The following is a 70,554-nucleotide window of genomic DNA, read 5'->3' on the forward strand; positions in this document are numbered from 1 at the left end:
AACTAGAATGGAAACGAGGAATGTGTGTGTGCGCTCGCCTCACATTGGGAGGATCTGAGATGGGAAGAATGTATCGGTGAGGTGCTAGGGCACAAAGCACACTCATATTGGGGTGTGGGAACAGTGCTGGGGTTCTTTGCTTCTGGCTGCCTGTGGGATCGTATCCACACAAGGGAACCTGGGCTGACAGAACACTGACCTCAGGACCTCTGTGCCATGCCCTTCTCTGCTCCAGACCAACAAAGCTGGACAAGTGAATCACATCACACAAACAGATCCCCTTGTCTGGGAAAAAAAGAATGTGGGAAGACAGGGAGGTGAATGAACCAGGCTATGCTGGGCACTTGGAGGGGCTCAGCAAACACTTTGTTCAATCAGTGAACAAAGATGCTGGAGAGACTTGTGCCCAGGGCAGCTGGGGCAGTCCCTGGTGCTGAACTGCAGCTCCTGACACCAGCCCTGGGGCATTCGCTGCCCCTCCTGACACAGGTGGGTGCTCCCGGGCAAGTTCCAAAGCCTGTCCTATGGGCAAAGCATTATGATATGCCCTGGACTGGATGTAAGGAGTTAGACAGGAAGAGGTCAGGCCACTGCTGCCAACAACTGGACACTGTTCTTACCCCTGGAGGGGGCAGATTATGAAACAGTTTCTAGAAAAAAAATGCAGGATGAGACACATTTATTCTACATCTGGTCACAATAAATCTCACCCAGACCACAGCCAGGATGCCACGTGGCTACAAGCAGCTGGCGGAAACGGAGATCATCTGTTCTGGTGCTCATGGCCACTCTGGGCAGAAAGCAAAGGTGCCTCATGGCACCTACTCAGAGGCACTGAGGCCACATTCCCATCTCCAGGCACCAGGGATGTCTCTGAAGGGTGATTCCATTTGGAGTTTCCAAAATCCAGGACTTCTGAGAGCCAAGCCCCAGTTCCAAGTCATCCTGAGTCCAGGCTCTGCCAGAATCTTGAGCACCTGGAGCTGGTGGCAAGGCAGCCTGGGGACTAAAAGGGCCTCAGACTGGACCACAGGGCAGCCCAGGGGCCCTGGGCCTCAGGGCCGACGATCCTTTCTGCGGTTTTTGTGTCCCACCTGGGAACCTCGCCGGGCAGCCTTCACCAGGCCTTTGAACTGTCCCTGCAGCTTCATCTTCTTCCTGCAGGGCCAAGGAACAGAAAGGTCACATCTGGCTGAGAATAGGAGGCCCCCTCCCGATGCCAAATGATGGCTCACCCCCAGCGCCAGCAGGGATGAGAAGGGGGCCTCCAGGTGGTGACCAGCACATGGACTGGGCAGACCACACGTGGCTGCAGCTTCCACATGGCTCATGTCCTGACCTGGACATTCCACTTTGGCACAATTATCCCCCTGGAAACAGGCCTCCCTTCCATTCTTCCTCTAATGTAAGTCCAGAGAAGGTCAAAGCTCCCTCTGCCCACCCATCCCTCCACTGAAAGGTAACTTACAATCCACAGAAGCTAGAACTTTAGAACACCATTTCCCTAGTAACATTAGTTTCCAAAGCAGTCCTACACATAACCCAATTTAAGGGCCAAAGTCGGAAACAACTCTAATTTCCTACCAATAAAGGGATTAGAAAAGCAAATTATACAAAGCTATTAAAAATGATGACTATGGTCGGGCGCAGTGGCTCACGCCTGTAATCCCAGCACTTTGGGAAGCTGAGGTGGGCAGATCACGAGGTCAGGAGATCAAGACCATCCTGGCTAACACAGTGAAACCCTGTCTCTACTAAAAATACAAAAAAATTAGCCGGGTGTGGTGGCGGGTGCCTGTAGTCCCAGCTACTCTGGAGGCTGAGGCAGGAGAATGGCGTGAACCCAGGAGGCGGAGCTTGCAGTAAGCCGAGATGGTGCCACTGCACTCCAGCCTGGGCAACAGAGCGAGACTCTGTCTCAAAAAAAAAAAAAAAAAAGATTACTATGTAGAGTATGTATATACCAGAAAACATCTGTACGACATAATATCATGTTTAAAGAAGCAGTTCAGGGCCGGGCACGGTGGCTCATGCCTGTAATCCCAGCACTTTGGGAGGCTGAGGCATGCAGATCACGAGGTCAAGAGATCGAGACCATCCCAGCCAATGTGGTGAAACCCCATCTCTACTAAAAATACAAAAATTAGCTGGGCATGGTGGCACACGCCTGTAGTCCCAGCTACTCGGGAGGCTGAGGCAGAAGACTAGCTTGAACCCGGGAGGCAGAGGTTGCAGTGAGCCAAGATCACACCACTGCACTCCAGCCTGGCGACAGAGCAAGACTCTGTCTCAAAAAAATAAAAAAATAAAGAAGCAGTTCAACTCAGTAATATAGGTAGGTACCAGCTACATGATATAGGTGCATGTTTAAAAAAAAAGCTGGAAGAGACTCAAATTGAGTTGACAGTTTAATAAGGCCCTCCCTTCTTTAGAGCACTCTGCTCCCTCATCCCCACCCATCCTCCAGCCCCCAGCCTGGCACAGCGTCATACCTGCGGTTGAGCTTGCTTCTGTTGAGGGGGATGTAGGCATAGGGATCCGGCCGGCCTTTCTTCTTCACATCACCTTTTGCTTTCTGCTCGCCCAGAGAAACAGAGTCAGCTAGGAGGGTGGGGTTCCCCTTCTGTCCCTGCCCTAGACTTGACAGGCCCCATAACCTCCCTTCATCCTCTGCCTTAGGTGGTGCCAAAGAGCTCCTGTATCCTTGGAAGGCCATTCAACAAGGTCCCCCATTTCAGATGCCACAAGGTCTTGGCATCTGAACCCCTTCTTCTTTCCTGGCCTCAGTTGAGTTCCAGGAAGGTGCCTCTCAGGACAGTGATGGGCACAGCTCCTCCTTGCCCCTCCCTGGCACCTGTCCAGTGCCAGGAGACCCCATGCCCTACATGCAGTGCTTACCTTGGCCTTGTATTCGGCCCCAGGCATAGCCTTCTTGGCCACAGGGCGATGAATGCCAGAGCCTCCAGCTATAGGGAGAACACAGGACCATGAGTCAGGCAAAGCCAGGGCAGCCTCCTCCAGAAAGGCAATGGGCACCCTCTCTGAGAGCTGCCAGGGAGCAGATGAGTGAAGGCCAGGAACTTGGCTCCGTCCCCTATCAAACCAGGACAAAGACCTTCCTCGAGGAGGGACTGTCTGGTGATTTGACAGTTAGATCACTGGGCTCCTCAGACTGACCCAGAATCCTTACAGCTTACCAGAGACCTCTGGGAACACATAGATTCTCCACTAACACACTAACAAAAAATAACCCATATTCTCCAAAGTCAGACAGAATTCAGCCAGCCAGCCAGGTTCAACTCCCAGCTCTGCCACTTACAGCTCCAACCTCAGGCAAGCCTCTTAACCTCATCTGTTAGAGAAGGCATTTTAGGCTTTCCCGTCTTATCTCATTTGGGTTTCACACAAACACTGAGATAGAAGGCAGCTATTTAACCCATTGTAACAGATGTGAACACTGTAGCTTAGAGAGGTCAGGATCCTTGCCCAAGGTCAGCTGGCTTCTCCAGCCTGGACTTCAACATTCAACGACAAGTTGTGGATGGAATCCTACCATGCCAGCTCAGGAGGACTCTCTGAGATGACCAGCACGAACCACCCCCATTCCTCATGTTGTTGCAGATGAGAAACTAGAAGCTCAGAGGCAGACAGTGTAACCAGGCCAAGGTCACACAGCTAAGCAGAGGTTGGGCAAGCAGCCCTGACCCCAGGTCTCTGCCTCATCAACTGGCAGGTACTCCTGCCTCAGCATCACTCCATCCCAGGGCACAGTAGGTGAGCTGGCCCTGGCTCACGGGTGCCACAGGCGGAAGAGCCATGAGGTTGTGCAGCTGCGTTATGATGCTCTAGGGCTGAGGACACACCAGCTACTGGAATCAGAGGTTTCCCACAGGAGCCCCTGGACCTCCAGATGCAAAGCAAGGGCTCTGCTGCAAGGGCTTGGGGACAGAGGTCCTGCACGGCTACCCTGGGAGGAAGGAAGCAGAGGTGAAGCCACCTTGGCACTTCCAGCAGCTGCTCTAGGAGGGCAACAGCTGGTGGGCCCAGAGATAGAAATAGAGGGGAACCCTCTGACCAGACCCAATACCAACCTTCCCAGTTTCCAGCCCCGGCACCGGCCAAGTGGCTTCTCTAAACCCAGCCTGACTCGGTTGGTGCTCTTAGGGTGACCAAGAGAGGCAAGCAGCTCGCAGAAGGGACAGACTCAAGCCTCTTGGAAGGCCTGGGTGGGTGGGAAGGAGCTGCAGCTCAGGGCTCCTCAGAAGGCTGGTGGTTGCATGCACAGATCTACTAACCCCCGGGCTCTCCCACACCCCCAGGGCCCCTTAGACTCCAGGCCCATCATGAGTGTCATATCAGCCAACCTCTGTTGGTGCCAAGTGAGTGCAACCAGGCTGTGCAACCTCATGGCCCTGCCACCCCTTCCTGTGACTCCCCTCCCTAATGCAGGTGACAGGGATCCATGTGTCCCAGGACAGAGGAGTGGAAGCCTCACCTTGGTACTGAGGGGGTATCTCCAGCTCCTCCTCCTCAGCCTCTTTCTGGTGCTTGAGCTTCTGGTGCTTTTTCTACAGAGAGGGAATAGGTGGGGAGTGAGTGAACCAGGGGATGTGCCCACCCTCGGGAATGCCAACCGTAACAGCAGAGTACCCTGCATCAAGCAGGAGAGGCCCTCTGCTAAGCACCCCACCTCTTACAGACGGGGAAACTAAGGCCCAGAGAGGGCAAGGAACTGTCCAAGATCACAAAGCCAGGCAGTGCAGAAGAGAAGCTCTGGCCACGTCCTGACTGCCGGGCTGGTGGCGGCCGCTCCTGCTCTGCCTTTCCACTGTGGGCCCCACCCAGGCCTGCAATTGCCCAGAGGGCTTCTGACATCAGCTTACCCAGCCTTCCTAATGGGGAAAATGAGGTCCCTGGCCTCTTCAGAGAGCATAGCTTTACCAATTCTTTGCTTCACACAAACCCCACCCCACTCTCCCTATTAATCACTCACTTACTGATCCCCTACTAAGTGCCAGGCCCTGGGGACACAGGGCACAAGATCTAGTTCCTGTGCTCCAGGGGCTCTCAGGTAGGTGGGAGACCCCTGCTCAAGCCGGTCATCACTGATCCTCAACAATGCTACCAACCCAGCAGGTATGAGCATGGACAGTGAGACACGTCAGCTCGTCAATTATATTCAACAGGAAGTGACAGAGCACCTACTGTGTGCCTGGCGCTGTGTTAGGCAGTCCAAGGGAAGGAGGGAGAGCCTGACAGCAGCCCCAGCCCACCAGATGTGAGCCTAGAACCAACATCCAGGCCAGGCAGAGGCATGCTGTGCAGGGAGGGGAGGCAAACAGAGGCGGCCCCAGCTGGCAAGGCTAGTCCCTGCACCGTGGTCTGTGCCACTGTGCCCCAGAAACCTCTAGAAACTGCAGATTCCCAGGGTTCCAGCTACCCAGGGGATCCAGAGGCCAACCAGGGGAAAGGTGTGCCAGGCAAAGGGATCAGCCTGGGCAGAGCGAACAAGCTGCAGCACACACAGGGTGTGCCTGGGGAACAGGGGACTCCAGGTCCACTGGCCGAAGCCCAGCTGAGTGGGCTCCTAGTGGAGAAACAGGAACTGGGAGGAAGCTGACTCCGACTGCAATGTAGGGGACGATGGCTGAGCTGGCTCTTGGTTCAGCTGGTGCCTGGCCAACAGCCCAGCCCGCTGGCCTTGAATGGAGGCAGCTATTTGAACCCCAACATTTCATGCTCCCACAATGGTTGGCCGAAGAGTTAGAACTTGGTCGGGCGCGGTGGCTCACGCCTGTAATCCTGGCACTTTGGGAGGCTGAGGCAGGTGGATCACGAGGTCAGGAGTTCGAGACCAGCCTGACCAACATGATGAAATCCCATCTCCACTAAAAATACAAAAATTAGCCGGGCGTGGTGGCACGCACCTGTAATCCCAGCTACTCAGGAGGCTGAGGCAGGACAATCACTTGCACCCGGGAGGGGGAGGTTGCAGTGAGTCGAGATTGCGCCACTACACTCCAGCCTGGCGAAAGAGCGAGACTTCATCTCAAAAAAAAAAAAAAAATAGTTAGAACTAAGTGCCATGCAAGAAGCCGTCTAGGGGTCTCAGTGGCAGGAGCCAGCCACAGAGTGCAGCCGCCCTGGGGCCCTCTCAGTGCCTGGAGACAAGGCATCTGCTCAGTCCCGCTCTGCCCGGTGCAGTGGGGGACATCCTTAGAAAGCCATGGTCAGTTCTCCCCAGCCAGGAAGAGGAGTAGGCTGCTGAGGATCTGCAAAGCCACATGTGAAGATTCGCTTAAGGAACCCAGGAGGCTTTGAGTGGAAAAAGATTTCCAGGAAAAGTGAATAATCAAGTCACCATAGCTTACTTTGCATCACTAAGTGGCAAGCACTGTACACAGAAACCAAGACTTGAGCCCAGGCAGTCTGGGCCCAGAGACACACGTTTGACAGACGACTGCCATCACCTGGAAAGGGAGACTAGACTGGCCTGAGGGTGGCCTCTCGGAGAGGCCCATGTCAGACCAAGCAGAGGAAGGACTCCCAGTAGGTGAAGCTGTCCCACAGGAGTGGCCGCCTGGGCGCAGAGAGGGGCAGGAGGGTTTTCAGCAGAAGCCCCACTGCTTTTCCTCAAGGGCATCCCAGATGGGCTTCCCACATCAGAGGCTGCTCAGGTCCTCAGCTACTCTCTGACCCAGGACTCTGGATATGTACTCAGCTCTTCAAACAGAATTCTGCGCTGTCACAATGCTCTAATAACAAAGCTCCTCCTCGGGCCATGCTGGGCAGATGGACACTTGGCAAGGCATATGGGCAGTCATTCACAAATACGACGCCAATGAAAACGGGGATGTGGGGGAAGTCTGTAACACGTCAGGCACTATGCTAATGCACTTTACACGCCCAATCTTACCAAACTGTCCCAATGACTCCACCAGGTGGTCTATTTATAACCCCACTTTACAGATCAGGAATTGAGGCTTTAAAAGGTTAGGCTGAAGCCAAGATGGGACCCCAGAGTCTGCCGCTTCCCCACCGATATCACTATACCCCTGATATAGGCTCCTGTCACCTACGGGTGGTGCCTAGGAAGGCTGGATGGGCTGGGGCACAGTCTGGAAGGACAGAGAGGGAAGAAACTGCTCCAGAATGGAAATGTTCCACTGAGCTTGAGACTGACAGGTGTTGGGTGACTGGTTGGGCCCACTTCGCCCTTGTTGGTTCAGGTGGGGCAGCTGAGGCTGTTTCCATCCTGGGAGGCAGCACTGCCAGGTCAACAGGGGTAATGGTGGCAAAGAGGTTGAATTTCTGGGCTTAGGAGACTGGAAAACCAGGGTTCAAATTCCTGGTTTGCACAGACTGAGCCCTGTGACCCTGGGCAGGCTACTTACCTCTGTACACTCCTCTGGTCACTGGGACAACGGAGTCCCTATCTTCGTGAGGCTATGTGGGGCCCTCAGCACAGTGCCGGGCGCACAGCCATGCTCCCCCACGGTGGATGCCCCCACCCCATGCAGGAGCACACAGGGAAGCTGCTGCCCTTGCCCCTGCGTAGCACATGCCCTCGCTAGAGAGACAAGTGTCTCTGCCTTCTTTTTCCTTTAACTAGACAACCATCACTCTGTCCTGCATGGCACCCACAGCCTTCTGGACCGCCTGCTATGCACACCTGTGAGGATACACTGAGCATTCCAGAAACAGGGCAGTTCCAATGTCTACGTGTGGTGGGGGTGAGAAGCTGTGGGGCCCAGGCTTAGGTCTGAAGCCCTAGCACCCCGTCCACAGGAACTACTCACACTCCTGACGATCACATCTTCCATTAGGTCAGCCATCTCTTCATCTTCACCTGGAGCCAAAAAAGAGAGGCCCATGAGCACTGGTGGGAGCTCCTCAAAACCTACCCTTTCCTTCTGCCCCCTCCTGGCTCACCAGGCTGAGGGGCCACCAACTCCAGCCCCAGAAAATTGCCTTCCTCAGACCAATATCATCCTTCTGTTAGAAGAGATGAGACCCCTGAGCACTGCCCCTTTCTCCTTGCCACCCTAGGCCCTAGGGATAACGGCCCCTCAAAGAAGTGGTGATCCTACTTTTGAGGTGAATATGGCTTTGTTTGAAACTTCTTTTTTCCCACTCACCCACCCTTCATCTGTTTGAGATTTGAAGAAAGCCCCAGGTTTCCGGGGGAGTCAGGCGCTCCCGCAGCCCCATACACGCCCCCACTGTGCCAGGAAGGCTTCATTCTCCTGTTTGAAATCTCTGCCCTATGCAGTATGTGCTGGGCTCCATGTGGGAATATAAAGTATGAAACTGACCAGTTGGAGGGAAGAGAAACTCAGGCAAAGTCAATCAACAACCAAAAGACAATAGAGAGCACGTGATCGGCCATGTATGGTGGCTCACACCTGTAATCCCAGCACTCTGGGAGGCCGAGGTGAGGTGGGAGGATCACCTGAAGTCAGGAGTTCGAGACCAGTCTGCAACATGGCAAAACCCCATCACTACTAAAAATACAACAATTAGCTGCGCATGGTGGTGCGTGCCTGTAGTCCCCAATACTTGGGAGACTGAGGCAGGAGAATCGCATAAACTCAGGACATGGAGATTGCAGTGAGTCGAGATCAAGCCACTGCACTCCAGCCTGAGTGACACAGCGAGACTCTATCTCCAAAGAAAGCACATGACCAAGGGCTGAAGACTGGGTTTCCTCTGGGCTGGGCAGGAGTTCTGGGGGAATCAGGCCTAAAGGCTGAGGTACCCAGGAAGGGCTACAAAAGGAGCTTTGAGCTGAATCCTGAAGAGCACGGGGGTTTGGAAAGGCAGAGAGAGAGAGGAGGGGTCCTGACAGCCTCAGGAATGCCTGGGCACCAAGGAGGACAGGAGATGGAAAAGTATACAGGGGCGAGAGAGGAGCAGAGAAGACACTAGACACGGAAATATAACAGGCACATGTACACCAAGTACACATGCTGTACCCGTTACACCGATTCATCTTCATTCCAACCCGGAAAAGTGGGTATTAGGATTGTATGATATCCACTCTGAAGCAAGGAAATGGAGCTAAGGAGAGGCTGACTGAGTGGCTGCAGTCGTGTGGCTGGTGAGTTGGGTGCATGTGGAGCGTTGAGGCTCCAGTTAGGAGGTGCAGTGAGACAAGGGCCCAGAGCTCGCAGCACTGGGAACCGAACAAAGGGATGACAGGTGTGTTCTTGAAGACCTAGGTGTTTCTTTTTTTTGAGACAGTTTCGCTCTGTCACCCAGGCTGGAGTGCAGTGGCACAATCTTGGCTCACTGCAAGCTCTGCCTCCCGGGTTCACGCCATTCTCCTGCCTCGACCTCCTGAGTAGCTGGGACTACAGGCGCCCGCGACCACGCCCAGCTAATTTTTTGTCTTTTCAGTAGAGATGGGTTTTAACCTTGTTATCCAGAATGGTCTCGATCTGCTGACCTTGTGATCCGCGCGCTTCGGCCTCCCAAAGTGCTAGGATTACAGGCGTGAGCCATCACGCCTGGCGAAGACCTAGGTGTTTCTTAGCTAATGGCTGGATATGTGGAGAGGGGCCAGGAAAGACTAAAGAGAGCTCCGAGATGCCACACCGGAGGGACTCCCGGGCAATGTCAGACATCGGGATTGGGAAGTTGGGAGGGTTTCAGCCTCTGGTTCTTTCTGCCTCTAAATCATCTTCAGGGCCTTAGCCAAGTTTGCATTTAAAAAAAAAAAAGAGGAAGGAAGAAAAGGAGAAAGGAAGAGGAGGGGGAGGAGGAGGAGAAAAACAGAAGAGACTAACAGCGTATCACACACAGTAAGGGGAAGTACCATTTCTGATAGTTTCCTTTGAGTTAAATATGTATTGTATAAATGGCTCGGTTACAACATAAAAAGATTTCTTAATGTTTCTCAAAAAAAGTTTGAGAAACTCAAAAAGTTTGAGGAAGCTGCCAAGAGAAGAGCTTCTCCGGTCTGTTTTTACCCACGCTTCCTCAGCAAGTGATCACCAAAGGAATAAGTGAACACGGTGAATAAATGAATGGACAAGCACGTTGGGCCTACCTTTGGCGCCTTCCTCTTCCTCCATCTTGTTGCCGTCTGCCTCCTCCCTTATGATCAGCCGGCCATCGGCGCTCACCTTGAAGCCGTGGTCCTTCTTCCTGCCCCGGCCTGGCCCTGGCTGTGTGGCTGGGGTGGAGAGTTTGGCATGAGGAGATGGAAGGCCAGTCCCATGCTACTCACCCTCATCATGACCAACAAGCCTGGCTCAGGGACCCCAAACGGGCGCCACTCAGCCCTGTCCATGGGCCTGCCATGGATGCCACCCCCTACGCACCACCTGAGAACCTGGCACCATGGCAAGTCTGTTTTCTGAGTGCACTCGCCAGCCCTATGCTTACCCAGGACTCGCTGGGCCACCTTGGGATCCAGGAAGTTGAGGGGCTCGTCCCCACCACCCTCTTTCAGCCATGCCCGGCTCCTCTGTCGTGCCAGCTTCCGCTGCTCCTTGCCTCGGCTTCTTTCCTCCTCCTCATTGTCCTCCTCATCCTCTGAGTCAGCTAAAATCTCCTCAATGCTAAGGACAGAGAAGCCCCCAGTCAGAGTGCTCCCAGGAGAGGCAGGGATCAGCGGGCACTGCCTGGGCAGGCCCTTGGGTTGGGGGGACACCAGGTCCCATGGCCCTAACATGGTCTCACCTGTCGCCTTTGCCCTGGGCGGGCTCCTCCTCCTCCTCCTCCTCTTCATCCTCCTCCATGGCAGCCTGGCTCAGGGCTCGATGCCTCTTGGCCCGGGCCTCAGCTTTCCGGATGTTGACCAGGACTTTGTGGTACTCCTCGGGCAACAGCCTTTTCACCAGCTCAAATCTGGGAATGGCAAGGAAGGGCTGGTGAGAGGCACTGGCCAGACAGCATGACCCAGAGGTAGTGTCCCTGGTAGGACTGGAAATCCTCGGCCCCTCGCCTGCCCTACCGCACCCTGGCTCCCCGCTCAGTGCACAGACCCAAACTTGCGGATGAACTTGGTGAACAGGTTCCGAAGCTTCATGCGGAAGTGCCGCCGCATGTCATCTGAAAGCTTCCCAATGGCTTCCATCTGCCGGACAGAGCACCAGGCTTTCAGGGAGGCGAGCCTTCCACGCTGCGCCCCCTTTACTGCTGTCCAGCCCAGGGACACAGCATGATCAAGCCCAGCTGAGGGGAGGGTTAGCGCGGCCCTGCTCCTGGCCCACACCCTGGCCCAGTCATGCTTCCCTCGGGTGGACAGGCCCCATCTTTCCCCTGCACCCTCCTTCAGGACACAGGCCTGAGCACCCTTGAAGGATGAGAGCTTTAATCTTCTCAACAGCACTTGGTACTTGACATATATCCTCTCGTTGAATCCTTGGACTACCCCTGAGATACATGCTATCACCCCCTATTTATAGAAGAGGACACGGCAGCACAGAGGGTAAAGTGTTTGCTAAATGGCCATAGAGGTGGGAGTTCAGCCCAGACTCATCTAATGCTGTGGCTCCTGCTTTGCCCCTAGCACCCCAAGACTTCTCTTGGTTCCCTATGTCCCTTCCATCTCACTGCATTCTGCTCTGGCTGGATTCCTCTTAAGCCTTCATCTGGCCCAGTTTGGGTTACATGTGCAGGTGGCAGATCTTCTTATCTCCAGTGACTCCCAAACCGGCCAGGGGATAGGGTCCGCGTTTACTCTTTTTTTTTTGAGACAGAGTCTCGCTCTGTTGCCCAGGCGGGGGTGCAATGGCACGATCTCAGCTCACTGCAACCTCCACCTCCCGGGTTCAAGCAATTCTCCTGCCTCAGCTTCCTGAATAGCTGGGATTACAGGTGGCTGCTATCATGCCTGGCTAATTTTTGTATTTTTAGTACAGACAGGGTTTTACCATGCTGGCCAGACTGGTCTCGAACTCCCAACCTCAGGCGATCCGCCCACCTTGGCCTCCCAAAGTACTGGGATTTTTTTTTTTTTTTTTTTTTGAGACAGAGTCTTGCCCTGTCACCCTGGCTGGAGTGCAATGGCATGGTCTCGGCTCACTGCAACCTCCGCCTCCCAGGTTCAAGCAATTCTCACACCTCAGCCACATGAATAGCTGGGACTACAGGTGCGCACCACCATGCCTGGCTAATTTTTGTATTTTTTAGTAAAAATGGGGCTTCACCATGTTGGCCAGGCTGGTCTCAAACTCCTGACCTCAAGTGATCCACCCACCTTGGCGTCCCAAAGTGCTAGGATTATAGGTGAGAGCCACCGCTCCTGGCCTCCCCAGCCACTCTTTGAAGGGCTTCTATAAATCCTTTTTTTTTGAGGCAGATCTTGCTCTGTCACCCAGGCTGGAGTGCAGTGGTGCAATCGTGGCTCACTGCTACCTCCGCCTCCCAGGTTCAAGTGATTCTCCTGCCTCAGCCTCCTGAGTAGCTGGGATTACAGGCACCTGCCACCATGCCCAGCTAATTTTTGTATTTTTAGTAGAGATGGGGTTTCATCATGTTGGCCAGGCTAGTCTCAAACTCCTGAACTCAAGTGATCTGCCTGCCTTGGCCTCCCAAAGTGGTGGGATTACAGGTGTGAACCACTGCACTCGGCCAGGGCTTCTATAAATTCTAATAACTCCATGATGGATCACTGCTCTAGCTGTTCTCCCCACCTTTGGTCCCTAGTTAGGCTGCAGGCTCCGAGGACAGCGGTAGGGCTGCCGATTCTCATCTGTCCCTTCCTATCTTGAACCCAAGGCCAGACCCAAAGAAAATATGCAAGAGGGACCCAGAGGTCTGATGTGACTCAAGCCAGTCACACATGGGAAATTGAGGCAGCAGGTACAGTGCACAGCTTGGCTGGAAGCCTGTCCCAGCCTAGGCAAGGCTTCTCTTGGGCAGGAGAGGGCCAGGGACCCTATACCAAGGGGCTCTTCAGATCCTTCTGCAGCCCAGCAGGGGACCCAAAGGAATGGCCTCTAACCAGCAAGGTCAAAATGCAAGATGGGGAAAAAAAAAAGGCAAGATGAGGGGGTCCTGTGGAGGGAGAGCCCAGCGTCTGAGTCCCATGATCTGGAAAATCTCTGGCCTCAGTTTCCCCATCTGTAATATGAGGAGTGGCCCTGCCCGTGGGCCTTTGCCCTGAAAAGCCCCTGTTGCCTTCCATGTGGGGTTCTGGGATGAAGAAAGCCACCTGGGCAGTGTGCCCCCTCCTCGCCTCCACCTGATAGGCATTCCCCTATGGTCCCTTTTAGGGCTCCTTAATGACCTCTGGCTACAAAAAAAAAAGTTTGAAACTTGCTGGCCTCGAGGCTTGCCGGGTCCGTGCCAACAGCTCAGAGGCCACCCTGCTACCTGCTAAGGGGAACGGGGACACTCACCACCAGCTGCACATGCTTGGCCAGGTGTGCCACGTCCATGACAGTCACCGCCACCTTGATGAAGCCCAGTGCAGACTTGACCACGTCACGGGTGCGGGAGGCCAGAAGCAGGCACACATTCTCCAGCAGCTGCTCCACTGTGCTGGTCCCCATCAGACCTGTGGCAGTGAGGGGGTCACTGTCTAAGACACCCAGGACCCACCCAGACCCAAACCCTCCCCATTGGAAAACAGCCACTCAAGCGTCAGTAGAAGCTGACATTGAGAGCCTTTCCGTATGCCCGGGATGGTTCCAATCACGCTCCATGGAGTGGTCTTGAGTCCTTTCGTCACCCTGAGGTGGGTGCTATTTCTTGCTTCCATTTTAGAGATAAGAAACTGAGGTGCTAAGAGGCTAATCAAGCTGTTCTAGGTCTCATGTGGTTGCCAAGAGGCAGGACTAGGACTAAAATCCAGGCATCAGCCCTAACCACCTCCTAATCACTCTGACAGTGGGATGCAGGGCCGCTGGACTGCACAGTCACACGCGGGGACAGTCCTGAGGAAGGTGCCTTGGTATAGCCGCAAGGGCAGGAGGCAGTGACCCGCAGGAAGGGAGACAGGGAGGCAAACTGGGCTGGGTGTGGCTTTTCTTACTTCCTCCAGGCACCTTTTCCCAGTTCCAGGAGCCACCTTATCCTGACCTTTTGGGCATCTTCCTAACCTGAGGGCTTCTCAGGCCTTCTAAGAAATAAGCATTTACCTTTAAACTCGAAAAGGAGGTGGGTCAGGGCCAGGATGCTGCAGCTGACCATGGTCACCGCGCCCACCAGGCCAGGGTAGATCAGTATGAGGTAGCGCTGCAGGGCCTCTGGGGACAGAGACCAAGGTGGGTCAAGCAGGAAGGACCCACCAGGTAGGCGGACTGAGGGCCAGAGAGGAGCAGCCTGCCCAGGGCCAGGGCACGGAGCTCTCTCCACCTTTTTTGAGGGGTGCTTCCCCCCACCCAGTCTATGAGCAGAGTGTCCACCCCCAGACCCCTGGGCCTTACCTTCCTGGTTCGAGCCAAACCTTAGGAAAGCATGGCCCATCTCCACGAGCAGTGCAAAAGCGTTCTTCCGTGCACCCACCGACACCTCTTTGGTGCACAGGATCACCTGGCCAAGACAACTCCATCAGTATCTGCTCCCTGAGCCATCCGCCCAGGCAGCGAATCGAGTCCTCCCGCCCCCATCACTGCCCTTCCTGGATCCTGAGGCCCTTAAGAGCCACATTCCAGGGACCCCCCTCTAAAACACACCCGCACACTCACCTCTGGGACAAGGGCAGTGATGAACTCCTCGTGTTCAGCTGAGAGTTTCCTCACGATGTGTAGGAGGCACTTCAAACGGGGCTGCGGGCAAGGGGCTACCAGTCAGGACCCCACAATGCTACCTCCACCCAACAAGCCTCAACAATGGCTCCTTTCCTGGTGTTGCCCAGCCTCCCTCAGCAGAGCGAGTGGCCCTAGAGCTCTTACCCTCTTGGCGGGTGAGGAGGTGCTCCGCAGCGAGTCCAGCAGTGTCTTCTTCAGGTCCTCCAGGTGGCTCTGCACGAAGAGGGCCCCGGGGCCCTGAGGACTGGCACACACCTCCTCCAGCACTCGGTAGGCCTTCTTCTGCACCCCATGGGCCTTGCTCTGGCAGACAGGAACCGGTGAGGGAGGCCTGGGGCTCACCCCCTGTCCAATGCCATCCATGGAGCATCCTCCAGCACTGGAGGGATTCTGAACAGGGGCCCGTGGGGGTTCATGTGGCTTGACAGAGGACCAGTGGAATGTGGACAGCAAGTGGCTAACTCCTGGGCGAGGCACAGGGGTTGGGGGTGTGTGCCGTGGGGCCCACCAATCCACTCCACTCACCCAACTCTGGACACTGCTCACTCCAGTGGCCTGAGCTCCTGGTACCTGGCACGTGCCAAGGCCTGCACATCTGCTGCTCTTTCTAGCCAGAGCACTCTTCTCTCTCCTTCCAAGACTGACAACTCCTTGCTCCTCCAAACCAGCTCTCTGTCACACTCCCCCAACCCCCAACCCCAGACACCTTTCCTGAGGTGACGTGGCCTGGCCCTGGATTTCCATGTCCACCTGCAGTGCTGACCCAGAGCACTTCTCACACTGTTAGGTAACTGCTACTAAACTGTGGCAATGGGGGCAGCTTTCAGGGGGTCACTGCTGGGCTGAGATCTGCAGGGTTGCTGGCCACAGCAGAGGGCATTTCAAGCTGAGGACCCAAACCCTGCAAAGGCACAGACAGGGCCTGTTATATCAGGGAGGCTTAAGGCAGCTGAAGGAGGCTGCAGCAGGAGTAGAGGAAAGTGGACTGGGTGGATAAAGCTCAGGCCGGTCTGGGATGGGCCTGGTGGGTGAGCCAGGCAAAGGAGCATGGCCTTGGTTCTACAAGAGTCACTCAGCAGGCAAGGCCTAAGCACAGCTGTGCATTTCAGTCCCTTTGGGACCTGCAAGACAGATGGGCTACACAGGACACAAAGGGAAGCCACTGCAGGAGAAAGCAGACAGGGACCTGATCTTGGGAAGCAGCAAGGGACAAAGACATGAAGACAGGCCCCACCTTCCCACAGCCCATCTGCCCCGAAGCGTGGCTGTGTGGGGCTCCTGGCTGCTGAGGCTCACCTCTAGGTAGGGCTGGATGGTGAAGTATAGCTTGCTGATGGCAGCTTCGTCAGCACACGGAGCCAGGGCCACGACCAGGTCCAGGACAGACAATCTGCTCGGGGCAGGAGAACAAGGAGAGGGATGGGGAGCTGGAGAAGGGCGCAGACTACCAGTGTTCTTACGTCTACTGGGTACGGGGAGGTGGGAGAAGTCAGGGTGAGGACAAGGGGCTTGAAGGAGCTCATGAACAATAATAATAGCTAGCACCTAATTGAGCATTCATGATGTACCAGTCACCGTTCCTGGTGTTTTACACCTGCTAACTCCTTCAATCCTCATAGCAACCTTGTTGCAAGAACTATTATCGTGCCCATTTTACAGATGAGGCCTTAGAGGCAGAATGGATAAGTACTTTGTCCAAGGTCACACAGCCCGTAAGTGACGGAGCTGGGATCAGAACCTGGGCAGTGTATCTCCTGGGTCCTTGTTCCTCCTTACCAGACTAAATGGCCTCTCCAGGAAGAAGGAACTAGTCAGCACAGCCTCTCAGCACAACCTGGACAATTAATACTTCAAGGCTTCCTTAAATAATGCAAGAGGGAACCCACAGTGCTTCTGCCAGATGCACCCTCCAGCTCCCTGGGCTGCTCCAGCTCAAGTGGGAGGCCCTGAGCACGTTACCTGGTAAAGTCAGAGCTGGCAGGGTCGAGCACCTTCTCACTGGCTTTTTCCAGGAGACTGTTCACCAACTTGTGGCCCCGAGGGAATGAGGAGGAGAGAGTCATTGGGGAGGAGCGAAAGAAAGCAGCAATGGCAGCAGTCCCAGAGCGGCCTCCCCACCATCAGCCCCCAGCCCTGCCCAAGCCATGACTGCTGGTATGTGCTCCAGAACGCAGAGATCCACGTGAGCCCTGGTGGGTAGGGTCTCGGCCTCTCCGACCCTGCCCACCTGAGAGCTCCCCTCCTCCCTCTTTCCCTCCCTGCCGTGGCTCACCTGAGTGTCAGTGATGGTGAGGTAAGTTCTGATGGTTTCCAGCACAGCCCGGCGAGGGGCTGGAGTGTCCCCGGCTGCCACGGGCTGCCCATACAGGTTGAAGAGGATCGGCAGAAAGTTCTTGGCAAAGCGACTCACTTCAGCACGGTCGGCCTCTGGCAAAAGGATCAAAGTTTGCACTAAAGGCACAGGAGTTGACTGTGCCTCAGTGGCTGCTGGGGCTGTGGCCCAGAGGCCCTCTCTTGCGGGAGCTGGCAGGACTTGGAATCCATAGGTTTGGGGCTCTCTGTGGCAGGAGCTGAGCCAGGGCATGGAGAGCCTGGTGCCCCAGTGGCCTGTGGTCCTCGATGGCTCCAACCCCAGGGAGCCAGCGAAGTGCCAGCCACAGAGTAAAGCCTTCGACACTGACTGACTTTACTTCCAGCTGTCAGCACACTGGAAGTAAAGGTAGGAGATAAGGGTGGTTTCCAGCCTCCTACTATCCCCTGGGGTCTGCAGCAGAAGCAGCAAAGGATGAGCTCCAGAGGTGAGTTTCTGTAGCTCTGCCTGGCAAGGAGCGTAGCAAGCCAGGGGATGGGGCCAGGGACCTGTGTCATCCTCCCCAGCCCCGACTCCCACAGCCCACACGTACCTGCCTGGCAGCCCTTGGTGATGAGGGTGCGCAGGGCCTGGCACACGGTGACCCTCAAGTCTGGACGCTCGCTGATGGCTGTGCCCAGGGTCCGTGCCAGCCCTTTGAAGGAGATGGCCACATCTGTGGGCCTCGTGCAGAACCCAGGCAGGAGTGTCCAGATCTGGAGAAGGAGGGAACAATAAAGGAAGCTGATACGCAGCCACCTGTGCCCGTGTGCTTCTCCCCACACCCTCCCCCAGCTGACCCTTACCTGCCACTGGAGTGTGTCGTAGATCTTAGATTCCACTGTGCTGCCTGCCTGAGCCAGGTCCATGGCTGCAGTGTGACAGAGGGACAGAGTGTGAGCCCAGCACCCTCCTGGCCAACGGCCTTATTTACCAAACCAAACCAAAAGCCCAATGATGAGGACAGGAATATGGGTGACTTCCCCCCATCCCCATAAATTAAATCATACTTGTTCATTCTAAAACACTAAAATGAACCTATAATAAACAGAAAGCAAATGTCTCTCCATACTCTTACTCCCCCAGAGATTATCGCCTCTATTTCTTGTTACTTTTTTATACTTCTTTAAACACATGCCCTTTTTTTTTTTTTTTTTTGAGACAGGGTCTCACTTTGTGGTCTAGGCTGGAATACAGTGGCGCAATCTGGGCTCACTGCAGCCTTGACCTCCCAGGCTCACGCGATCCTCCTACCTCAGCCTCCCAAGTAGCAGGGACTACAGGCGTGCCTGCCACCACACCCAGCTAACTTTTTGTAGACGTAGGGTTTCACCATGTTGCCCAGATTGGTCTCGAATTCCTAAGTTCAAGCGATCCATGTGCCTCGGCCTCCCAAAGTGCTGGGATTACAGGTGTGCAACACTGCGCCCAGCCACATGCCCACTTTGAAAAACATAAACGGGGCCGAGTGCAGTGGCTCACACCTGTAATCCCAGCACTTTGGGAGGCTGAGGCAGGCAGATCATGAGGTCAGGAGATTGAGACCATCCTGGCTAACATGGTGAAACCCCCTCTCTACAAAAATACAAAAAATTAGCCGGGAGTGGTGGTGGGCACCTGTAGTCCCAGCTATTCGGGAGGCTGAGGCAGGAGAATGGCGTGAACCCGGGAGGTGGAGCTTGCAGTGAGCTGAGATCGTGCTATTGCACTCCAGCCTGGGTGACAGAGCGAGACTCCGTCTCAAAAAAAAAAAAAAAAACCAAAAAAACATAAACAGGACTATACTATACATACAGCATTCTGTAATCTTGTTTACTTGACAATAAAGCTGATAACATTTACTGAGCAAGTACTATGTAGTAGTCTGTGTAATGAGCACTTCACGTGACTTTTTCATTTAATCCTCACAAAACTTGCCCATTTTAAGATGAGGAGCAGACCCTGGGAAATTAAACAAAACCTGCCCCAAGCCACAAACTGTGGAGTGGCGGAGTTGAGATATAAACCGTGTCTGTTCGACTCACCATCTGCTAAACTTGTCTGTCCCTACCTAGTGGTTTCTTTCTTTCTTTATAATGCCTACATCATATCCCAAAGTGGGACTTAAAAAATATTTTTGTAGAGACGGAGGTCTCACTCTGTTGCCCAGGCTGGCCTTGAACTTCTGGGCTCAAGCAATCCTCTTTCCTCAGCCTCCCAAGTAGCTGGAACTACAGGTGGGCCTACCACACCTGGCTAACTAAAAAAAAAAAAAAAAATTTTATAGAGTCAGGGTCTTGCTGTGTTGCCCAGGCTGTTCTTGAACTCTTGGCCTCACACAATCCTTCTGCCTCAGACTCTCAGAGTGTTGGGATTACAGGCGTAAGCCACTGCATCTGGCCAAAAGTAGGGCTTTACCATAACTAATTTAACTGGAACCCTAATGAGAAAGATACAGGATGTGTTAGAGTTTTTGCCAGTATAAGCCAATACTGTCAGGCACATCTTTGCTAGGGACATAAATCAGTGTGCACTTGTCTATCTTCTCAGGACAGATACCTGCATGTAGTATTACCAGGACAAAGGGAATACATAACATCAGCCTTAAGAATAATGCCAGGGTTTATAGGTAACATTAATGATGGTAATGACCCTCATTTTGGGGGTTCATCTGTATTTTCTTTGATGGGCATATATTTCTATTGAAAACAGAACAAATTTTTCTTTTTTAATAACAGGAAAAATTTTAAGTTACTAATATGTGCACATTAATTCCAACATAGTAGAAATACAATACTATTTTTACACAGAAAAAAAATACAGCCAGACATGGTGGCTCACACCTGTAATCCCAGCACTTTGGGAGGCCAAGGCAGGTGGATCACTTGAGGCCAGGAGTCCGAGACCTGCCTGGCCAACATGGCGAAAACTTGTCTCTACTAAAAATAAAACAATTAGCGAGGGGTGATGATACACGCCTGTAGACCAAGCTACTCAGGAGGCTGAGGCAGAATTGCTTGAAAACCTGGGAGGTGGAGGTTGCAGTGAGCCAAGATCGCACCACTGCACTCCAGCCTGGGCAACAGAGCAAGACCCTGTCTCAAAACAAACAAACAAACAAACTGACCCAAACAAAGCAAAGGAAAATACATTAAAAACTTGAGTAGTAACAATTTCTGGGTGGGAGGACTGAATAGCTTTTACTTTTTTTTTTTTTTTTGAGATGAAGTCTTGCTCTGTCGCCCAGGCTGGAGTGCAGTGGTGCCATCTCAGCTCACTGCAACCTTCCCTTCCTGGTGCAAACGATTGTCCTGCCTCGGCCTCCCAAGTAGCTGGGATTACAGGCACGTGCCACCATGCCCAGCTAATTTTTGTATTTTTAGTAGACACAGGGTTTCTCCACGTTGTTTAGGCTGGTCTCGAACTCCTGACTTCATGATCCGCCCACTTCAGCCTCCCAAAGTGCTGGGATTACAGGCATGAGCCACTGCGCTCGGCTTTACTTTCTTCTTTAAGCACTTTCTGTATATTCTACAAGATCATGTGTGAAATCAGGAAACCGTGCCCTAGAGCAGGGTTTCTCAATCTTGACAATGTGGACATTTTGGGCCTGGTACTCTTTGTTGTGTGAAGTTGTCCTGTGCATTGCAGGGTGCTTAGCAGCATCCTGGCCTCTACCCACTAGATGCCAGAGCACCCTTCCCCCAAAGGTAACAACCAAAAATGTCTCCAGGCATTGCTGAATGTCCTACGGGCAGCAAAATCACCCTCCTTGTTGAGAACCACTGCCCTAGACCAGGAGTCAGCCACCTTTTGTGCAAAAGGGCCAGTACTTTAAGCTTGGCAGGCCATATGATTTCTTTTTTTCTTTTCTTCTCTTTACTTTTTTTTTTCAGACAGTCTCGCTCTGTTGCCCAGGCTGGAGTAAAGTGCCACAATCTTGGCTCACTGCAACCTCTGCCCCCCGGGGTTCAAGTGTTCTCCTGCCTCAGCCTCCCGAGTAGGTGGGATTATAGGCACCCACCACCACGCCTGGCTAATTTTTGTACTTTTAGTAGAGATGGGGTTTCACCATGTTGGCCAGGCTGGTCTCAAGCTCCTGACTTCAGGTTATCCACCCGCCTTGGCCTCACCAAGTGCTAGGATTACAGGCGTGAGCCACTGTGGCCAGCCCACAGTACATATGATTTCTATCACAATAACTCTGTCATTAAAAAGTAGTGTGACAGGCTGGGCATGGTGGCTCACGCCTGTACTCCCAGCACTTTGGGAGGCCGAGAAAGGCAGATTATCTGAGGTCAGGAGTTTGAGACCAGCCTGGCCAACATGGTGAAACCCCATCTGTACTGAAAATACAAAAAATTTTTAAAAAGTGAGCCAGGTGTGGTGGCGCGCACCTGCAGTCCTAGCTACTTGGGAGGCTAAGGCAGGAGAATCGCTTGAATCCGGGAGGCAGAGATTGCACTGAGCTGAGATTGCACCACTGCACTCCAGCCTGGGTGACAGAGCAAGAATAAATATGTATGTGTCTGTGTTCCAATAAAATTTTATTTACAGGCTGGGCACAGTGGCTCACGCCTGTAATCCCAACACTTTGGGAGGCCGAGGCAGGTGGACTGCCTGAGGTCAGGAGTTCGAGACCAGCTTGGCCAACATGGTGAAACCCCTTCTCTACTAAAAATACAAAATTAGCTGGGCATGGTGGCAGGTGCTTGTAATCCCAGCTCCTCAGGAGGTTGAGGCAGGAGAATCTCTTGAACCAGGAGGCAGAGATGGCAGTGAGCTGAGATTGTGCCACTGCACTCCAGCCTGGGTGACAAGAGCGAGACTTCGTCTCAAAAAAAAAAAAAAAAAAAAATTTATTTACAAAAACAGACAGTGGATGAAATAGTTTAGCAATGCTGCCCTAGATCCTCAAAATCCACAAAATCCAATGAAAACGAAAAGCGCCTGAAGCCATCACTAGGCCAAGCAATGTAACCCCATGCTCTGCCTATCCTCACGTAGGCCTGAGTCTGCCTAACACAGGTCAGGAGTAAACTAGAGCATACATGGAGAGAGGAGACCATGATCACGAAGGATAAGAAACTATGCCTGAAAGGAGAGGGGCAGGGGACTGGGGATGTGCAGCCTGAAGAAAGAACACCTTTGGGGTAATCATCATTTTCAAATACATACATATGATCTACAGTCAGGCATTGCTTGACAGGGTGCATTCTGAGAAATGCATTGGTAGGTGATTTTATTGTGTTAACAGCATAGAGTGTATTTACGCAAACCTAGATGGCACAGCCCCTACACACCTGGGCTATGTGGTGTAGTCTATTGCTCCTAGGCTACAAACCTGGACAGCATGTTGCTGTACTGAGTGCTGCACCTGTAATACAATGCTAAGTATGTGTACATCTAAACACACGTAAACATTGAAAAAGTACAGTAAAATACGGTATTATCATCTTATGAGACCACCATCATTGAAACGTCATGTGGCATGTGACTGTGTATGTGTACATACATATATACTCATATATATAAATACACCTGGCTGGGTGCGGTGGCTCACATCTGTAATCCCAGCACTTTGGGAGGCGGAGGCAGGCAGATCACCTGAGGTCAGAAGTTTGAGACCAGTCTGGCTGCCATGGCAAAACCCTGTCACTACTAAAAATACAAAAAGTAGCCAGGTGCAGTGGTGGGTGCCTGTACTCCCAGCTACTTGGGAGGCTGAGGCAGGAGAATCACTTGAACCCGGAAGGTGGAGGTTGCAGTGAACCGAGATCGTGCCACTGCACTCCAGCCTGGGCAACAAGAGCAAAACTCTGTCTCAAAAAATAATAATAATAAAATAAATAAATAAACACACCTAGAAGTATATAAAAGTATATATACATATAAACAAACATATCACAAATTTTTACAAAATCGATTTCAAGGGCTTGCATGAGGAAGAAGGGGCACAGCTGTTCTCTGTGATCCAAAGGGGAAGAACAAGGCCCAGTTGGGGCAGCTCCCTGTGGAGGCAGCTCCTGTCTCACAGGGCAAGCTCTGCCACAGGGAGGGCCACCTGGCCTCGCCTTGGAGCAGAAGGGAGGGAGATAGGCACTAGAGCACTGGCTGGCCACCTGCTCGGCAGAGGGATATTGCCAAATGTCTTGAAGGCTGGGTGTGTGGGACTCAGCACCCTTCCCAATCCCTTCTGTGGAGGCTCCAGGACTGTGGGGAGCCTCAGGTCACACACAGACAAGGGTCTCCTACCTTTGCTCTTCAGGGTGTTAGCCAGGGGCAAGAAGTAGGTGGTGAAAAAACCAAGTCGCGTTTCCTGAACATGGTCTCGGATGACAGGCAGCAGCCAGCTCCGTGGGAAATCCAGAGTCTCCCTGGGAGGAGAATGGGAAGAACCCAATGAGGATGAGGGGACATCCCTGAGGGCAGTGCATAGCGTACTGAGCCCAGGACAGAGAGAGACCTCCTGTGGCCCCTCCTGCTGAGCCCTGCACTGACACAGACTTTAGCCCACAGCAGCAGACATCCTTTCCAGGGGACAGAACAAGCCTGGGGCTTGTCAGGAAGCCAGCCAGGGCCACACTTACTCAGAGCCATCAATTTCCAAAGGCACAGCCTGCAGCACCACCTCAGGTCCCATACTGGTCACCGCAGCCCCCACTGCCTGGTCAAGAGCTGCCGTGTGGGGGAAATGAGGGGAGAGGCGCAGATCACACAGGGACTGGAGGCACTAGAGCAGAGATGAGTGACCACACATCAAGACATGCTCGAAAGCAGAGACCCATGACAAGACCCCGCTGAAGGATGAGGCTGGAATTCTGGGCCTGGGTTCAACGCTACACCAGAGGGTACAGACTGAGAACCCAATTAACCACTGGTGACTGTAAAATCCCATGCCTAGGATTTTACAAAATTCTGTTACATTTAACAACATGTAAAAATTAGGAAATTTCACACACAAATGTAGATTTCCAATTTACCTTTGAAAATGGGACAAATGTATCTGTCTGCATGCAACAATTAGCAAATCAGCAGGCGCTGAGGAGACAGAGGTGCACCTTTGGGTTCACCATGGCCACAGCCCTCCCCCAGCCACACTTTCAAGGCCCTGCCTGGCCTCTTATATAAAGCCAAATTGGTCAACCCAATCTATCAGGGCTCAGGCCACGCCTCTTGACGGAGACCCTGTCCTCCCACCAGGGTTCCTTTTTTCCAGCAACGGGAGGGAGTCAGTGAGGAAGCCCCCACGAGGCCAGGAGCTGCTGTCTCTGCTGATGCGGGACCAGTCTGGGGGCTGTCCTCAGGCCCCCAGTCTCTCCTGGACTAGGGTCTGCTCAGGATCCCTGAGTGATCCCTGATCCTTAAATGGTTAACCCTGGACTGGAAGAACCTCCTTGGGACCTAGGGCTGTTTAGAACATCAATGCTATACTCACTGGTTATAGGAAACTTAGATAATTAAAATTTAAAAGATAAGGGGTGGGGGTAAGGGAAAGCAAACAGACTCCCTAAGTTTTAAAACCAGCAACTCCAGCAAAGACTAGTGAGCAGGTGGGGGACTCCCACCCTTTTTCCTGCCCCTCCCTTGTTGGCCCAGTCACTTTCCAGGGGATACTGCATGGGGCACCTGCTATGGCCCTGTCAGGGTGGGGTGGGGAGCAGAGTGCAGAGATAACAGAGACACGTGCCCTCCAGGAACCCACAGTCCAAGGGCCAGCACCACTTCCTGCCCTGGCCCCAGCTGCTCCCCACTCACCTTCCTCATCACAGGGTGGGCCTGTCTCCCACACGCCTCGAAGAAGACACACAGCAGCTGCAACACGGAGCTCCAGGCCGCATGGAATTTGTACGTCAGGCCCTCCTCCACTGCCCTGCCAAGGGGGCGGCACAGTCAGGGCCACGGTCACGCCACCCTGTGCCCCCCACCAGAGAAAGTCAACGGCCAGCACCCTGAGCTACAGACGCTAGCTGGCCAGCAAGAATGGGGCCCCAGGAGAGACAACAGAAGAGAACTAACATTTGTGACATGCCCACACTCCCTATGCTAAGAGTTTAATTTAGATAATGCTAGTGCTTAAAGAAAAACCGATGAGGTAGTTATCTGACCCAACTTCAGATGGGAAACCTCTAGGAAACCAAGAGGTGAGGTGTGGCTAAAACGTGGCAGGTGCTTAAGTCCACGGTAGCTGCTCTAGCAGATGTTCAGTAAGCAGCCTGCAATCCTGTAAAGCACTGCCACTGCATGCCTGGCCCACAGTAGGTGGACAGTGGAGCATTAGTATTATATAGAATTTGCCTCAAGGTACCACCATCCCTTCCTAACATGGACCCCATATCCTCACCTGAACATCTTGGCAACAGATTGGGCAGGGCCTGAGGCCGAGGAGGTCACGGAGCCAATGTCAGCCATGTGGGGAGCCACGCATTCCTTCAGGATCTCCTGCAAAGAGAGGCCACAGGCTTTCTGGGCCCAAGGCAGCCCCCCAGGACCACTCTCGCCTCCCAGGCAACAGCTTCCTGGGAGTCTAAGAAAGCTTCAAAGAAACCTATCTCCCATTTTGAGAGTGCCCTCTCTGGGCCCGAGCTGGTAGCCTGGGGCCAGTGCTGGGAAACACAGGGCAGCCCACAGAACCCCCTGTGCCCTCTGCTTCCTCAGCTAAAGTTGCAGTACCTTGAGGCTCTGCGTAGCAGCGGTCACCACTTGCGAGTGTGGGGAAAGGAGGCAGGTCACCGCAGTTCCAAAAAAGCGAGGGAGGTGGCCTAGCCCCAGGTCCCACTGCAACCTGTCAAGACAAAAGGTTTCTGTGGGGCCTGGCCTGAGCCCTGGGGACCCGGGCAACCAGGGCTCAGGGCTGAGATGGCCCAGCTCTGAAAATAGTCACAAACCCACTGATCTGCAGGGCTCCATAGGGCCCTTCTGGTGGGTGGTTTTTAAAAAGGTACTATCGTTCAGGTAATAACTACATGTGGTAAAAAATTCAAACAGGTCTTCAAGGTGTAAAATGAAGGGCATGCCTTCCCTAACTCACCCTTCTGGCCTGACCCTTATATGCACTTCCCGGGGGAAAATCAAGGTTAAGTTTCTTAAATACCCTTCCAGAAGTTCTAAAATGCACAAACATAAAAACAGTAACTTCTGCTACATTTTTTTTTTGCAGTAGTACAATCATAGCTCATGGAGTCTCAAACTCCTGGGCTAAAGCGATCCTCCCACCTCAGCCTCCTGAGTAGCTGGGGCTACAAGCACATGCCACCATGCTCAGCTAATCTTTTTATTTTTTGTAGAGACAGGATCTCACTGTGTTTCCCAGGCTAGTCTCGATCTTCTGGCCTCAAGTGATCCTCCTGCCTTGGCCTCCCAAAGCCCTGTGATTACAGGTGTGAGCCACTGCACCTGGCCTGGTAGCATTTATGTAACTCTTATCATATACCAACCACTGATACAACATACATTCATTTAAACCTTGTAACAACTAATGAGATAAATCCTATTATTTTTCCATTTTATAGATGAGGAAAGACAGAGAGAAGTCAAATAACTTGCCTAAGGCCACCCAGCTTGGTAATGGGGTCAGGATTCACACCCTTAGCAATGTGGTTCCAGAGTACACATACAGAAACAATCACATCATACCTGCTATTCTATGTCTTGCTTTTTCCCAATATATCTTCGAGTTCTTTCCATATAAGTGCACATACAACCACTTTGATTGTTTCTATTTTTTTTTTTTTTTTTTGAGATAGGGTCTCACCCTGTCACCCAGGCTGGAGTGCAGTGGTGCGATCTCAGTTCACTGCAACCTCCACCTCACAGGTTCAAGCGATTCTCGTGCCTCAGCCTCCCAAGTAGCTGGGATTACAGGTGTGTACCACCACACCCGGATAATTTTTGTATTTTTAGTAAAGATGGGGTTTCACCATTTTGGCCAGGCTAGTCTCAAACTCCTGGCCTCAAGTGATCTGCCCATCTCAGTCTCCTAAAGTGCTGGGATTATAAGCATGAGCCACTGTGCCAGGCCCACTTTGATTGTTTCTAATGGCTGCACAGTACTTCATTGTTTATATTTCACCCCTCTGTGGGACATTTAGCTTGCTTCCAGTTTTTATGTGTTTAGACCTAGAGTACGATGATAAACATCCTGGGACGCACACTGGGGCCTAATTGTGGGTGTGCTCCTGCAGGATGAAGCCTGAGAAGTGGTGAATGGGGTGATTTTGCCATTTTTGGACACCTCCCAGTAAAGGCAGTTTGGTGCAGGAAAAAGAACGTGGGCTGGGCAGACCTGGCCTTACTCATCAGGGCTGTGTGACTAGCTCACTCACAGAGCCTTTGTTTCTGGCTTATAAATTGAGGCTAAACCCTTCCTCATGGGGTTGCTGTGATTAGTGAAAGGAAGCACAGATGAACAGTGTTTGGCACACGCCTGGGTGAGACCAAGCTGCCTGGGTGAGGGCAGGCCGTGGGAACCCTTCAGTTGCGAAGACAAACCCAGCAAAACAGGGCCACAAGGCCTAAGAGACCCTTGCCTCCCTCCATGCAGGTCACCAACTGGTTACTGTATACTCAGTTTCTTCTCAGCCTTATTCCAGAAAAGTGGAATTACTATTAAGTGGCCAAGCCTGAGCCCTGAAAGTATGCAGACACAAAGCAGAAAGTCGGTTCACGGGACTACGGAACCTGGAGAAAGGAGCCGCCAGTCCAGGCAAGAGTGGAGTGGAGCCGCAGAAAAGATATCCCACGGCCAGGAAACCGAGTGCACAGGAAGACACAACCAGGCAGCGGCAAGAGGCAGGGTGAAACTCAGGCCTCAACCTGGCACGCAGGGCTCGCAGCCCACCTTGCTGCTCCTCCCGGCCGGCTGGCAAATGCTCTGGCAGGAATCAGACCCTGTTAGAACGAGCTGCACTGTCCTACCCCGTGCCTCAAAAAAAACAAGAGCTGCTCTGTAGCTCACTTGACATGAAGATGCCGTCAGGCCCCAGGAGGCTGAAGCCTCTCCAGCCTCCGGCTCACGTCCCCTCCACCTCCGGCAACCAGGACGGAGGCCCTGAGCACCCCCAACCTCAGCAGCCAGGACGGAGGCCCTGAGCACCCCCAACCTCAGCAGCCAGGACGGAGGCCCTGAGCACCCCCAACCTCAGCAGCTAGGACGGAGGCCCTGAGCACCCCCAACCTCAGCAGCCAGGACGGAGGCCCTGAGCACCCCGAACCTCGGCAGCCAGGACAGAGGCCCTGAGGACCCCCAACCTCTGCAGCCTAGAGGGAGGCCCTGAGGACCCCCCACCTCGGCAGCCTGGGCAGAGGTCCTAAAGACCCCCCCAACCTTGGCAGCCAGGATGGTGGCCCTGAGGACCCCCAATTTCGGCAGCCTGGACGGAGACCCTAAGGATCCCCCAACCTCGGCAGCCTGGACAGAGGCCCTGAGAACTCCGCAACCTCAGCAGCCAGGACGGAGGCCCTAAGTACCCCCAACCTCGGCAGCCTGGACGGAGACCCTGAGGACCCCAAACCTCGGCAGCCAGGATGGAGGCCCTAAGGAGCCCCCACCTCGGCAGCCAGGACGGAGACCCTGAGGACCCCCAGTCTCGGCAGCCTGGACAGAGGCTCTGAGAACTCTGCAACCTTAGCAGCCAGGACGGAGACCCTAAGGACCCCGCAACCTCAGCAGCCGGGACGGAGGCCCAGAGGACCCCCAATCTCGGCATCCTGGACACAGGCTCTAAGGACACCCCCCAACCTTGGCAGCCAGGATGAAGGCCCTGAGGACCCCCCACCTCGGCAGCCTGGACAGAGGCCCTGAGCACCCCCACCTCGACAGCCTGGACAGAGGCCCTAAGCACCCCTCTTTCATCCGTACCTCACCAGGTTGATGTGGGCTTTCTCCATGACCTTAAGCCAGGCTAGCAGGGGCTGTAAATCATTCTCACTGGGAACATAGTCGTACAGGGCCTAAAGGTGGGAGTAAGCAGGTGACTGAGCATGCAGGGTCTGCAATAGCCCAGTGATGATGACCCCTTCCCATCTTGGCACCAGCAATGTCCTGGGGACAGTGCTTGTGACCCTGGCACTCACAGCCCCCTTGGCTTTCCCAGCTCCTGCCTTTCCCTTCTCCACGAAGCCCTCCCACCTCTAATTCTTTGGGAGAACAGCCTCTAGGAGCAGAGGAGTATCATGGGTCACACACACCTTTGTGAGTCTGACAAAAGCCAGAGGCCTTCTTTGAAAAAAAAAACAAAAAACGTACATTTTGCTAACAATTTGGGGGATCTGATCCCCCCTCCCAAAATCCATCCACAGACCTCTAAGGCTGAGAGCCCTGCTCAAGGTATCTATGAGCACCACGAGACCATGCTGAAACAGTTCATTAAAGTTAACTAGGTCAAGGGTCAAGGTCCCAGCTCCTGGGGACACTGATGTGAATTTGATGGCTGGACTCCAATCTTCATTCCCCTTCTACTGGCCTCTTCCACTAGGACAACCCAGCCCAGCCAACCTCACTCTGTAGATAAGGCGCAGGGCAAGCGCCCCCAGCACAGCCTCCCAAGGCACCACCCCCCACCTAATGCCCCCACATCCCACCAATAGGCCTCACCGTGATGATCTGGGCGTTGAGCTCTGCTGACAGGGTGCTCAGGCCAGGCCTGGCGTGGAAGAGGCTGTGAAAGGCCTGCATGGCACAAGCTGTCACCAGCTGGAGGGGGACACACAGGCTTAGAAAGGAACTACAAAGCCCACGGCTGGCCCTGGACCCCTCAACATTCCACTCCACCCGTGGCTAGAGAGTTGAGGACCCCCTGAACCTCACACATGCCCCCCACACAGAGACACCCTGAGGACTGCCACCTTAGTAAGACATGGAAGCCACTGAAAAAGCTTTAAATGTCTTAAACAAAGATAGAAACATTAACAAAATGGTTTTAACATAACAGCCAAAAAAGCAGGCTATAAACGGTCTACTACAGCTGTTATTTTTTTTTTTTTTGAGACAGAATCTTGCTCCGTTGCCAGATACAGGGGTGAGACCAATACAGGTGCATGCCACTGTGCCTGGCCAATTTTTTAATTTTTATAAAGACAGAGTCTCGTCTCACTGTGTTGCCCAAGCTGGTCTCAAATTCCTTGCCTCCTGCCTTAGCCTCCCAAGTGCTAAGGTCACAGGTGATAAAACATGTAACTTTACATGTTTTATCATGTATGTTTGTTTATCCAAAGAGAAAATGTCTGAAAGGATACCCAGAAAGTTATTTGCATTGTCTACCTTAGGAAACAGGATTTGGAGGGAAGGAGATTTTTACTTTACACACTTCTGAATTGTTTTTCCCTTTTAAACAATGATCATATTATTTATATTTTACAATTTAAAAAATATGTATGTAAATAAACACTACAAGAGAATACACAAGGCCGGGTGCAGAGGCTCATGTCTGTAATCCCAGCACTTTGGGAGGCCAAGGTGAGCGGATCACGAGGTCAGGAGATCGAGACCATCCTGGCTAACACGGTGAAACTCCGTGTCTACTAAAAATACAAAAAACTAGTCAGGCGTGGTGGCGGGTGCCTGTAGTCCCAGCTACTCGAGAGGCTGAGGCAGGAGAATGGCGTGAACCCAGGAGGCGGAGTTTGCAGTGAGCCGAGATCGCACCACTGCACTCCAGCCTGGGCGACAGAGCGAGACTCCATCACAAAAAAAAAAAAAAAAAGAGAGAAAACACACAGTGAGTTGGTGGGGGTATCTGTGGGGGATTGGTTCCAGGACCCCCCATGGACATAAAAATCTACCAATGCTCAAGTCTCTATATTAAATGGTGTAGTATTTGCATATAACCTACACGCATCCTCCCATACACTTTAAATCACCTGGATTACTTATAATACGTAATACAATATAAATGCTATGTAAATAGTTGCTACACTCTGTTGTCTAAGGAATAATGACAAGGAAAAAAAACTGTACATGTTCAGTACAGAAGCAACCAACCGTTTTCTTTTTCCTGAATATTTTCTTTTCTTTTTCTTTCCTTTTTTTACTTTTCTTTTTTTTTTTTTTTTTTTGACACAGGGTTCTTGCTCTGTTGCCCAAGCTGGAGTGCAGTGGCATGACCACGGCTCACTACAGCCTCAACCTCCTGGGCTCAAGCAATCCTCCCACTTCCACCTCCCAAGCATCTGGGATTATAGGCACGTGCAGCCATGCCCAGTTTCCAAATATTTTCAATCCAAGGTTGGTTGAATTTATGGCTGTGGGAACCACACATACAAAGAGCTGACTGTATAAAGATTTACAGAATTGTGCTAGAAATGGTAGAAATAAGGAAATCATTTTTCATGTGTCATTAAAGCTGCTAAAAAAAAAAACTGGGCCGGGCGCAGTGGCTCATGCCTGTAATCCCAGACCTTTGGGGGGTTGAGGCAGGCGGATCACCTGAGGTTGGGAGTTCAAGACCAGCCTGATCAACATGGAGAAACCCCATTTCTACTAAAAATACAAAAAATTAGCTGGGCGTGGTGGTGCATGCCTGTAATCCCAGCTACTTGGGAGGCTGAGGCAGAAGAATCGCTTGAACGCAGGAGCCAGAGGTTGCAGTGAGCCAAGATCGCGCCATTGCACTCCAGCCTGGACAACAAGAGCAAAATTCGGTCTCAAAAAAAAAAAAAAAAAAAAAAAAATTGGTATAGGGTACATAGAGCTGGTGCAGAAGGAGGCTTTACCAGCCCACTATAGATCCACCCTGACTCTGACCTGATCTCTGAGGTCAGCTTCCATCTGGAAGGGGACTCTGATATGGCCTGGCCTAGCCAAGCACCACAGATTAACGTAGTGCTGTTGGTTTTAGCTTAAGAACACAGTCAGGGAGGGAGACCCCAGGCCCTGCATTTTGACTGACCAGTAAGTTCCCCAAATGCCACCACTGCAGACCCCCCTTTCTCCAGCTTTTGGGCCTGAGCTCACCACATGGCTCAAGGTCATGACCCTGAGGAGAGTCTCACTGCAGCTCTTCACCAGGCCTTCCGGGAAGCAGGGCAGCAGGTCCTTCAGCAGCGTCAGCATGTGCAGCGTGGTGGTGGCCTCCTTGGAGCCTGGTATACAGAAGGGGAACTGAGACACCAGCCCCCGCCCTGCAGCAGGCCCTGTCCTGCTCTACCAGCCACTGCCTCCCATCCACCTGCCCTCCATTTGGCTTCCCCACCTCCAGACTTCTCAATCTCCTGGATGCAGAACTTGGCAGTGGAAATGGCAGCAGGATGATGGGCAGGGGCCTTTTCACCAAACATGAATTCACTGCCCTTGAGGACTGAGCATACTCCATGCTGGGCAGCCTTCCGGATCTGAGGGGCAAGGAGAGCAGGGGACAAGGCCAGATCAGCGTTCCACCAGCATCTTGGGTGTCCGGCACAAGCACCAACCGATTAGCTTTGGCTGAAATATAGATCCAATGATGATCTGACTACTATAGATCCAGTGCTACACCAGGGCATTCATGTGTACAGAATCCTGAGCTGTGAAGCAAGACAAACCTCGGTTCAAATCCCTGCTCTACAACTAACTCACCAAATGGCCTTAAGTAAGCCCAACTACTTAATTTCTGAGTTTCAATATCATCTTTGAAACAGGGGTTTCTTCATTCACTTAATCATCTGGCAAACACTGTGCGTCCAGCAAGCCAGGCACTGTTCTAGGTCCTGGCAAACTGTCAGTGAACAGCAGGCAACTCACCTTCCAGCAGGGAGGCAGAAAACAAACAAATACATAACAGAAGGTTAAAAAGTACTTTGCAGCTAACCAAGCAGGGGCTGCTACTTTTTTTGTTGTTGTTGTTGTTTGTTTGAGACACCGTCTTGCTCTGTAGCCCAGGCTGCAGTGCAGTGGCGGATCTTGGCTCACTGCAAGCTCTGCCTCCCAGGTTCACGCCATTCTTCTGCCTCAGCCTCCCAAGTAGCTGGGACTACAGGCACCCGCCACCACGTCCGGCTAATTTTTTGTATTTTTAGTAGAGACGGGGTTTCACTGTGTTAGCCAGGATGGTCTCGATCTCCTGACCTCATGATCCGCCCGCCTCGGCCTCCCAAAGTGCTGGGATTACAGGCATGAGCCACCGAGCCTGGCCAAGGGGCTGCTTTTTATACAGTGGTCAGGAAAGTGTCACCGCAGTGAAGTGCCACTGCAGCGAGAGCTGAAGAAGGTGAGGAAAAGATCATGTGAGCACCGAGGGAAGGGAGCATGAGACCATCTGGGCTGGCGGTGCTTAGCACTGGGAGTGATTACATGACTGTTATTGTTACCACCTCCTGCCCTAAATTTCCAGAGGAAACAGTGGGGAACCATCACTTACCAAGCACCTGCCGTGAGCCAGGAGGTGCACCAGGCCTGTGGGGAACACTGGAGTCTCCCCACAACTCTGTAGCAAAGTTGGTGTGATTATCTCTATTTCTTTTTTTTTCTTTTGAGATGGAGTCTCGTTCTGCTGCCCAGGCTGGAGTGCAATGGTGCAATCTTGGCTCACTGCAACCTCTGCCTCCTGGGTTCAAGCGATTCTCCTGCCTCAGCCTCTCGAGTAGCTGGGATTACAAGCACCCACCACCACGCCTGGCTACTTTTTATATTTTTAGTAGAGTCGAGGTTTCACTATGTTGGCCAGGCTGGTTTCAAACTCCTGACCTCAAATGATCCTCCCACTTTGGCCTCCCAAAGTGCTGGGATTACAGGCGTGAGCCACCACACTCAGTCAATTATCTCTATTTCATAGTCAGGAAGTTGAGGCTCAGAGAGATTAAGTAACTTGCCCAAGGTCACACCTCGAGCAGTGAATTCAGGATCCAACTCAGGTCTGTGTGACTCCCCCAACTATGCCACCCTCCCTGCCGAGGTAAACAGACATACGGGGAGAGTCTATGTCAACAGGGCAATGGCTGACGAGGCACCAGAGACTCAGATAGGGCTGACAGGGAACAGCCTCCTGGAGGAGGAAGAGCCGCCCTGCCTTCTGCATCTAAATGCATGGTGCCTCAGAGGCAGAAAGCAGAAGCCAGTACTCAGGGCAAGCTCCCCAGTGCCACTCAGCTAGCCAAGTCTGGGCTGCACTGGGCCGAGTGGTGGCTGTCCCCTTGCCCCATTTTCTAGGGATCTAGTAGTCTCACCTTGGGCTTGGGATGCACCGTGAAGCTCAGCAGCCCATGGTACACCTGAAGGGTCATGGGGTAGCCCCAGGCCTCCAGGTCTTGCTTCCGCAGAAGGGTGGCCAGGCAGGAAAGGACCTGGAAGAAAGTCAGAGTCCCTCAGTGCCACCAGCCTCGGCCAGGAGGGAAAAGAGCCCAGGTTCTCACTGACTCCAGAAAATCCCATCTGTCTGAGGTCCCCAGGGTGCCTAAACCCCTCTCCAGGGAACATCCAAGCATCACCAAATCAGACAGGCTCTGGGAGTCGCCAGATGAGAAACTAAGCCCCAGACACTAACCCATCGGAGGACAGAGGTGGAGCCGCTGCTGGCCTGAGCTGACATGATATCCATGAAGGCTTTGGAGGTATCAGAGAACTTCTTAATAAGCACAGGGCTGGGAACACTGTGGGAAAGAACAGAGACGGTCACCCCAGAGGGTCCCTGAAGAGCAGCTGGCGCAGCCCCTCGTGGTACTAAGGAGGACAGGGCAAGGGGCGCTGGTGGCACAGTCACTCAGAAAGTGAGCAACAAAGTCAGAACAGGCGCCCACCTTATCAGCCAGCTCAGTGTGCTTTCCACTCGGGATCCCTGCCTCCCTCACCTTCCCACTCCTAAACTCACACCAATCCTCTCTCCACCTCCCCTGGCAGTTCACATCTCCAGAAAGCCCAGGGCCAACTACTCCTTCCCTCCCTTCTGCCACTCACTGCTCCAGGAATGCCCCTTCTGGGGGCCAACACTCACACTCCCTGGTATAATGACCCAAGTCACCCAGGACCCTATGTTGTAGAATGCCACCTGATACACAAGTATCTTTTAAATTGTATTTTAAAATTTCTGGCCAGGCACGGTGGCTCACGCCTGTAATCCCAGCACTATGGGAGGCCGAGGTGGGCAGATCACCTGAGGTCGGGAGTTTGAGACCAGCCTGACAAACACGGAGAAACCCTGTATCTATTAAAAATACAAAATTAGCTGGGCGTGATGGCACACGCCTGTAATCCCAGCTACTTGGGAGGCCGAGGCAGGAGAATCACTTGAACCCGGGAGTTGGAGGGTGCGGTGAGCTGAGATTGCGCCATTGCACTCCAGCCTGGGCAACAAGAGCAAAACTGTCTCAAAAATAAATAAATAAATAAATAAATAAGTTTCTAATTGTGGTAAAATACACATAAGATAAAACATCATTTCGGCTGGACGCAGTGGCTCACGCCTGTAATCCCAGCAGTTTGGGAGGCCAAGGCGGGTGGATCATGAGGTCAGGAGATCGAGACCATTCTGGCTAACACAGTGAAACTCCGTCTCTACTAAAAATATAGAAAATTAGCCAGACGTGGTGGCGGGCACCTGTAGTTCCATCTACTTGAGACGCTGAGGCATGAGAATGGCGTGAACCCAGGAGGTGGAGCTGCAGTGAGAGGAGGTGGCGCCACTGCACTCCAGCCTGGGCAACAGAGCGAGACTCCGTCTCAAAAAAAAAAAAAAAAAAAAAAAAAACAACACATCATTTCAACAATATTTTTAGGTATATCATTCAGTACTGTTAAGTATATTCATGTTGTGGGGTTTTTTTTTTTTTGGAGACAGGGTCTCACTCGTCACCCAAGCTGGAGTGTAGTGGCACAATTAGGCTCATTGCAACCTCTACCTCCCAAGTAGTTGGGACTACAGGTGCATGCCACCATGCCTAGCTCATTTTTGTATTTTTTTGTAGAGACAAGGTTTTGCCATGTTGCCCAGGCTGGTTTCAAACTCCTGGGCTCAACAGTCCACCTGCCTCAGCCTCCCAAAGTGCTGGGATTATAGGTGTGTGTCACCACACCCAGCCAAGTATACTCACATTGTTGTGCAACCAACCTCAAGAACTTTTTCATCTTAAAGAATCAAGGTTTTTTATTTTTTACTTTATTATTTATTTATTGATTGAGATGGAGTCTCACTCTATTGCCCAGGCTGGACTGCAGTGGCTTGATCTTGGCTCACTGCAACCTCCACATCCTGTGTTCAAGTGATTCTCCTGCCTCAGCCTCCCAAGTAGCTGGGATTACAGGCATGTACCACCACACCTGGCTAATTGTGTATTTTTAGTAGAGATTGGGTTTCACCATGTTGGCCAGGCTGGTCTCCAACTCCTGGCCGCAAGCAATCCTCCTGCCTCAGCCTCCAAAACTGCTGGGATTACAGGTATGAGCCACTGCGTCGGCCATGACTTTTAATTTTTATTACTCAAAACAAGTTTCATTTTCTTTCTTTTTTTTTTGAGACGGAGTCTTGCACTGTTGACAGGGCTGTAGTGCAATGGTGCGATCTCAGCTCACTGCAACCTCCGCCTACTGGGTTCAAGCAATTCTCCTGCCTCAGCCTCCTGAGTAGCTGAATTACAGGCGCCTGCCACCATGCCCAGCTAATTTTTGTGTTTTTAGTAGGGACGGGGTTTCACTATGTTGGACAGGTTGGTCTCGAACTCCTGACCTCAGGTGATCTGCCCACCTCAGCCTCCCAAAGTGCTGGGATTACAGGCGTGAGCCACAGCATGTAGCCTACCCAGCTAATTTTTACATTTTTAGTAGAGACGGGGTTTTACCATGTTGGCCAGGATGGTCTCGACCTCCTGACCTCTTGATCTGCCTGCCTCAGCCACCCAAAGTGCTGGGATTATAGGTGTGAACCACCGCACCAGGCCAAAAAAGTTTCATTTTCAACAGAGCTTTCTGATTCTGCTTTTGCCTTCAACACTTTCACAATGATTTTCTGCTCCTCAATAAGGAAAGCACACTTGATTCTGTCATGAACACACTGAGCACACATGGAACCAGGGAAGCACTGCAGGTCCTACGGACGTGCCTTTTGTTTTGGACAATCAAATAAGAACTTTAGATCTCACAGCACGAGCTCCTGAAAGTCTGCCTGGACACACACCACGTGAAGATTTTGGTGCCTTCCCAACCTTCTTGGCATAAAGGTAAACGATTCTATTACCAGGGGTTCAGGACAGCCTACTTTTGTTAGAGGTTTCTCACTAGAGGCCTACGATGGTATGTCACACGCTGGCCCATTCTGCATGCCTCTAGACAATGTTCATGAAGAGCAAGTATCTTTTTAAAAAACAATTCCCTGATCCTGTTTCTCCTGTCCACATTCCCTTCTCCCCTCCACAAAAAGCCTTGGGGTTCAAAAAGGAGGCAGAACTCACCGCTTCAGGACAAGGTTCAGCAGGTAAGCAACGGCGGCCAGGGACTCCGGGGACTCCACTGCTTCTATTGTTGTCATCTGAGGGCCAGATTGAGGGGGTGTGAATGGATAAAAACTTACACTGAGCAAACAGGAAAGAGAGTGGGGGAACATGTGCCCAGCAGAACAGTTGTGACTGAGAACCACAGTATCAGAGCTTCAAATCCTGACTCTGGCATTGTGCGGTTTTGGGCTAGTAATTTAACCTATCTGTGACTCAATTTCTTCATTTGTAAAGTAGGGATACTAATGCTACATACCTTATAAGTTGTTGTGAGGTTTAATTGAATTAATATATATAAAATACTGCCTGACACATAATTAAAACTATATATATGTGGCTGGGCGTGGTGGCTCACGCCTGTAATCGAGCACTTTGGGAGGCCGAGGAGGGCAGATCACGAGGTCAGGAGATCAAGACCATCCTGGCTAACACAGTGAAACACCGTCTCTACTAAAAAATACAAAAAATTAGCCAGGCGTGGTGGCAGGTGCCTGTAGTCCCAGCTACTCGGGAGGCTGAGGCAGGAGAATGGCGTGAACCCGGGAGGCGGAGCTTGCAGTGAGCTGAGATTGCACCACTGCACTCCAGCCTGGGCGACAGAGTGAGACTCTGTCTCAAAAAAAAATAAATAAATAAACTGTATATATGTTTATGTGCATATATATACAGAGATAGATAGATAGTTTTTTTGAGAGACAGGGTCTCCCAGGTTGGAGTGCAGTGGTATAATCATAGCTCACTGTAACCTTGAACTTCAAAGCTCAAGAGATCCTCCCACATCAGCTTCCCAAGCAGCTAGAACTACAGGCATGCGCCACAAAGCTTGGCTAATTATTTTATTTTTTTGTAGAGACAGGGTCTCACCATATTGCCCAGGCTGGTGTCGAACTCCTAGCCTCAAGCACTCCTCCGACCTTGGCCTCCCAAAGTCCTAGGATTAAAGGCGTGAGCCACCACACCCAGCCAAACACCATATACTGCCATCTAATTTATTTCATTATTCTAGAGCAGAGGTTGGCAAACTTTTTCTACGAAGGACCAGATAGTAAATATTTTCGGCTTTGCATGCACATTTGGTCTCTGGTGCATGCTCTTTTTGTGTGTGTTTTAACAATTCTTTAAAAATGTAATAACCGGGCTGGGCATGGTGGCTCATGCCTGTAATCCCAGCACTTTGGGAGGCCAAAGTGGGAGAACTCATTCAGCCCAGGAGCTCAAGACAAGCCTAGGCTACATGACGAAACTCTGTCTCTACCAAAAATACAAAAATTAGCTGGGCATGGTGGCGGGCGCCTGTAATCCCAACTACTCAGGAGGCCAAGGCACGATCATCACTTGAACGCAGGAGGTGGAGGTTGCAGTGAGCCATGATCACACCACTGTACTCCAGCCTGGGCAACAAAGTGAGACCCTGTCTCCAAAACAAAATAAAAACAACAACAACAAAAAAACCCAAAAACAAAATAAAAAGTATATATATACACATATATATATACACACACTCACACACACACATACATACACAAATATATTTATTTATTTAATGTAATAAGTAGGCCAGCCATGGTGGCTCACACCTGTAATCCCAGCACTTTGGGAGGCTGAGGTGGGGGGATCACCTGAGGTCAGGAGTTCGAGACCAGCCAGGCCAACATGGTGAAACCCTATTTCTACTAAGAATACAAAAATCAGCCAGGTGTGGTGGCGCATGCCTGTAATCCCAGGTACTCAGGAGTCTGAGGCATGAGAATTGCTTGATACCATGAGACAAAGGTTGCAGTGAACTGGGATCGTGCCACTGCAGTCCAACTTGGGCAACAGAGTGAGACTCTGTTTCAAAAAAAAAAAAAGTAGGCCAGGCCTGGTGGCTCACGCCTATAATCCCAGCACTTTGGGAGGCTGAGGCAGGCAGATCACGAGGTCAGGAGTTTGAGACAAGTCCGGCCAACATAGTAAAACCTCTTCTCTACTAAAAAATACAAAAAATTAGCCAGGTGTGGTGGTGTGCACCTGTAATCCCAGCTACTTGGGAGGCTGAGGCAGGAGAATCACATGAACCCAGGAGGCGGAGGTTGCAATAAGTTGAGACCATGCCATTGCACTCCAGCCTGGGTGACAGTGCGAGACTCCGTCTCAAAAAAAAAAAAAAAAAGTAATAAGTAGCCAGTTGCAGTGGCTCAGGCCTGTAATCCCAATAATTTGGGAGGCCAAGGCAAGATGACAAGACGGTTTGAGCCCAGGAATTTGAAACCAGCCTGGACAACATAGTGAGACCCTGTCTCTTTAAAAAAAAAGAAACAAAGAAAGAAAGAAAGAAAAGAAAAGAGAAAATAAAAATGTAGCAAATACCACCAGCCTTCCTAAGCCACCTGAGAATAACTGAAGCACTTTCACCTGGTCAAGGCTGTCCTTCTCTACCCCCACATGCCAGGGGCACTCATCTTCTCACTAAATCTTGCATAATCTGCTGCTCTGAGCACCCACCCTCCAGCGGCACCCACTCACCAGAGCAGCGAAGTACTCAGTCTCCGTCTCCTTCCCTCCCTGGGAGCGAATCACCTCAGTGACAGCAGCCAGAACAGCACAGATCTGCACAGGCGGGAGAAAGCACTGTGACTATTTGAGGCCTAATCCCACCCCAGGGGAACCTCCTTTCCTTGCTCCTTTACAGATTAATCTCTGGTTAAAGCCCAGAGACAGACAAGACAGGCAACATTCAGGGCTTGGGTCCATACCAGGGGGCCCAGCAAATAACAAGACTCAGAAAATGCTTGCTAAAATTCCACCATGAGGTACTAACCTTGTAGAAATACCTGCGTGAGATAAGTGTGCAAATATTTATGTACAAGGATGTTCATGGCAGCAACAAATTGGAATGGTCAAGAAGCCATCAACAGGAGATTAATAATGTACTGTAGTTGTCTCTAATGTACTGCAGTTATGGGGGGGGGATGGGTTCCAGGACCCCTAAAGATACCAAAATCCGAGGACACTCAGGTCCCTTATATAAAATGGTGTAGTATTTGTGTATAACCTATATACATCTTCTCATATACTTTATTTATTTTTTTTGAGACAGAGTCTCACTATTACCTAGGCAAGAGTGCAGTGGCATGATCTCAGCTCACTGCAACCTCTGCCTCTGGGTTTAAGCAATTCTCCTGCCTCAGCCTCCCAAGTAGCTGAGATTACAGGTGTGCACCACCATGCCCAGCTAATTTCTGTATTTTTAGTAGATATGGGGTTTCACCATGTTGACCAAGCTGGTTTTGAACTCCTGGCCTCAAGTGATCTGCCCTCCTTAGCCTCCCAAAGTGCTGACATTACAGGCATAAGCCACCATGCCTGGCCTCCCATATACTTTAAATCATCTCTAGATTACTTGTAACACCTAACACAATGTAAATGCTATATAAATAGTTGTTATACTGTATTTTTGTTGTTGTTGTTGTTGTTTTTGAGACAGAGTCTCACTCTGTCACCCAGGGTGGAATGCGGTGGCGCACTCTCTGCTAACCACAGCTTCCACCTCCCAGGTTCAAGCGATTCTCCTGCCTCAGCCTCCTGAGTAGCTGGGATTACAGGCATGTGCCACTACGCCAGGCTAATTTTTTGTACTTTTAGTAGGGATGGGGTTTCACCATGCTGGCCAGGCTGGTTTTGAACTTCTGACCTCAAGTGATCTGCCCGCCTCGGCTTCCCAAAGTGCTAGGATTACAGGCGTGAGCTACCTTGCCCGGTATATTATTATTATTTTAAAAAGATTTTTCAATCCATGCTTGGTTGAATCTGCAGGGGCAGAACCCGCAAATATGGAGACCTGACTGTATCGTTATACAATAATGAATGATTTAAATAGTGCATTATTCAAAAGAATGAGAACAACTATATATTAACTTATAAATATCGTTCAGTAGGGAAAAAGTTGCAGAACAGTGGATAGAAAATAAACTAATCAAGCAGGGCACAATGGCTCACACCTGTAATCCCAACACTTTGGGAGGCTGAGGTGGGCAGATCCCTTGAGCCCAAGAGTTCGAGACCAATCTGGGCAATATGGCAAACCCCATCTCTACAAAAAATACAAAAATTAGCTGGGTATGGTAGCACTCCCCTGTAGTCCCAGCTACTTGGCAGTTGGAAGGCTGATCAGCTACTGCACTCCAACCTGGGTGACAAAGTGAGACTCTGTCTAAAAAAAAAGAAAAGAAACTAATCACATTTTGGTAAACCTAAATAACAAAATTGGGTAAAAAAAAAAAATATATATATATATATATATATTTTTTTTTTTTGAGACAGAGTCTCGTTCTGTCACCCAGGCTGAAGCGCAGTGGTGCGATCTCGGGTCGCTGCAACCTCCGCCTCCAGGGTTCAAGTGATTCTCGTGCCTCAGCTTCCCAAGTAGCTGTGATTACAGGCGCATGCCACCATGCCAGGCTAATTTTTTAGTAGAGATGGGTTTTCACCATGTTGACCAGGCTGGTCTCAAACTCTTGACCTCAAATGATGTGCCCACCTCAGCCTCCCAAAGTGCTAGGATTACAGGTGTGAGCCACTATGTCCGGCCTGAAAATTTAATTTTTAAATTTTAACTACTCATAATTTAAAATACTTGATCCATTTACTAGAAAACATATATTTGTAACAACCTGGCAAATAGGTTTGTAGTAATTCATAGTAGGCAAATCTACTTGTACAACTATAAATGTTATGAACTCTAAATACACACAAATCAAGTATTTCCAATGAAAATTTAGCATCTAAGTAGGGGTATATGGGTAAATTATACACTAGATTTTGAAGAGTTGGTATCATAAAAATAACGCTGTAGTAAAATACACTGATTATACATTGAAGTGATAATATTTTAAAGATACTGAGTTAAATAAAGTACATTATTAAGATTAATTTGGGCCCGGCGCAGTGGCTCACACCTGTAATCCCAGCACTTTAGGAGGCCGAGGCGGATGGATCACCTGAGGTCAGGAGTTTGAGACCAGCCTGACCAACATGGAGAAACCCTGTCTCTATTAAAAATAGAAAATTAGCCAGGCATGGTGGCGCATGCCTGTAATCCCAGCTACTCGGGAGGCTGAGGCAGGAGAATCACCTGAACCCAGGAGGCGGAGGTTGCAGTGAGCTGAGATCGCACCATTGCACTCTAGCCTGGGCAACAAGAGGGATACTCAGTCTCCAGAAAAAAAAAAAAAAAAAAAAGATGAATTTATTTTACCTGTTTCTTTCAGTTTTTAATATGGCTACTAAAAATTTTTAAATTACATATGTGGCTTGAATTTAGATTACTATTGGACAGAGCTGGTCCAGGAAGACAGACAATGACCCATTAACAGGAACTCTGTGAATGACTCAAGTTGGGGGATCTACCATCACATTATATTCTTCTTATATCATTTTGATATCATTTAGAATTTTGACATTTTTTATTTCAATAACAAAAAATATATATAACTTTAAAGTATAGATAAAATAACAAAAGTAAGGCCAGGCACGGTGGCTCATGCCTGTAATCCCAGCATTTTAGGAGGCCAAGGCGGGAGGATTACCTGAGTTCAGGAGTTTGAGACCAGCCTGGCTAACATGGTGAAACCCCGTTTCTACTAAAAAAAAAACCAAAAATTAGCTGGGCGTGGTGGCACATGCCTGTAATGGCAGCTACTTGGGAGGCTGAGGCAGGAGGATTGCTTGGGCCCGGGAGATGGAGGTTGCAGTGAGTGAAGATTGCGCCACTGCACTCCAGCCTGGCCAACAGAACGAGACTCTGTCTCAAAATAAATACATGAATTAAGTTAAATTAAATTAAAGTAAATAAATTTAGTTCTTGCTAGACAAAACGTTTCCTAATCACTGTTACTCAGCATTTATTTACTCAACATATGTTTATTGAAAATACTCTGTGTAAAAGTGCTGTTAGGTATAGCTGAGGAGAGAAATGTTTGCAAAATATTTCTACCCTCAAGTACTTCAGCAGAGGAGATGTTCTTATAAAAAGCAGAAAGTGGAAACTGCCCTAGGAGGAGACATAAAGGGGAGGAGCGATGACGCATCATCCAGAAATACCAGCTGTTGTCATCGAAGACCTGTCGGCCAGAGCTGAAGAAAAGGCATGAGTTGGCCTCTCCTCACTATCCTATGGCCCTCCTGACCCTCACCCCTACCTCCTTGTGGGCAGCCGAGTTAGACTCCCAGAAGCGCTGTACTTTGCTGAAGGTGACGTTTGTGCAGTCGGAAAGGCCACTCAGGAAGGTGCCCGAGGACTTCTCGGTGAGAACCAGCTCCGCCTCTTCTTCCATGGGCGTCTCAGGGGCTTCGCTTTTGTCCAAGCGCAAGGACCCTGACTGCAGCTCATTATGTAACTTCACAGCATCGACCGTCAGGTCACTCCTTCCTGAGAGCCAGAGGCACAAGATAAGGCCCAAGCCTCCTTTTGGTCAAGAGAACAGAACAACCCCTGGGAAACAAACCAGCCCAGGCCAAATCTCCAACCCGAGAGGCTGAATTCTGAACACAGCCAGTCTCATAAAACCACTGTATGCCTAAAAACTTGAAAAACCAAGGAGAAAGGGAATCCTCCATGTAAAAGTTTCTGCTTCCCTGTAGCAGTGGAATAAACGCCACTGGGAATCGGCTGGGAGCTAGATTCAGAGGGCCTGCAAAATAAATGAAGGTGAACGCGCTCTGTAAAGAGCTACCCAAGGTCCAAGCCATCTGTCTCAACTCTGACACCCGCGGTACCTTACACAAGACATTTCCCTACTGAGGACCTCAGTTTCCGCATCTGCTAAATTGCAAGGACTGCCCTTCAGAGAGGGCTCCAGATCCGACATCCTAAGAGATGAAACGTCCAATACCTGGCCCCGGACTCTCCCAGAGGCCCCAGACTCATCTAGACCCAGGTCTGCCCGGAACCCCGCCTCCGGCTGCGCTCGGGTCCCAACCCAGCTACCTGACGGCCGGCTGAAGAAGCGGCTGCGGGCGGCCTGGCGGTGGCGGCAGATGGCGGGGTTGCTGTCGCTGCTGTGGCCTTTCTTCCAGCGCTTCAACTTAGCTGAGACACCAGAGGGCAACTTTCCCGAGCGACCCATGTTGACTAAGCCGTGGCGGGGAATGAGCTTAAATGACCGGCTTCCAGGGACGTAGAAACACGCTCAGAACCCACGTGGATACCCTGTAGCCTTCACTTCCTCTTCTTCTGGCGTCACTTCCGGATTCGTGTGCATTACTATGGTAAAACAGTCAACATCCGGTTTTACACCTCCTCCTGGCTTCGGATGGGGAGGAGCTCCAAGGAGATCCGTTGCTAGGGAGGAAGTTAGGTTGCTAAGGGTTCTATGGGGTTCTTACTCCAGCCAGGACCAGGTTTCAGGGCCACAGGCGTGAGCCTTATAAAACTGGAGTTTGGCTGAGTGTGGTGGCTCGTGCCTGTAATCACAGCACTTTGGGAGGCTGAGGCCGGTGGATCATTTGAGGTCAGGAGTTTGAGACCAGCCTGATCACCAGGGTGAAACCCCGTCTCCACTAAAATACAAAAATTAGCTGGGCTTGGTGGCGCGCGCCTGTAATCCCAACTACTCGGGAGGATGAGGCACAAGAATCACTTGAACTTGGGAGGCGGAGGTTGCAGTAAGCCGAGATCACGCCTCGGCACTCCAGCCTGGACAACAGAGTAAGACTGTCTCAAAAAAACAAAACAAAGCAAACAAAAACTGGAGTTCTTTTGCAGTTAAACAACAACAAAAAGTACATTTATATTACATTTGAAAATCTATTTTCAAAATTAAGCATAGAAACACATTTATATGAAAGTCATATACTTTCATATAAAAGTATATATGTAATCCCAGCACTCTGGGAGGCCGAGGCGGGCAGATCACCTGAGGTCACGATGTTCGAGACCAGTCTGACCAACATGGAGAAACCCTGTCTCTACTAAAAATACAAAATAAGCCGGGCGTGGTCGCGCATGCCTGTAATCCCAGCTACTGGGGAGGCTGAGGCCGGAGAATCGCTTGAACCCGGGAAGCAGAGGTTGCGGTGAGCCGAGATCGCGCCATTGCACTCCAGCCTGGGCAACAAGAGTGAAACTCCATCTCAAAAAAAGAAAAAAAGAAAGAAAAAAGGAAAAGTCAAAACTTATGGAGACTTGAAAGGGTGAAAATTAGTTTGACTGGAAAAGAGAAAAAAGCTGTCAGTGGTGTTCTAGACAAGCTTTGCTATTTTCATTTATTACTGGAGATATTCAGTTGCTAAGCCACCCTTGCGTTATGACAGCATTCCATCCCTAATTAATCCCTGGTTCTCCAATCTCTCTTTTTTTTTTTTTTTTTTTTTTTTGAGAGAGAGTCTTGCTCAGGCTGGAGTGCAGTGGCACGATCTCGGCTCACTGCAACTTCCACCTTTCAGGTTCAAGCAATTCTCCTGCCTCAGCCTCCCAAGTAGCTGGAATTACAAGCATGCACCACCGCGCCCGGCTAATTTTTTTTTGTATTTTCAGTACAGACAGAGTTTCACCATGTTGGCCAGGCTGGTCTCGAACTCCTTTCCTCAGGTGATCTGCCCACCTCCCAAAGTGCTGGGATTACAGGCATGAGCCACTGCACCCGGCATCCGGCCAATTCCCAGTTCTCCTAATTCCACCTCAGAACCAGCAACCAATCCAGTTTATCCCCACTCCCCTGAGACCCTCCTTAAAATCCTTCAACCAGATCCCAAACCTTACAAAAGACGCATTTCTCTTCCCTCTTGCCCAGCAGCTTTATTCTAAACCTTTAGCAGCATTCTTTGGAAGAAGACATATAGAACTAACAAAGTACATCTATAATATATAAAGAATTCCTACCAATCAATAAGAACAAGGCAGACAATCCAATAAAAAGAATGGGCAAAAGGGACAGGTGGATGCAGTGGCTCATGCTTGGCCTGGAATTCCAACACCCACCGTAGGAGGCCGGGGGGCAGGGAGTAGAGGGGAGGGAGGATTGCTCCAGTCCAGGAGTTCAAGACCAGCTTGAGCAACATCATGAGACCCCATCTCTACAAAACATACAAAAATTAGCTGAGCATGGTGGTGTAAGCCTGTAGTCCAGCTACTCAGGAAGCTGAGGTGGGAGCCCAAAGAAGGTCAAGGCTGCAGTGAGCCGTGATTGCACCACTGCACCCCAGCTTGGGTGACAGAGTGAGACCCTGTCTCAAAAAAGAAAGAAAAAAAAAAAAACAATGGGCGGCCGGGTGCGGTGGCTGACGCCTGTAATCCCAGCACTTTGGGAGGCCAAGGTGGGCAGATCACGAGGTCAGGAGTTCAAGACCTGGCCAACATAGTGAAAAACCCCATCTCTACTAAAATACAAAAAAAAATTAAGCTGGGCGTGGTGGCGGGCACCTGTAGTCCCAGCTATTTATGAGGCTGAGGCAGGAGAATTACTTGAACCCTGGAGGCGGAGGTTACAGTGAGCCGAGATCATGCCACTGCACTCCAGCCTGGGCGTCACAGCAAGACTCTGTCTCAAAAAAAAAAAGAAGAATGGCAAAAGACACAAACAGCTGAACATCATGATGTATTGTACAAAAAATAAAAAAGTCATGAACAGGCACGTCACAAAAATTAATATCCAAATTGCCAATAAATATATGAAAAACAGGCCAGGCATGGTAGCTCACGCCTGTAATACCAGCACTTTAGGAGGCTGAGGCAGGAGGATCCCTTGAGCCCAGGAGTTGGAGACCAGCCTGGCCAACACAGCAAGACCTGTCTCCTCAAAAACTAAGAAAAATAGTGGGGTGCAGTGGCGTGCGCCCATGGTCCCAGCTACCTGGGAAGCTGTGACAGGAGAATCTCTTAAGCCCAGGAGTTTGAGGTTATAGTAAGCTATGATAGCACCACTGCACTCTAGCCTGGGTGACACAGTGAGACTTTGTCTCAAGAAAAAAATAAAGAAAAAGAACAGACCAGAACAGAAAAGATACTCCGTTTCATTATCAACATGGGAATACAAATTAAAATCACAATGAAATGCCACTACACACCCACCAGAATGGCTAAAATTAAAAAGACTAGCAATACTAATGTTGGTAAGGATGCGGAGAAACTGGCAACATATGCTGCCGTTGGAGTATAAGGTGATACAACCATTTTGGAAAACTGTGTGGTAGTATCTACTAAAACTGAATACAGGCTTGCTCCATAACCCAGCAATACCTTCCTGCATATTTACTCAACAGTGATGTTTACTTATATGCAAAAAAGAGATATAGGAGGATATTCACAATGGAAATAATAAAATGTCCATCAACAGTAGAATGAGGCTGGATGCACTGGTTCACACCTGTAATCTTAGTGCATTGGGAGGCTGAGGCAGGAGGATTGCTTGAGGCCAACAGTTCAAGACCAATCTGGGCAAAATAGTGAGACCCCATCTCTAAAAAAAATATTAAAAATTAGCCACATGTGGTGGCGTGCACCCGTAGTCCTAACTACTCGGGAAACTAAGGCAGGAGGATCACTTGAGCCCAAGAATTCAAGGTTAGAGTGAGCTATAATCATGCCACTGCACTGCAGCCTGGGCAACACAGTGAGACTCTGTGTCTAAAATAGATAGATAGATAGATAAACAGATAGATAGATAGACAGATAGATAGATAAGACAGACAGGCAGACAGACAGACAGACAGAGTAGAATGGATAAATTGTGACATATTGATATATAATGGAATACTATAGTATTTGACTCTGTATAGCAATGAGAAGGAACTACTGCTACATATAACATCATGCATGACCTAAGTTGAGTAAAAGACTCCAGACACAAAAGAGTACATAGTTATAATCCCATGTATTTATTATTTATTTATTTATTTTGAGATAGAGTCTTCCTCTGTCACTCAGGTTGAAATGCAGTGGCACAATCATGGCTCACTGCAGCCTTGACCTCCAGGCTCAAGCAATCCTCCCACTTCTGCCTCCCGAGTAGCTGGGACCACAGGCATGCATTGCCATGCCTGGCTAATTTTTTTTTTTTTAAAGATAGGGCCTCACTCTGTCACCCAGGCTGGAGTCCAGTGGCATGATCATGGCTCACTATAACCTTAAACTCCTGAATTCAAGTCATCCTCCTGCTTCGGCCTCCCAAATAGCTGGGGCTACAGACACATATCCACCACACCAAGCTAATTTTTTTTTAAGAGACAGAGTCTTGGCCGGGCGCAGTGGCTCATGCCTGTAATCTCAGCACTCTGGGAGGCCAAGGTGGGCAGATCACAAGGTCAGGAGATTGAGACCATCCTGGCTAACACAATGAAACCCTGTCTCTACTAAAAATATAAAAAATTAGCTGGGTGTGGTGGTGGGCACCTGTAGTCCCAGCTACTCGGGAGGCTGAGGCAGGAGAATGGCATGAACCCAGGAGGTGGAAGTTGCAATGAGCTGAGATCGTGCCACTGCACTCCAGCCTAGGCAACAGAACGCGACTCCTTCTCAAAAAAAAAAAAAAAGAGAGAGACAGAGTCCTGCTATGTTGACCAGACAAATCTCGATCTCCTGGCTCCAAGTGATCTGCTCGCCTTGGCCTCTCAAAGTGCTGGGATTATAGGTGTGAGCCACCATGCCCTGCTTACATGTATATTACACTCCATGGGCTTACTGAAAATACAAAGTGGGCCGGGGGCGGTAGCTCACGCCTGTAATGCCAGCACTCTGGGAGGCTGAGGCAGGCAGATAACTTGAGCCCAGGAGTTCAAGACCAGCCTGGGCAATATGATGAAACCCTGTCTCTACAAAAAATATGACAATTAGCCAGGCATGATGGCAGGCACCTGTAGTCCCAGCTACTCGGAGGCTGAAGTGGGAGGATCGCTTGAACCTGGGAGGCGGAGGTTGCAGTGACTCGAGATTAAGCCACTGCACTCTAGCCTGGGTGACAGAGTGAGACTCTGTCTCAAAAAACAACAAAAAGGCCGGGCGCGGTGGCTCACACCTGTAATCCCAGCACTTTGGGAGGCCGAGGCGGGAGGATCACAAGGTCAAGAGATGGAGACCATCCTGGCTAACACAGTGAAACCCCGTCTCTACTAAAAATACAAAAATTAGCCGGGCGTGGTGGCAGGCACCTGTAGTCCCAGCTACCTGGGAGGCTGAGGCAGGAGAATGGTGTGAACCCGAGAGGCGGAGCTTGCAGTGAGCCGAGATTGTGCCACTGCACTCCATCCAGCCTGGGCAACAGAGCAAGACTCCGTCTCAAAAAAAAAAAACAAACAAACAAAAAACAAAAAACAGAAAAAAGTGGTCCTCTCACCTAGAGCAGAGAGAGCATAAAGTGTGTTAATGTGAGAAAGCGTCGCTGCAGAGAAGACTGAAGTCAGTTCAGACTCTGGGCCCCAGCCCTTCCAAGTCTCTGGAGACATTATCACCCTCCAGTGGGGCCCTGTCAGGTCACAGGCTGAGACCTCAGTGGGAAGGCTGAGAAAAGGGAACTGGTGGCTGGGGGAGGAAAAGGAAGCAGAATGTGGAAACTGTTATAAGCAAGCTGTGCTCACAACCAGAGGTCTAGACTTGGGATAATTGCTGAAAGAAGGCAGGTAAAGCAGTGGGTTCAAGACGGGACATACTTTACCCATAAACCAAGCAAGGGATTTAACCTCTCTAAGTCTCTGATTCTTGTTCTTTTTTTCCCTTTATTTATTTATTTATACATTTTTTTACACATTCTAATGTGTCATATTATTCAAAGTTACGATAATAATTACTTTTTTTTTTTTTTCTGAGATGGAGTCTCACTCTATTGCTCAGGCTGGAGTGTGGAGGCGTGATCTTGACTCACTGCAACCTCCACCTCCTGGGTTCAAGCGATTCTCCTGCCTCAGCCTCCCAAGTAGCTGGGATTACAGGCACATGCCACCACACCCAGCTGACTTTTTGTAATTTTAGTAGAGATGGGGTTTCACCATGTTGGCCAGGCTGTTCTCAAACTCCTGACCTCAAGTGATCCACCCACCTTGGCCTCCCAAAGTGCTGGGATTACAGGTGTGAACCACTGTGCCTGGCTGAAAGTTGTGATAATAATTCTGAACCCACTGGGCTGCTGTGAGGATTCAGTATGAAATTGGGTATCTGTGGCTGGGCATGGTAGCTTACACCTGTAATCCCAGTACTTTGGGAGGCCGAGGCAGGTGGATCACCTGAGGTCAGGAGTTCGAGACCAGCCTGGCCAACATAGGGAAACCCCGTCTCTACTAAAAATACAAAAATTAACCAGGCATTGTGGTGCATGCCTGTAATCCCATCTACTCGGGGGGCTGAGGCAGGAGAATCGCTTGAACCCGGGAGGCAGAAGTTGCAGTGAGCCAAAATCATGCCACTGCACTCCAGCCTGGGCAACAGAGTGGGACTTTGTCTCAAAAATAAATAAATAAATAAATAAATAAAAATAAAAGAAACTGTGTATCTGTGTCAAATTATGGACAACTCCAAAACATGTAGTATTGTGCTTTACAGAGGGGTCAGTGGTGCATCTTTGCCACCAGAGGGAGTGCTACCAACAACCTGTTAGGGCTAAAACCCTATAGAGAGCCTGCAATACCAATTAGTAGGCTGGGATTTTGCAAATCAGATGGGGAGATGCAGAGGCCAAGGGTAGTGGCAGACGTCCCATCCTTTCCCTGGGCTACAGAAACCTGCTGGCCTCCAAACCGAGTCTGCGTCGTAACTGAATACGGCCCCTGGCTAAATCGTCAGCCTGGTATGGGCATTGAGGGGCCCTAGGCCACCTGCTGGCCATCCATCCTGAGGCATCTGCTCAGAGCCTCCTCCAGGAGGCGTGCTCTACCAGAAGAGGGGATGATAGGCATCCAAATGGCCTGAACACAATCTCTTCCACCCCGCACCCCAGGGCTCACCTCTCCACCCCTGAATTCCAGCAGCAACTCCCACCCAGAGGCTCTAGCTGTATCCATGATCAGCCCCTCCACATATGGCTAATAATGACCACCACATCTGTAGGATAGGTCCTGCAGTTACACTCTCTGGGTTGGAATTCAAGTACCACCACTTGCTTTGTGACCTTGAACAACTCACCTTACTCTTCCCTGAGCCTCAGTTTTCCACATCTGTACAATGGAGATGATAAGAATGCCTACCCGTATGGTTTATGGGAACTAAATAAGATAATGAATTTTAAGTGCTGAGCACACTGCCTGGTACACAGTGAGCATGCAATAAATGTGAGCTATTATTATCATACAAAAAAACTCTTCCTCAGTTCCAAAATACCTTTTCATTAATTCTCTAAGTGAGGAGGACAGAGCAGGTGTCCTCATTTCACAGATGGGGAAACATGGTTCTAAGGGGTTCAGTGACACCCCCAAGGTCACACAGTGAGCAGAAGCCAGGAGATCCAACGGTTAGACCAGGATGAATCCCCTTCCCCCATAGCACTGCTCTTGTTTTTTTTGTGTTTTTTTTGTTTTGTTTTGAGACGGAGTTTCGCTCTTGTTGCCCAGGCTGGAGTACAATGGTGCAATCTCGGCTCACTGCAACCTCCGCCTCCCGGGTTCAAGCGATTCTCCTGCCTCAGGCTTCCTGAGTAGCTGGGATTACAGGCATGTGCCACCAAGCCCGGCCAATTTTGTATTTTTAGGAGAGACAGGGTTTCTCCATGTTAGTCAGGCTAGTCTCGAACTCCCGACCTCAGGTGATCTGCCTGCCTTGGCCTCCCAAAGTGCTGAGATTACAGGCGTGAGCCACCGTGCCGGCCTGCACTGCTCTTAAAACTGTCTGCAAGGCTTCTGTGGAGGGAACAGAGCTGCCACATCCAAAGTTCTGCGGCCATGCGGAGCGGTAAGACCAGTTTTAGGTCAGCAAGTTGTAATCTGTTATGACACTGGGCAGGAAGAAAGGGAAATTGAGGCTTAGCCTCTTGCCTCAAACAAAGAGGAAGCAGATGGTCTGGGTGTTTAACCTAGAGCTCAAGCTCAGGGCATTTTGACCAACCCGTTGTTGTTGCAGCTGCTCTGGACGGTTTTTCTAACTGCTGGAGCTGTGTTAAAGCCCAGGCTTTGGACTTAGGAAGCCTGGGTTTGGAGCCACATCCCAGCTGTGTGACCTGGGGCAGGCGGCTGAGCTCTGTGAGCCACAGTCTCCTCATCTGAAAATGGGGCTGCTGTTATGAGACTAAAATGAGATAATGCATGTGAAATCCTTAGCCCAGTGCCTGGCACAGCACTGCTGCAGGGGTCAAGCGTCCCTCGGCTCCTGGGGCATTACAATTCCATTTTATGCTGGGTGTGGTGGCTCACGCCTGTAATCTCAACACTTTGGGAGGCCAGAGCGGGAGGATCGCTTGAGCCCAGAAGTTCAAGACCAGCCTGTGCATCGTGGAGAAACCCCAACTCTACAAAAAACACAAAAATAGCCAGGCATGGTGATGTGCAGCTACAGTACCAGCTACTCGGGGGGCTGAGGTGCAGGAGGTCAAGGCTGCAGTGAGCCATGATTGTGCCACTGCACTCCAGCCTGGGTGACAGAGTGAGACCCTGTCTCAAAAAAAAAAAAAAAAAAAAATCCAAAAGCAAAAAAGAGTTTGCTTTCTAGAATAACTCTTGGGGAAAGAGGCTGGTGTGCTGGAGAGGAAGCATGTCCCCTCCTAGGCTGAGGAAGACTGGAATCGGCATGGCAGGGGACTCTGCTCAATGAGGAGGACTGTTCTCTCTCCACTTACCCCCAAATTAAACAGTTCCCCATTTACCACTTCAAATTCTTCATTCTTCTCAGGGCCTCTATATCAGTAAGGAATTGTGTTCAGCTGCTATAAGAGACTGCTACAGTGGCTTAAACAGGCAAGGGTTAATTCTCTGACATTCAAGAAATGGAAATCAGGAGGTAATGGAAAGTCCAGGCTGCTATGGCAGTTCCACAGAATCTTCAGGATCCTGGGATCCCTCTCTTTTTCTGCTTCAACCTCCATAGCATATGACTTCCATTTTCACTGTCACCTTGTGCTCCACAGATGGGCTGCAGGAGCTCCAACTGTCACACTCATGATCCAGGTGGAGGCCTAGTGTAGGAAGGAAGGGAGGAGAGCCAAAAGGTGCACCTTCCAGCCAAGTCAGTTCCACTTATACTTGATTGACTAGAATTTAATAATTTGGCCAAATTTAGCTGCAGAAGGGGCTGGGAAATTTAGTCTTTTAGTTGGGTAAGTTGCAGCTTACCCCCTGTGCCTATTGAGAGAAGGGAAGAATTGATACTGGGGAGGCAACTAGCAGCCTCTGGATCTCAGCTGGGTGTTAGGAGGACTGGTTCTAATCAATTTAACCCAGTCACATACTCAAAAGTTATTTCTTGATCACCTATTATGTGCAAGGTACTATGGTAAGCACACATATGAAAGTATTTAAAGAAGCTTATGGGCCGGGCGCCTGACCAGCCTGACCAACATGGTGAAACCCCATCTCTACTAAAAATACAAAATAAGCTAGGCATAGTGGCATATGCCTGTAGTCCCAGCTACTTGGGAGGCTGAGGCAGGAGAATCACTTGAACCTGGGAGGCTGAGGTTGCAGTGAGCCAAGATCACACCATTGCACTCCAGCCTGGGCAACAAGAGTGAAACTCCATCTAAAAAGACTCTTGGCCGGGTGCGGTGACTCATGCCTGTAATCCCAGCACTTTGGGAGGCTGAGGCGGGTGGATGATGAGGTCAGGAAATCGAGACCATCCTGGCTAACGCAGTGAAACCCTGTCTCTACCAAAAATACAAAAAATTAGCCGGGCGTAGTGGCAGGTGCCTGTAGACCCAGCTACTCGGGAGGCTGAGGCAGGAGAATGGCGTGAACCCGGGAGGCGGAGCTTTCAGTGAGCCAAGATTGCGCCACTTGCACTCAAGCCTGGGCGACAGAGCGAGACTCTGTCTCAAAAAAAAAAAAAAAAAAAAAAAAGACGCTTATGGCCGGGCACAGTAGCTCATGCCTGTAATCACAGCACTTTGGGAGGCCGAGGTGGATGGATCACATGAGGTCAGGAGTTAGAGACCAGCCTGACCAACATGGTAAAACCCCATCTCTACTAAAAATACAAAATAAGCTAGGCATAGTGGCATATGCCTGTAGTCCCAGCTACTTGGGAGGCTGAGGCAGGAGAATCACTTGAATCCGGGAGGCTGAGGTTGCAGTGAGCTGAGATCACGCCATTGCACTCCAGCCTGGGCAACAAGAGTGAAACTCCATCTAAAAAGACTCTTGGCCAGGTGCGGTAACTCATGCCTGTAATCCCAGCACTTTGGGAGGCTGAGGCGGGTGGATCACCTGAGGTCAGGAGTTCGAGACCAGCCTGGCTAACATGGTGAAACCCCGTATCTACTAAAAATACAAAAATCAGCTGGGCATGGTGGCGCACACCTGTAATCCCAGCTACACGGGAGGCTGAGGCAGAAGAATCACTTGAACCTGGGAGGCAGAGATGGTAATGAGCTGAGATTGTGCCACTGAACTCCAGCCTGGGCGACAGAGCAAAACTCCATCTCAAAATAAATAAATAAATAAATAATAAAAGAAAAAGACTCTTGCTCTGCCTTAAGAAATCTACAGGGGATAGGGCTGGGCGCGGTGGCTCATACCTGTAATCCCAGCACTTTGGGAGGCTGAGGCGGGTGGATCACAAGGTCAGGAGATCAAGACCATCCTGACTAACATGGTGAAACTCTGTCTCTACTAAAAATACAAAAAATTAGCCTGGCGTGGTGGCGGGCACCTGTAGCCCCAGCTAGTCGGCAGGCTGAGGCAGGAGAATGGCGTGAACCCAGGAGGCGGAGCTTGCAGTGTGCCGAGATGGCGCCACTGTACTCCAGCTTGGGTGACAGAGCGAGACTCCATCAAAAAAAAAAAGAAACCTACAGGGGATAATTAGCCAGGCATGGTGGCACACGCCTGTAATCCCAGCTACTTGGGAGGCTGAGGCATGAGAATTGCTTGAACCTGGGAGGTGGACGTTGCAGTGAGCCAAGATTGCGCCACTGCACTCCAGCCTGGGCAACAGCAAGAGACTCTGTCTCAAAAAAAAAAGAAAAAAAAGAAAGAAAGAAATCTACGGGGGAATGGTGAAAAGACAAGCACAAAACTCTTCGCTTTTCTTATTTGTACATTGAAGATGTTGTACCCAGAGCTCTCTAAAGCCCCTGGTAACTTTATTGTTCACTGATGCTCAATTAATAGAATTGCATTTTGCTTCTCTGCCTCCCCCATCTGACCATCTGACTGTGAAACCCCTGATTACAGGAACCATGTCTGGTCTACTCTGGCGCCATCAGAGCCTACCTCAGTGTGTGGCTCAATACATCTGCTTGCCAAGTGAACACATGACTTATGCAGAGCTCAGCAAGGGGCACAAGAGAGGTTCAGATAACGCTCTTAGGGTGTCTAAGAGGGGCTGTCCGAGGTGTATCTTTTATGTCTGTCAACCAGACTGGAATGCAGTAGTCATGCAGGCTGGAATGCGATCACGGTTCACTGCAGCCTTGACCTCCTGAGCTCAAGCGATCCTCCCACTTTAGCCTCCCAAGTAGCTGGAACTACAGGCGTATGCCACCATGCCCAGCTAATTTTTAAATTTTTTTGCAGAGACAAGGTCTCCTTATGTTGCCCAGACTGGTCTCAATATTCTGGGCTCAAGCAATCTTCCTGCCTCAGCCTCCCAAAGTGTTGGGATTATAGGCATGAGCTATCTTGCCTGGACAATAATTTTTGAAGGTTGCAATCAAGGAAAATAACAGAAATGTTGGTCTATCATTTATCCAACCACTATACCATCCTGCCAAGTAGATTGGGCATTGTGGCAGAGAGGAGGAGAGGAAAATAGCATTTAATGGATGTATCCTTTGTGTCAGGGGCTCTCTGTGGTAATAAGAACTATCATTTATTAGCCTCTATAGACCTGGCACTTTACATGTGTGATCCTACTGAGTCCTCGCAACCACTCTGTAGGGTAGGCGCTATTATTATGCACATTTTATTATTATTATTTTTAATTTATTTTTGGGACTGAGTCTTGCTCTATCGTCCAGGCTGGAGCGCAGTGGCATGATCTCGGCTCATTGCAACCTCCACCTCCCTGGTTCAAGCAATTCCCCTGCCTCAGCCTCCCGAGTAGCTGGGATTACAGGCACATGCCACCACATCTGGCTAATTTTTTTGTATTTTTAGTAGAGATGGGGTTTCACCATGTTGGCCAGACTGGTCTCAAACTCCTGACCTCAGGCAATCTGCCCGCCTCGGCCTCCCAAAGTGCTGGGATTACAGGGGTGAGCCACCGCGCCTGGCCTATTATTATTTTTTCTTTTTTTTTTTAATTAGAGACAGGGTCTCACTATGTTATCCAGTCTGGTGTCTAACTCCTGGCCTCATGTGATCCTCCTGCCTTCGCCTCCCAAAGTGCTGGGATTAGTCATGGGCCACTGCACCTGGCCTATTATCTACATTTTAAAATGGGGAAACCAAAGCTAGGGAAAGATTCCCAATAGCATTAAGTGGGGAGTTATAATTGTAATTTACTCATCTCCTAATTCCTGTTCTTTATAACCATTTGGTTACCAAGCAATGAAAGCAGCCTAGCTCTCACATCTAGAGTTCACAGGCTGGTTGGGGTGGCAGTAAACAATCCCTGTGGCAATCAGTGCCATCATTCAGGTATGGCCAGGAGCTATGGGAGCCCAGAGCCTGGCAGACTATAGTCATGTCTGAGAGGCGAGTCAGGGCCAATTTTCAGGTGAGGTGACATTGGAGCTGAGTGCTGCAGCATGAGCTAGAGTTGACCAGGAAGCTGAGGGTGGCTGTTCAGGCCAAGCAAGGCCACAGCAGCTACAAAGGCACAGGGGCAAGTAAGAACATGACGTGTTTGCTCTAGATGCAGGCAAGACCTGAGTCACTGATGTGTTAGAAACTGCGGCACCAGTACAGGAAAGAAACCATAAGGGCTGAAACTAAGAATGTGGCAGCGGGGGCGAAGAGGGAAGGACAGATTGGAGAAGGTATCGGGGAGGTAGAATGACACGTGAAGGCTAGCGGTTATGAGGGGGGAGCAGGGTTGCCATGTACAGTCGTGAAGTCTGTGGACTGCTTAGTTTCCCAGATGAGGGATCTGAAATCCAGTCTTCATTGGTGCCTTGTACAGAAGAAGAGTTGGCCTTTTTTTTTTTTAGGCGGAGTCCAGCTCTGTAGCCCAGGCTGGAGTGCAGTAGCACGGTTTCAACTCACTGCAGCCTCTGCCTCCCAGGCTCAAGCAATTCTCCTGCCTCAGCCTCCCGAGTAGCTGGGATTATAGGTGCCGGCCCCCACGCGCAGCTAATTTTAGTATTTTAGTAGAGACAGGGTTTCACCATGTTGGCCAGGCTGGTCTCAAACTCCTGACCTCAGGTGATCTGCCCACCTCGGCCTCTTAAAGTGCTGGGATTACAGGCGTGAGCCACCACGCCTGGAGTTGGCCTTTTTCTCATTCACCAGTGACACCATAGAGGCATATGATGCGTACAGGTATACGAAGCTCAGAGGCATGGAGGCAATGACACTACAGAGGAAGTGAGAATAAATCACTCCCGGGAAGGCAAGATTCCAGAATATGAGTGTGTCTAAAGAAAAGACCATCTCTCAACATCTGAACCAAAAAGCTGCATTTACTACAGTACTTACTTAAGGGAGGGGGAGCTGGGCCTGTTAGGTGCAATCCCTGTAAGTGGAGCAGGTCACTGATCTTATATAAGGTGCTAGGAGGTTGAAGATCAATAGTGGGCACATATCAAGGGAGGTAGTGTTTAGGGGTTGGTTGGTCAACCAGTGTGGCTGTTACTGATTGGCTGGCTGTCAGATGTCTGGTCACTGAGGAAAATTGTTCAGCTGAAGGGAGATGAATTGTCTTTAAGTGGCTTAAAGCTGGTTATGGTGGTGACTTGTTGCCATGGCAGCAGAACAGTCTTTCCTGTGGGTATGAGATTTTTTTCCCCCTCAAGTGACTGTAGCTCAAAACATTCACTCTCAGAGGTTGTTTTCCTTTATAAAGGACCATGTTGGCTCTGGGGAGGGAAGTTCACAGGCTGGCTAGGATCAGAATACTTGCCTGGCCCAGGTATTCAAAGGTCCAGTTTGTCACCTCTCCAAGATCCTGTGGCTGAGGTGTTTCCAACACAGGGAATCAGGGAAGTTAGTTGCATTGTAAGGAACATACCTAATCAGAAATGGGACCTAGGGCCAGGTGCAGTGGCTCACACCTCTGATCCCAGCACTTTGGGAGGTCAAAGCAGGAGGATCCCCTGAACCTAGGAGCTTCAGACCAGCCTGGCCAACACAGTGAGACCCCATTTCTTTAAAAAAAAAAAAAAAGCCCGGGCGCGGTGGCTCACGCCTGTAATCCAAGCACTTTGGGAGGCCGAGGCTGGTGGATCACCTGAGGTCAGGAGTTTGAGAGCAGCCTGACCAACATGGTGAAACCCTGTCTCTACTAAAAAATACAAAAAATTAGCTGAGCGTGATGGCGGGCGCCTATAATCCCAACTACTCGGGAGGCTGAGGCAGGAGAATCCTTTCAACCCGGGAGGCAGAGGTTGCAGTGAGCCGAGATCGTGCCACTGCACTCTAGCCTGGGTGTTACAGAGCAAGACTCCGTCTAAAAAAAAAAAAATTAGCTGGCATGATGGCACATGTGTGTAGTCTCAGTTACTTGGGAGACTGAGATGGGAGGACTGAGCTCAAGAGTTTGAGCTCAGGCTGCGGTGAGTCATGATCACGCCACTGCACTCCCACCCACAAGACACAGTGAGACCTTATCTCAAAAAAAAAAAAATCAGAAATGAGACCTAGGAGGCCGGACTCCCAGTCACTTCTTCCGTAAAGGAGAAGATGAGGTGCTGGTGGGCAGCGTGGTGCAGCTGGCCAGACCTCACAGCCAGCTTTTGCCCCTGCCTTCTCCACAGAGGCACAGAGGCCTCTCCTTGGTCCCTTCCCTCCTTTATGTCTCTCCTTGGGCTTAGTAGGAACCACATGTGTTTGCCCAACCACAACCCTGAGAACCATCCCTGGAGCTGCCATGGGAGGTTCTGAGCTCTGTCAGGACTAGGATAAAAGCAGACGGATGCTTTTCTGCAGCTCAGTGGCCACTTAGATCCACCAGAGCTACCTGCCCACTTCACTCCCATTGAGCAAAGGTTTCTGGTAGGTAGGCTCGGGTGGGTTTGTTTTTTAAAATAATTGTTTAAAACTTTTGATCGGGCGCGGTGGCTCACCCCTATAATCCCAGCACTTTGAGAGGCCGAGGTGGGTGGATCACCTAAGGTCAGGAGTTCAAGACCAGCCTGGCCAACATAGTGAAACCCCGTCTCTACTAAAAATACAAAAATTAGCTAGGTATGGTGGCACAAACTTGTAATCCCACCTACTCGGGAGGCTGAGGCAGGAGAATCACTTGAACCCAGGAGGTGGAGGTTGCAGTGAGCTGAGATCGTGCCACTGCACTCCAGCCTGGGTGACAGAGTGAGACTCTGTCTCAATAAAGTAAAATAAAAAATAAAGTGTACAATTCAGTGGTTTTTGGTATCTTCACAGATGTGTGCAACATCACCACAGTCAACTTGAAAACATTTTTGGCACTTCAAAAAGAAACCCCACAGCCTGTATTTATCACCCCCAATCCTCCCAGCCCCTGGCAATCACTAATCTACTTTCTGTCTCTATAGATTTGCCTATTCTGGACATTTCATATAAGTAAAATCATAAACCATGCAGTCTTTTGTAACTGGCTTCTTTGGCTCAGCATAATGTTTTCTTTTCTTTTTCTTTTTCTTTTTTTTTTGAGATGAAGTCTTGCACTCTCGCCCAGGCTGGAGTGCAGTGGCCCAATCTTGGCTCACTGCAAACTCCGCCTTCCAGGTTCACGCCATTCTCCTGCCTCAGCCTCCCGAGTAGCTGGAACTACAGGCGCCCGCCACCACACCCGGCTGATTTTTGTATTTTTAGTAGAGACAGGGTTTCACCATGTTAGCCAGGATGGTCTCGATCTCCTGACCCTGTGATCCGCCCTCCTCGGCCTCCCAAAGTGCTGGGATTACAGGCGTGAGCCACCGCACCGGCCTATCTTTTTATTTTCATTTTTTTTTTTTAGAAACAGGGTCTCACTGTGTTGCCCAGACTGGTCTTGAACTCCTGGACTCAAGTGATCCACCTGCCTCAGGCTCCCAAAGTGCTGAGATTACAGGCAAAAGCCACCATGCCCAGGGAAGAGAGCTGATTGGCTGAGAGCCCCTCCTAGCATTCAGAGGCTGTGCTGCCCATGGGCTACATCCAGTCATGACTTAGCATCCCTGTATCAAGGATGTGAAGGCAGGCTGGTCCTGGGAGCCTGAGGACCCCTCTGAAGGGTAACTTCAGCTGGAATAGCCCCCAACAGGCTTGCCGAATTTTCCCCAGAAGTGCATTTGCAATCTAAGATGACGCTGCCACCCACCAAACCTTCCTTCCTCCTTCCCTTACTCAGAATCACACCTGTGATCCCAGCCCTATTTCCTGTCACAGACACTTCTATTTCCTGCACATCCTGTCTTGGCAACTGCTTCTCGGAGATCCTGGACTGAAGGGGTGGGTTGCCCCTTCACACCTGTGGGTGTTTCTCGTTAGGTGGAACAAGACACTTGGAAAAGAAAGAGACACAGAGACAAAATATAGAGAAAGAAATAAGGGGGGCCAGGGGACCAGCATTCAGCATATGGAGGATCCCGCCGGCCTCTGAGTTCCCTTAGTATTTATTGAGCATTCTTGGGTGTTTCTCGGAGAGGGGGATGTGGCAGGGTCATAGAATAATAGTGGAGAGAAGGTCAGCAGATAAACACGTGAGTGAACAAAGGTCTCTGCATCATAGACAACGTAAAGAATTAAGTGCCGTGCTTTAGATATGCATACACATAAACATCTCAATGCCTTAAAGAGCAGTATTGCTGCCCACATGTCCCACCTCCAGCCCTAAGGCGGTTTTCCCCTATCTCAGTAGATGGAACATACAATTGGGTTTTATACAGAGACATTCCATTGGCAGGAGACAGATGCCTTCCTCTTATCTCAACTGCAAAGAGGCGTTCCTTCCTCTTATACTAATCCTCCTCAGCACAGACCCTTTACGGGTGTCGGGCTGTAGGACGGTCAGGTCTTTCCCTTCCCACGAGGCCATATTTCAGACTATCACATGGGGAGAAACCCTGGACAATACTTGGCTTTCCTAGGCAGAGGTCCCTGCAGCCTTCCGCAGTGTTTGTGTCCCTGGGTACTTGAGATTAGGGAGTGGTGATGACTCTTAATGAGCATGCTGCCTTCAAGCATCTGTTTAACAAAGCACATCCTGCATTAATCCATTTAACCCTGAGTTGACACAGCACATGTTTCAGAGAGCATGGGGTTGGGGGTAAGGTTACAGATTAACAGCATCTCAAGGCAGAAGAATTTTTCTTAGTATAGAACAAAATGGAGTCTCCTATGTCTACTTCTTTCTACACAGACACAGTAACAATCTGATCTCTCTTTTTTTTCCCCACACTGGACTAACACACTGCTAATCTCCCAACAATTCACTAAACTTGATGCAAATCAATCCCAAATAACTAAGTTTCCGCCAGCTTTTTATTTTTTTTAAATTTTTTGAGACAGGGTCTCACTTTATTGCCCAGGCTGGAGTACAGTGGCTATTCACACATGTCATCATAGCATATTGCAGCCTTAAACTCCTGGCCTCAAGCCATCCTCCTGCTTTAGCCTCCTGAGTAGCTGGGACTACAGGCACGTGCCTCCTGTGCCCAGAACATCAGCTTGTTTTGAATGTACAATTTTGAGGTCAGGCTCAGTGGCTCACACAGGTAATTCCAGTGCTTTGGAAGGCCAAGGCAGGAGGATCGCTTGAGGCCAGGAATTTAAAACTGGCTTGTGCAACACAGGGAGACCTTGTCTCAAAAAAAAACTGCGATCCAAGATTAATATAGACTGAGAAATCAGTTTTATGTGAACGAAAGGAGAAGGGCCAAAATTTGCTTATTGCCCTGGTTTGAGCATTTTACCATTACAGTTTTCACACAGGGTCTAGTGGCAGAGGGCTTGTGCACACCAGGTGGTTTTGAGAGTGCCATAAATTTAAAAAAGAAAGAGGCTTGGACTAAAGCCCAGCCTTAGAAGTCTGACAATGCGGGGGGATCAGGGAAGCCTGGGTGCTGTCAGGGAAGTTCTTTTTTTTTTGAGATGGAGTCTCGCTCTGTCACCCAGGCTGGAGTGTGCGGTGGCGCAATCTTGGTTCACTGCAAGCTCCGCCTCCTGGGTTCACGCCATTCTGCCTCAGCCTCCCGAGTAGCTGGGACTACAGGTGCCCGCCATTACGCCCGGCTAATTTTTGTATTTTTAGTAGAGATGGGGTTTCACCTTGTTAGCCAGGATGGTCTGGATCTCCTGACCTCGTGATCCGCCCGCCTTGGCCTCCCAAAGTGCTGGGATTACAGGCGTGAGCCACCGTGCCCGGCCTGGGAAGTCCTTGAGGAAGCCGCAGCCTGCCGGAGAGCCCTCTCCTCTTTCTTTTCCGGCAGCACAGCTCCAGCTCTGTTTACCTGCAGATGGTGACTGCATTTCGGGCGGGGGCAGTCGAAGTCCCTGAAGCACTGCTTTCTCTCCTAGAACCTGAGTCTTGAGGCATCATCTGGGCTCATGCCCTCTCTGAGGCATAAATCCTCTCCTCCACAGACACCAGCTGAGCCGGGAGATCTGAACATCAGGCAATGAGTTTGCAAGATTGTTTAACAACTATGAACATGTGGTGTCCTCACAGGAGTCCTGTGGGCTGAACAGCAGCCGCCCCTCCTTCCACCCAGCACAAAACTTGGTTTGCCCCGCTCACTCTAAATCTGGGCCTTCACTGAATGTTCAGTGGAGTTCTTCTGTGGAAAAAAATAAATGGGAAAGGAAGGCTGGAGAGGCCTTTATTAGCCTAAGGGGCAGTGGAGGGTAAAAGGGCTGTGACTCTTGGTTGGCTTCTTTTTTTTTCTTTATTGTTTTTTGTTTTGTTTTGTTTTGATTTTTTTCTGGTAGCTTCTTTATCTCAGTGTTTTTTCTTTTTCTTTTCTTTCTTTCTTTTTTTTTTTTTTTTTGAGACAGGGTCTCACTCTGTCACCCAAACTGGAGTGCAGCAGTGCAATCATAACTTACCGGGGCTCAAGCAGTCCTCCCACCTCAGCCTCCCTAGTGGCTGGGACTACAGGTGTGCACCACCACGCCCGGCTAATTTTTGTATTTTGTTGTAGAGACAGGTTTTCGCCACATTGCCCAGGCTGGTCTCAAACTCCTGGGCTCAACTGATCCCCTTGCCAGGGCTTCTCAAAGTGCTGGGATCATAGGCATGAGCCACCATGCCTAACCCTCATCTGAGTTTTTGTAACAGTTTGACCAACAAGCTTGTTGTTGGAAAGCTGTAAGAGTCCTGGGAATTTCCCTGGGGCCTGCTCTACAAGGGGAGGCTTTCTGTCCTGAGAGTTCAGGGTTTAGGGGCTGGCTGGAGGCCTCAGGCAGAGATGAAGGCCCAGTTGTGATTTCCTTCACTGGAGTCCATCATTGATGAGTGCCTTGGCTGGGGGGATGCCTGCTAAGAGGGCATGGAGCACAGATCCTCCACTGACACCCCCGCACTCCTAGCAGGAAGCAGGACTTAGTGGCCCCACTTACTCCCTACAGGATAGGAAAAAAGGGCAGTGTCCTGGTTAGGAGCTCTACAGGGGGTCCCTCAGAATGCTTGCTGGGAGGGGTGGGGAGGGCACAGGACGTGCTGGGACCCCACTGGGATCAAAGCCCCTCCCAGCTGATTTATTCTTAGGACCTGTAATGCTCGCCTGCATGTGCCCCGAACTTCAGAAGGCCCAGGAATCAACCCCGACAAATGTCTTTTTGTCCTGTGTTCAGTAGAGATAAGATTAAAAAAAAAATTAGTAGAGGGCAAAAAACAGTGGTTTACTCTCTTTACTGGCATTCAAGAAACTTCTTCAGTTTGATAGGCTTTAAGCTTCCTCCCAGATTCAAAATGCTGTGATTGGCACTAAATGGATCCCTATCTCTGCCCAGGAATTCCGGCTTCTGGCTGCAAAGCCTTTAGGGTCCTTGCAATGGGGCAAGTATAACTTCGCATATTCTCTCCCTCAATCTTCCTTTCCTGCCTCTCTCTCTCTCTTTTTTTTTTTTTTGAGACAAGGTCTCACACCGTGACCCAGGCTGAAGAGCAGTGGTACAATCATGGCTCACTGCAGACTCAACCTCTTAGGCTCAAGCAATCCTCCCACCTCAGCCTCCCGAGTAGCTGGGACTACAGGCACATGCCACCACGTCCAGCTAATTTTTGTATTTGTTGCAGTGATGGGGATTTGCCATGTTGCCCAGGCTGGCCTTGAACTTCTGGGCTCAAGCCATCCTCTCACTTCAGCCTCTCAAAGTGCTGGGATTGTAGGCTTGAGCCACCGTGCCCTGCCTGCCTTTCTGTTCTGATGCAGAGAGCCCTGACTTTGGAGTCCTTCCCTGTGGATCACCTCTGATAAATCTAGTCTCTTGTTCATCTGCTCTTTTATTTATTAAAAAATTTTTTTAAAAAGACTAGTAAAGTGCAGTAGTGAGAAGGGGGGAAAGGGTAGAACAAGGAGTTCGATCTGTAACTGACAGTGAACAATCAGTTGAGATAACTCACTACCTTCAGACCAGCCTCATCTGCCCTTTTGAATGGTTCCTCTCAGTTTTTTCATCTGTAAAATGTGAATCGTGCGTGGCAGGAGATGGGTGGGGATTTGTAGTGGAGAATTCTCAAGGTCTCTCCCAGCTCTGACACTTGGGGACTCAGGGAGTCTACCAAGGGCAAAGGCATCATCCTAAGTGCAGGTTCGTGTGTGGGGGTGTATGAAATAGTTAAGATGAAGTGCCCATCCTCAAGGAGTTTGCAGTTGAGTAGCTCAGTGGCGTGCATAATAAATCTCAGGTAGGCCCGGTGTGGTGGCTCATGCCTGAAATCCCAGCACTTTGGGAGGCTGAGGTGGGTGGATCACGAGGTCAGGAGTTTGAGACCGGCCTGACCAACATGGTGAAACCCCGTCGCTACTAAAAATACAAAAATTAGCTGGGCGTGGCAGCGAGCACCTGTAATCCCAGCTACTCGGGAGGCAGAGGCAGGAGAATGGTTTGAACCCGGGAGGCAGAGGTTGCAGTGAGCTGAGATCACGCCACTGCACTCCAGCCTGGGTGACAGGGCGAGACTCCATCTCAAAAAAAATAAATAAATAAATAAATAAATAAAATAAAACAAAAATAAATAAATAAATAAATAAATCTCAGGTAGATATTCAGGAAGTGAGGCATATCAGAGTTCATCGGAATTCCAAGGAGGTACAAGATTCCTTCTGGAGGCAGAGGGGGTTGGTGAAGGGAATAAAGCAGGGTTCCCGAGTTCCTTTCCAAGGCCAGTGGTGCAGATGCTTTTGGCTTCCCAACCAAAGAATCCCAGTTATTGCCCAACTCTGACGCCGGCAGGCATGTCTTCCCCTACCAGGCAACCACACTCACTTTCTGAATTGGTGCCTCATTAATTCTTTTTTTGCCTTCTTAATCACACTGCTAATAATACTTATTTTTATTTTTATTTTGAGACTGAGTCTCACTGTTGGCAGCCCAGGCTGGAGGGCAATGGCACAATCTCGGCTCACTGCAACCTCTGCCTCCCGGGTTCCAGCGATTCTCCTGCCTCAGCCTCCCAAGTAGCTGGGATTACAGGCACCTGCCACCACGCCTGGCTAATTTTTGTATTTTTAGTAGAGATGGGGTTTCACCATGTTGGCCAGACTCGTCTCGAAATCCTGACCTCAGGTGATCCACCCACCTTGGCCTCCAAAAGTGCTGGGATTACAGGCGTGAGCCACCATGCCCAGACAATAATATTTATTAATATAATATCACTAGCCGATAATACCACTGGCCAGGAGTGGTGGCTCACGCCTGTAATCCCAGTACTTTGGAAGGCCGAGGCGGGAGGATCACCTGAGCTCAGGAGTTCGAGACCAGCCTGGCCAACATGGTGAAACCCCGTCTCTACCAAAAATAGAAAAATTAGCCAGGCATGGTGACAGGCACCTATAATCCCAGCTCCTCGGGAGGCTGTGGCAGGAGAATCGCTTGAACCCAGGAGGCGGAGGTTTCAGTGAGCTGAGATCGTGCCATTGCCTTCCAGCCTGGGTGACAGAACAAGACTCCGTCGCAAAAAAAAAAAAAAAAAAAAAAATATATATATATATATATATATACACACACACACATATATAATATTATTAATAATATATTTAAAATTCATGACTAGTTGTTTCCATTCATCATCTCATCTATTTCTCATCTAAAGGCTTTGCTTAGGTAAGTATGAATATGATTACAGACAGGAAAACAGGATGAGAAGTTGAGTGACTCATGGCAGGCCCCAGAGCTAACCAGAAACAGGAATATTTGAACTTGAGTTTCTGAGAGCATCTTCTTCCTACTCACATTTCTTACTCATTGCAGAAATGAGAGAACCCAGTGAGGAGATGAGGTGACAAGGGCACAGAATCTTGAATGTCTTGAGAGCAGGAGGAGAAGAAAACACGGTAGGAGTCAGGCTAGGAGCGTGGATTTGGGCCAAAGCAGGACAAAAAGCCAAGGTTAAGGCTGGAAAAGCTCTCCCTGGGAGTGCCTGAACAACAGATTAGGATGACTGGACAGCAAGAAAGATCAGAGGGAGAACCGCCTATAAGACAGGCTCCTCAATGAAACTCCCATAGGGGTGACGCCCCTGGGGCTTGAACCATGAGCCCTTTGAGGGCATTCTAGCTTGGCAGCTCTGGGTCCTGTGAGTTCTGGTGCAGCTTCTAGAGCTGCACCTCATCCCAGTCACCTCTCCAGTTACTAAATTCCATCTTCTCTGAGCTACAAAGGAGGGAAGCAGTGGAGTGCTGTGGTGAGAGTGCAGACTAGGCCATTAGGTGGCCTGGGTTTGAGTCCCGGTTTCTCCTCCACTTCCTAGCTGTGACTCTGCACAACAATTCCTCTGTTCCCTGGTTTCCTCATCTGTGGAACGGAGCTATAATCGTTCTTACATAAGGATGGGCATTGTGGCTCACGCCTGTAATCCCAGCACTTTGGGAGGCTGAGGTGGGCAGATCACCTGAGGTCTGGAGTTTGAGACCAGCCTGACGAACATGGAGAAACCCCGTGTCTACTAAAAATACAAAATTAGCCAGGCGTGGTGGCACATGCCTGTAATCCCAGCTCCTCGGGAGGCTGGGACAGAATTGCTTGAACCCGGGAGGCGGAGGTTGCAGTGAGCCAAGATTGCGCCATTGCTCTCCAGCCTGGGCAACCAGAGCGAAACTCCATCTCAAAAAAAAAAAAAAAAAAATTCTTACATAATATGAATTGCTGGGGTTGAAATTATACATTAAAAGGCTAGTTGCACTAAACCCTCACAAACAGGAGCCATTATGATAATGCAGCTGCAAACCTCTCGTGTTTTGGTTCATGTTGTTCCCAAAGTGCCTTTTCTCTGCCTCTCAAATCCTTCCCACACTTCAAAGTCAACAAATGCCAAAAATACAACAAAAATGTGGAGGCCACAGACAATAGTGGAGAAAGAGCACGGTCTTGGGAGCCAGCAGCCTGGGCTTGAATCCTGATTTCTGTCACCTTGGGCAAATTTCCTCATCTGTAAGTGGGGAAAAGATAGAACCTGCCTCAGAGGGTCATTGTGGAGATATGAGGATTGAGTGAGTTAATATTTGCAAAGCACTCAGAACACTAACTGGCATGCAGTAGGTGCTTTACTGGTACATGATCGCCGCTCACTGCAACCTCTGCCTCTCAGGTTTAAGTGATTCTCCTGCCTCAGCCTCCCGATTACAGGCATGTAATTAGCCATGCCCGGCTAATTTTTTTGTATTTTTAGTAGAGTGAGGGTTTCACCATGTTGGTCAGGCTGGTCTCGAACTCCTGACCTCAAATGATCCGCCAGTCTTGGCCTCCCAAAGTGCTGGGATTACAGGCGTGAGCCACCCAATGTTATTGTTGGCTACTTATACATGGGTCTTATTTGCCCTCTGCTTGCTTAAAGGACAGGAAACACATTCAACCCATCCTTGAGTCTAGTCCACTGCCTGGCTCATGTTTGGTGCTCATTAAAGTGTCTAGATTGAAATCAACCAGGAGATTGGCCTGCCACAGTGGCTCACACCTGTCATTCCAGTGTTGCTGGGAAGTTGCTGCAGGAGGACTGCTTGAGGCTACGAGTTTGAGACCAGCCCGGTCAACATAGTGAGATCTGTCTCTACAGAAAAAAAAAAAAAAAAAAAAAATTAGCCGGGCCTGGTGGCATGCCTGTAGTCCCAGCTATTCAAGAGGCTGAGGCAGGAGGATCACTTGAGTCTAGGATTTCAACCCTGCTGCAGTGAGCTATGATCATGCTACTGCACTCTGCTTTGGGAACAGGGGGAAACCCTGTTTAAAAAAGAAAAACAAGGCCGGGCACGGTGGCTCACGCCGGTAATCCCAGCACTTTGGGAGGCCGAGGCCGGTGTATCACTTGTGGTCAGGAGTTCGATACCAGCCTGGACTACATGGTGAAACCCCGTCTCTACTAAAAGTACAAAAATTAGCCGGGCGTGGTGGCGAGTGCCTGTAATCCCAGCTACTCAGGAGGCTGAGGCAGCAGAATTGCTTAAACCCGGGAGGCGGAGGTTGCGGTGAGCCGAGGTCGCGCCACTGCACTCCAGTCTGGGAGACAGCTCCGTCTCAAAAAGAAAAAAAAAAAAATTGTAATAATAAATTGCTGATTGGGGTTCGGAGAAGAACAGGCAGTGACTAGAATTCGCCCCTTCCTCAAATATTTGAAGGGTCCTAGCGTTTGCTTTCTTGTTGGAGGCCCAGAAAGCACTGACTTGACGTGTGTGAAAGATTGTAGACAGAGACGGGATAAAGAGCACCGCGCTGGAAAAAGAGCAGGCTTTGGAATCACCAGGGTCACGGGCAGTTTCTTTACGTGTAAACTAGGAGTAAAAAGATCAGTGTCCTGCTGAAATGAGAGAGTAATAGTAAAAACTACTATTTATCGAGCACTTCCAGGTACCCGGTAAGTATTTATGATCACATTTTACAGATGAGGCTGAGAGGTTTCCCGACCTGCCCAAAGATACAAAGCAAGTAGAATGTACGAGTGAAAACTCGAACACAGGTCTGTGAATCAATCTCTGCGTGGGGATGGAAGCGGTTCCAGTGATAAAAGCCACTTAATCTGGCCGAGCTGCTTCGGGGAAGCGCGGCAGCCAGCGAACTGGGGCCGCCCCTAGAACCCTCCGCCCTCCGCGTGCTTACGTGCGCTCCGTGACTGCAGCGGCCGACGCGGGGCTGGAGAGGCAGGACGCATGCGCTCTGCCGTGCTGTAGCGCGCCCCCTCCCGTCGGGGGGCCGCAGCGCCAGGATGCGGCGCATGCGCACACCTGGAGGGCGGAGAGCAGCCCGGAGCGAGTGGAAAGATTTGGGCGAGAACTTGCGCGGGAGCCGTTCTGTGCGGCGTGAGCGCGCAGGCGCGGCCGAGGGGGCGGGCTGCTACTCCGGAATCTGCTAACCTCAGTCGGTGCCGCATCCCCAGCCCGCAGCCATGGCCGCCTACAAACTGGTGCTGATCCGGCACGGCGAGAGCGCATGGAACCTGGAGAACCGCTTCAGCGGCTGGTACGACGCCGACCTGAGCCCGGCGGGCCACGAGGAGGCGAAGCGCGGCGGGCAGGCGCTACGAGGTGCGGAGGGGCCGGGTGGGGGCTGCGAAGGGCCAGGTGTCCGGCCTCGGAGGCCGCCTGGCTGGCGTCTGCGCCCTCCCGGAGAGGGCCGGCACCTTGGGCAGCATGTCTCTTAACAGTTTAGTGTGTAGTTGAGAAGATGAGTGCGGAGGATAGAGTCGACTTGTTCAAGGTCACGCCGTGGAGCATGAGGGGCTGTGCCGGGGGGAGGGCCCAGGGCGGTCGCCCCGCAGCCCTTTGCGCTCCCCACAACACCACTTCGCAGTTTTCCTTTTCT

General features: G+C 50.5%; 2 protein-coding genes across 3 annotated transcripts in view; one reads left to right on the plus strand and one right to left on the minus strand.

Annotated features, from left to right (window-relative positions):
* Positions 1-662: 662 nt before the first annotated feature.
* Positions 663-44,671, minus strand: RRP12 (ribosomal RNA processing 12 homolog). Of its 2 annotated transcripts, none has more exons than XM_054435430.2 (34): positions 44,396-44,671; positions 43,608-43,837; positions 39,934-40,017; positions 37,387-37,463; positions 34,491-34,596; positions 34,174-34,290; positions 32,226-32,364; positions 31,988-32,115; positions 29,630-29,728; positions 28,895-28,986; positions 25,708-25,819; positions 25,379-25,476; positions 24,793-24,907; positions 23,625-23,767; positions 23,290-23,411; positions 17,862-17,926; positions 17,609-17,771; positions 16,978-17,132; positions 16,665-16,732; positions 16,002-16,095; positions 14,850-15,008; positions 14,643-14,723; positions 14,382-14,487; positions 14,094-14,201; positions 13,353-13,510; positions 10,992-11,083; positions 10,687-10,854; positions 10,390-10,565; positions 10,052-10,177; positions 7,800-7,849; positions 4,496-4,568; positions 2,899-2,966; positions 2,493-2,575; positions 663-1,158 (listed from the first exon to the last, which is right to left on the minus strand). In XM_054435430.2, the coding sequence occupies exons 1-34, from the start codon at positions 44,532-44,534 to the stop codon at positions 1,056-1,058; spliced, it is 3,897 nt and encodes a 1,298-aa protein (XP_054291405.1). In that variant the 5' UTR covers positions 44,535-44,671; the 3' UTR covers positions 663-1,055. The 2 variants fall into 2 exon arrangements, with proteins under 2 accessions (XP_054291405.1, XP_063526128.1); XM_063670058.1 differs by having other exon boundaries at positions 14,850-15,095.
* Positions 44,672-69,844: 25,173 nt separating this feature from the next.
* Positions 69,845-70,554, plus strand: part of PGAM1 (phosphoglycerate mutase 1) — a 7,379-nt gene continuing 6,669 nt past the window's right edge. The window contains exon 1 of the mRNA XM_054435432.2: positions 69,845-70,277. Coding sequence (XP_054291407.1) covers positions 70,139-70,277 — 139 coding nt within the window. The 5' untranslated portion in view covers positions 69,845-70,138. The remainder of the gene's footprint in view (positions 70,278-70,554) is intronic.

The sequence above is a fragment of the Pongo pygmaeus genome, chromosome 8 (genome assembly GCF_028885625.2).
Source record: "Pongo pygmaeus isolate AG05252 chromosome 8, NHGRI_mPonPyg2-v2.0_pri, whole genome shotgun sequence".
Lineage (NCBI taxonomy): Eukaryota > Metazoa > Chordata > Mammalia > Primates > Hominidae > Pongo > Pongo pygmaeus.

Excerpts from the sequence above, each read along its gene's own strand:
- RRP12 (XM_063670058.1), bottom strand. The coding sequence starts at position 44,534 with ATGGGTCGCTCGGGAAAGTTGCCCTCTGGTGTCTCAGCTAAGTTGAAG. Across the intron at positions 14,724-14,849 it reads CCTCCTCACCCGCCAAGAGG|CCCCGTTTGAAGTGCCTCCT; the intron begins GTAAGAGCTCTA and ends CCTTGCCCGCAG. Across the intron at positions 14,202-14,381 it reads GTTTGGCTCGAACCAGGAAG|AGGCCCTGCAGCGCTACCTC; the intron begins GTAAGGCCCAGG and ends CTCTGTCCCCAG.